Source organism: Grampus griseus (assembly GCF_964374135.1).
Source record: "Grampus griseus genome assembly, chromosome: 15".
In the NCBI taxonomy this organism is placed as follows: Eukaryota; Metazoa; Chordata; class Mammalia; order Artiodactyla; family Delphinidae; genus Grampus; species Grampus griseus.
The window spans coordinates 51872490-51944578 of NC_139009.1; the positions used below are offsets into that span (position 1 = coordinate 51872490).

Consider the following 72089-nt stretch of genomic DNA (forward strand, 5'->3'; position numbering starts at 1 on the left):
CAGGTCTGACCTCAAAGACGGGTGTTCACGGAGTATCTCTGCTGCAGAAGTGAGTAAAGGAGCCTTCAGGGGTTGTGGGGAGACTCGCTAGAGGCAGTGAGGAGAGCTTGACAGAGCTGAGTGTTGTCTTTGGAACGGGGAGGGTAACCTATGAGCCCCACACCCCGTCACCGAATGAGCACGATGGGGTCAGCTCAGTTCTACGTCACGTCAGGCCCAGCCATGGCAGGCAGCCACCTCTTTTACCTTCTGTCAGGGCGTCCCCAGAGGGCCAAGCTGAACACCACCTTTATTTTTCCAGAAAATGTGCAAATGCACTTTATGTTATTTCAGGCACACATGTAATTTTTATTTTGTATAAATTTATATGCTATCTATGCAACTCTTAGTATACATGAATGTACTTCCCTAAAATGGCTAGTGGCATATTCCAGCCTCAGGTTAGACCTGGTAGGAGTGGTTGGGCTAAGCTCTTCCCTCAAAACGGGCCCAGGGTGGTGTGATGTGGTGAGCAAGGCTGGGAGGTCACCTGGCCCTGTCCCATGTGTCGTCTGGGGGAAGTACAAACTTCACTAAGACCTTTATCTTCATTTTCAAACTGTATGGGCTAATTTAGCTTCTTGCCACTGTCGTTTTCAGTTAATTCTTTTTTTTTTTTTAAATTGAAGTACAATTGATTTACAGTGTTATGTTAATTTCTGCTGTATAGCAAAGTGATTGAGTCATACACGTATATACATTCTTTTTTTAAAATATTCTTTTCCATTATGGCTTATGCTTGGATATTGAATATAGTTGTTTGTGCTGTATGGTAGGACCTTGTTGTTTGTCCATTCTATATACAATAGCTTACATCCACTAACCCCAACCTCCCACTCTCTCCCTCCCCCAACCCCCTCCCCCTTGGCAACCACAAGTCTGTTCTTTATGTCTGTGAGTCTGTTTTTGTTTCATAGATAAGTTCATTTGTGTCATATTTTAGATTCCACGTATAAGTGATATCATATGGTACATCTTTCTGGCTTACTTCACTTAATATGATAATCTCTAGTTGCATCCATGTTGCTGCAAATGGCATTATTTCATTCTTTTTTATGGCTGAGTAGTATTCCATTGTATATATGTATCACGTCTTATTTATCCATTCATCTGTCAATGGACACTTAGGTTGTTTCCATGGCTTGGCTATTGTGAAGAGTGCTGCTATGAACATAGGGGTGTATGTATTGTTTTGAATTAGAATTTTTTCTGGATATATGCCCAGGAGTGGCATTGCTGGATCATATGGTAATTCTATTTTTAGTTTTCTGAGGAACCTCCATACTGTTCTCCATAGTGGCTGTATCAATTTACATTCCCACCAGCAGTGCAAGAGGGTTCCCTTTTCTCCACACCCTCTCCAGCATTTGTTATTTGTAGACTTTTTAATGATGGCCATTCTGACTGGTGTGAGGTGGTACCTCATTGTAGTTTTGATTTGCATTTCTCTAATAATTAACAATACTGAGCATCTTTTCGTGTGCCTATTGGCCATTTGTATTTCTTATTTGGAGAAATGTCTGTTCTGCCCATTTTTCGATTGAGCTGTTTGTTTTTTTTGTTGTTGAATTGTATGAGCTTTTTGGAAATTAAGCCCTTGTTGATCACATCGTTTGCAAATATTTTCTCCCATTCTGTAGGTTATCTTTTCATTTTGTTTATAGTTTCCTTAGTTAATTCTTTTTATCCCCCCCCCCCCGCTTTTTTTTGTTTTTTAAATTAAAAATCCAGAGGGGGACTTCCCTGGCGGTCCAGTGGCTAAGACTCCCTGCTTTGACTGCAGGGGGTGCGGGTTCAATCTCTGGTCGGGGAACTAAGATTTTGCATGCCACGAAGCCAAAAATAAATAAATTAAAAATAAAATTTTTATTTTTTTAATTAAAAAAATTAAAATTAAAAATCAAAAATCCATTGGTTTGCCCTGAAAAATGGAAACATTCAATGGTGTTACCAAGTTAGGATTTCTTCTCCTCGCTTTCAGAGTTCTTTCTAAGGAATTTTATTTCAAGAAAACAGAAATGAAAATAAGGGTGAGAGTTACTCCTTCTGCCTGTTGCCTGCTGCCAGGTGATGGCAGGCAAATAGCATCTGGAGAACATCCGGCTGTTTTGCCGAGTACAGTCTGTGAGGTCAGGGAAGGAGGCAGCACATTCCTGGCTCCTGAGCAGGAAAGTGTGCAAGGAGGCCCAGGTGGCTCTTCTGTTGGCTGGAGCTTTGTGGTGTTCGGGAAGAGGCTGTGTCTGGTGCCCCAGAAGCAGGCCGTCTCCTGGCCGTCACCGCCCGGCCAGCCTGGGTCCTGCGGACTGGCTGCCAGTTTGTCTTAAGTTGTCCTGTCTCTCTCCCTTCCCCTGCCCTTGAGGAAGCCCATCCCCACCCTAGTCATAGGACCTCCACCTTCGTATCCTGACGTCCTCCTGGCCTTGAATACTCCTCCAGAGGGTGTCCTCTCCTTTCCCTGGCCCCTGAAAGCAAGGTCACCTCTGAGGCCAGCGAGCTGCTCCTTCCTTCAGGTCTTCAAGCTCTGAGAAGATAGCCCGACAGTTGGCTGGTTTCCCTTTGGCATGATTAGGGCTCATTAGTCAGCTTCCCCCAGGGCGCTGACCACCTCTGCCTGTCTGTGCGTCTCTGTGTGTGTTGGGGGGCACCTTTTCTCTCTCTATTCTGAGCCCTTCCCTCCCTGCTCCTCCACCCCCAGGATTGAATTCCAAGGCCCTGAGGCTTCTCTCCCAACTCACCAGATACTGCAGCCAGCTCTGGAGAGAGATTTAAATGGACATTTAAATTGCCGCAGAGACAGCAAACAAATCCTCAATGAGGTTCTGACTTGAATCCTGAGATCTAAACGTTCCCATGCAGAGTCCTCACTTCCTGCTTCCTAAATTCCCCTGCCTGGTACATCTGTCCTTACAGAACAAACACCCACAGGTAGACTTCGGACTGTGGCATTTCAGGTGAGGCTGTGTCTATGGATGAACTCTTTCACGGGCACAGAAGCTTTTGGCTGGCTGACAACCAGGCCTGACCTTCTTGGCCAGAGGCCTAGGCACCCAGAGTCCTTGGTGACTTCCCTGTGGCCAGATCACCGTTGGGGGCTGGGTCCGCTTGAGCTCCCAGCACAGTTCTACCGGCTCCCCCCTCACACTGCATCCTCCTGACAAGACCACAGTCATTCGTAAGAAGCAGCCTGAGAAATTTCTTCTGGAGGAAAAGTCGGCTTTCTTTATTATCTCCTGTTCCCCACAAATGGTTCATGGGGAAGAAAAAGAAATCAGGGCAACCTGATTTTCTTTGAGGAAGAAGACTGCAACCAAGACCCCTATTTAAGTAAGGGTCTCCCACCCTAAGGGCTTCTCACCTGGGCCTGTCCTGAGAATAGGGCCTTTGGAGCAAGCAAAGTCTAGTTGCCACAGGGAGGGGTATGTCTCCTTCTGGAGGCTGAAAGCTGCTGCTTCTCAAGAGGAGGCCACACTGAGGTGAGTGTGAGGCCAGAGCACTGGGGAAGGAACTCAGCCTCTCAAGATGCAGGGATGGCCTGGGGTCCCAAGGGGAGCAACCCCCTGACCTTGGGCCAGCCCAAGAGCAATCAGCAAGTTATCAGCGTTTACTGGGGACTTAATGTCTGCAAAGGAGTGGCTGGAAAGCTGTGGGTAGAGGAGCTGAAGTGTCTGGTCCCCTCCCAGGAAGCTTAGAGATGAGTTGGGGAAATAAGACCAACTTATTGAGCACTTAAGGGCTACCAACTGACTGAGTGACCATGGACAATGCTCTTAACCTCTCAGGGGCTCAGTTACCTCATCTGTAAGTTGGGGATAATATTAACGAAAGCCAAGGCTGGACCAACCAGGTGATGTTCAAAGGAGTTCAAAAAAGGCAGTGGGCTTCAGTGGTCAGAGAAGCCTTCCTAGATTGGAAGCTCCTTGCAGGTAGGGCCTGTGAGTTTCATCTTTGTATCCTCATCCCTAGTCCACTCCCTGGAGTTCAGCAGGTTCTCAATAAATGCATTCTGAAAGAATAGATACAAGAGAGGAAGGAGCTAGGGCTGAGTGTTGAAAGATAGTAGGATTGACAGGTGCCTAGGAGAATAGAGGGCCTTTTAGGCAAGGGACAGGCTGAGCCCGGCTGCCCAGGCAGGAATATGGTGTGCATGGCAGGTGGGGGCCCATCTTGCTGTTTGCTGACAATTTCTGCACAGCAAAGCATTTCACGTCTGGACTCTTCTCCAAGGGCTGCTGACTGCAGTAAGGCTGTGGTGTTTCAGCCCATCTGGCAGAGGGACTCTTGGCCCCATTAACATGCCTTTATCCCTACTGGAGCAGAGCAAGAACTCAGACACAGAGTGGAGGACCCTGGCTGGAAGGGAGGACCGGCCCGCAGCCCCAGGAGCGGCAATGCTAAAATAGAACTTGGTGGGGTTTCATCCTCCGCAGCAGGTAGCTGAGAGTGTGGGTGGGAATACAGATATTTTGTTCAGAGAAGTAGGAGGAATTTGGAGTTCTTTATGGAAAATAGGATAGGTTAGCTCACTTATTACTCAGCCAGTCTTGCAACACAGACTTAATGCTGATCTAAAAGCATTTTCCAGCAAAGGCTCTAAAATGCCAGAAGGACCCTAGAGATGCCACAAACAGCTTCCTTTCCAGTAAAATAAGGGTGGCCATGGAGAACCACAGCAGAGCCAGGGAGCTTTCCCTATAGCCTGGAATTATAGCTCCTTCATTGCCTGTGTCTATTTTGTTACTGCAGGCTTTAGGCTCAGCATTATTTCGGTACACTGCTGAGGAAATCAAGCCGAGGGAGAGAGGATATCTATTTATTGCCTCTGGCTGGCGTCTCCCCTGTCTGCCTCCCAATAAAGGTATTCGAGCTGACTCCAAACCTCAGGAAGTGGACAGAGGCTATGGCTGTATGTCCTATGGGTTATTTGGTAACCCCAACTTACCAAATCCAAGGCAGGTGTATTTGCCAATCCGCCTGTTCCAGACCCAGATGGCCAAAGTCAAGGGGGTCCCTCCAGTGTTACTTCTGGTATTATGGACGTTAGGCAGTGTGGGGTGGAAGATTGCTTTTGGGTTCTCCCAGGTGCTAACGTGTCCCTCAGCCAGTGCCTAGAACTATGTTAGGCATAGTTGGGAGATAAAGAAAATGCACACGACGGAATTGCTTCCCTCAAGAAAGCACACAGAGGTTTAGGAGATCAAGACTAACACATTCAAAGCAATTACAAATAGACTATATCAGGGTGGCAGTTAAAGACAACCTTTTAGAACTTGGCCCTGGCTGGCCTCTTGGGGAGGCAAAGTACGATACAGAAGGAAACCCGGGAGCAGCTAGGGTAAAAAGTTCCTAGGGAGGTCAGAACTGCCTTAACAATAAGAGCCAAACCCAGGGCTTCCCTGGAGGCGCAGTGGTTGGGAGTGCGCCTGCCGATGCGGGGGACGCGGGTTCGTGCCCCGGTCCGGGAGGATCCCACGTGCCGCGGAGTGGCTGGGCCGTGAGCCATGGCTGCTGAGCCTGCGCGTCCGGAGCCTGTGCTCCGCAACGGGAGAGGCCACAACAGTGAAAGGCCCACATACTGCAAAAAAAAAAAAAAAAAAGAAGAACCAAACCCAGAGATGGGAAAAGTTCAGGGAACAGGACTCATACAAATCAGGTGGCCTCTCTCCCTTCTATTCAAAGAATGTTAAATAATAATAACCAGCATTTCTTATGTCTCAGACACCATTCTGCTTTAACAAAAGTAGGTCACTTGATCCTCCCAATAATGGAGTGAAGTGGGTACTGTTATTATCCCTATTTTATAGATGAGGAAACTTAAGGCACCGGGAGGAGCTAGCCACACGGCCAGAACTTGGGTAGCTGACTCCAGAGTCTGGCTCTTGATCATGTGCTCTGCTGCTTCCTGTGGGGCTGAACTGAGGATCTGGCCAAGATTTGGGAGTTGAGAACATAGTGGGATGGCAGCAGAGGTGGTAGATAGCCTGTGGCCCTGGACATTCTGGAGGGATGCCCAACACAGAGAACTCACACCCAGGGCCTCACAGCAGCAGAGCCAGCACGATGCTCCCCCGCCCTCACCCCCAACTTCTTTCTTACTGATTATACATCATGGTGAACAGGTTGGCACACCATTGCCACCCAGGTTTTCACATAGTTCCAGGAATACCGGGACTCATGGTCGGGGATGGGGAGTAGTGGAGGCAGGGCAGAGAATATGTCAGCAAAGAAAATGTTGGCAGAACGAATTACCTGGTTACTTCCAGGAGGGATTACAAAGGGATGCTGGGCGGTGTGATATGGACTCTGCTTCCCTTGGAAACTTCCAGAAGAGAGAGAGGCAGGTAGGACTTGCTGGAGGAGCATAGGCTTGAGTTGACCATTGCAGAAGGAGTAGAAGTAAGGAGGCAGGGTAGGAGCCTCCCAGACAAGTGATGGGCAGGATCCTGGCAGGTGCCCAGGGCTGTGCAGGGACCTGGGGTGGCCACACTGGGGATAGGAGGGGGCAGTGTGGGAGTATGGGGAGACCTTCATTGTCAGCTTTGGGAGGGCCTCCCTGTCAGGCTTTGAGAGTCCTCCAAGAGCCCAAGTAGAGAGCTGCAGTGCTCTCCACAAATCCTCATTCACTCTCTCCATGTAAAACTGAAGCAGAGAGAGAGAGAGAGAAAAAATTTTGATTTTCCTTCCATAAGAGACAAAACTTCCAAAATAGCTACTTTTTGCAATCCAGCTCCTTTGATAGGAATTGTGTGCACAGGGATATTTAAATGAGCTCTATATCTGTGGTGAGAATAGCTCCATTCCTCTGTGATGCTTGCAGCCATGGTGTTCTGTATCCACAGGCTTGCAAATGCTCTCCCAAAGCTCAGCCTACAGCCTGCTTGCCCACCCACTCTGAAGCTGCTTCCCTCTCTAGAACAAACAACACTGTGTCTCTCTCCAGGCCATGAAAGCATGGTAACATTTCTACATAAAATATTAGGGACCTTAGCTGAATTAAACAGGAGGCAGCAAATTTGGGAACTGGATACTGAGCACCTACTGCATGGCAGATACTGGGAAATACAGGCATGAATAACTCCACTCCTTTCTTCAAGAGGCTCAGGGGCCCAGGGAACCCACATGGTAAAAGACAGCCCATGGCACCCTCAGAGCTAGTGGGGTGCGGACTGACTTTTCCAGTTTTAGCACCCAAAGTCCCATATACCAGGAAACCCCACACCCCAACCCCACTCGAATAGGGCTGTGGTTCACCCTAGCGGGGGGCTGTGACTATTGGAATTCACTTCCTCCTCAACTCATTCCTTGCCTCCATCCTCACCTCTACAAACAGCCTTTTGAGAGAAGCTACCATTGCACTTAACATAATAATAATAATTGATAATGAAAACAACAATAATTTATCCTTTACTAGTAGTTCCTGAAGGCGATCAGGATATGCCACCCCCAAAGATGCCATTTTGGAATAAGGATTATTTTAAGTTGAAGGCAATTGAGAAGCAATAGTTGCAAGAAGAGTTCTCTGCCCTCTCCATATCTACCTAAAAGTGGGGCATAAATTTCTCTTTTGAAGAGATACCCGTTCCCATACCAGGAAGAGAAGAGCAACTCTTATCGCCAAGAGTCCTCAGTGAGATGAGTCTGCATAAGCAGACCTTACTAAAATTACCCTTATCTTCCACTGGTTTTCCACATATATTTCCTTGTCACTTCCCCATAATTTATTGTCCCTTGAAGCCCAAACCCTCTTTCCTTTGTTAGGAAGGGCATATAAACTCCCAAATCTAACTACTTCTTTAAGTGTCACTTCTTTTATGTGAGCTCCCGTGCATGCAAAATATTAAGTTTGTATGCCTTTTCTCCCGCTAATCAGTATTTGTCAGTTAAATTTGCAGCCCCTCAATACAGAACCTAAGAGGGTAGAGGAGACGTTTTTCCTCCCTGACATTCTCAACCTTGGCTGCTCATTAGAATCCCTTGAGGAGCTTTTAAAACAGATCAGCACCCAGGTCTCTCCCCAGAATAATAAATCAGACTCTCCCCAGGTGCTTTCAATGTATAGCTAGGGTGAGGAACGCTGTCCAGGATTTAGGATGCCAGAGGCAAGCAGTGGGCAGGGGCCACCAAACCCTGATATATTTCCTGGAGTGGTTTCAGCTTCAGACCCAGATCAGGGGTTACTCGTGGACGATGGGGACAGACTCCGCAGGTCCTAATGCAGATGCTCACTCCACAGGGACTTTACAGTTTCTGTCGTGGGCCACTTTGGTGGGAAGTAGAACAGCAGGAGAGGCATGCCCGCACGGTGGGGCTCACTGCGTCTTCTTGGAGAGACAGCTAAGCACACCAGGTCCTCTTTGGCAGGCCTGGGAACCCAAGGTGGTCCTCCCCCTGACCCACCGCCTCCTGCTTTGATTCAAGAAGTCGTTCTGAGGCTGTTTTCCAGGCCGCTACTCCCTGGCTTTCTGGTTTTCCCATTTGTCACCTCCGTGAAAGAAATTAACAGTTTTGCCAGACCCCGTGTAAACAGGAAGGCAAGCTGTGAACAAGAGCCTCCTGCCCACTGCCAAGCCCCAGCGCGCACATTCCCGTCCTCAGGGCCTGTCGGTTGTGAGGAAGAGAAAGGTGAAGAACGGGCCCTGTCCGGGCGCTCTGTAGGCTCTCTTGTGGCCACTTGAATGCCAGTGTTGGGGTTCGCTGACAGCTGGGTCTGCAGCTGGCTGGTTTTGTCTGCTTTTTGAGGGACAGCCAGGGACCGCCACTGATTAAACTGGGAACAAAGCAAGACTGCAGGCCTGGCTGTGTACACCAGCACCGCCGAACAGCAGAGAACAATTAATTGCCGTGTCGGGGAACGTGTGGATGGGGGCAGGGAGGCAGCTGGGAAATATAAAAACGTGCAGGAAAATGTCAAGCGGGGTTCGTGTTCATTAGGAGCCGAGAGAGAGCCAGCTGTCCACGTGTTCTCAGGACCTACCACAGCGTGGGAGCCCTAGTCCCTGCCTGCACGTCCCCCCGCCTTCCCAACTGGGGTGGTCTGACACGCCGGGGTGCAGCAAACAGGGACACTCTGCTAAGCAGGATAGGGAGCCCCTTGGCCCTTGGGATGGCAGTTTTAGCTATTTACGTGAGTCTGTGGTACAAAAATGCCTGTTTCTATGTGTGTCGTGACAGGAAAAAGGTCTCCTTGCAGGTTTGCTGTAGCGATTATGCAAGCCAGGCTCTGTGTTTGTGCCCTAGAAGTTTGCAGTCTAACGTTTATCCCAGAACCAAAGGAGGAGGACATTGGGAGGGAGCAAGAGTCCCCCATGCTGCCACCACCAGTGAAAAAGATTGCTGCTGTCTCTTCAGGGAAACTGAGTCAGGAGGACAGCAGATCGGACTACAGTGTGTGTGTGTGTGTGTGTGTGTGTGTGTGTGTGTGTGTGAGTGTGAGTGAGTGAGAGAGAGAGAGAGAGAGAGAGAGAGAGAGAGAGAGATTTAAGCCAGAGAAGCTAAATGCATTCATGCAGTAAAAGAGATGGAAAAGAAGAGCAAGAATGGCATGCAAAGGGGTCTGGAGTAGCTGTGAGATGATTTGGGGCCCGGACAGGGGGAATTTAGAAAGTGCTGACTCCTCTTTGATGTATCTTTATAAATACTGAAGGTTCAAATTCCTTTTATTGCATGATGCCATTATTGTTTGCTGGACTTCCTGCCAAGACTGAGCCTCTTGTGGCCCTGGGGTTTGTTGAGATTACACAGAAATGTTATGTTTCCTCTCCTGGGTCCCTCCCTCTAGAAGGCTGAGCCCAAGATAAGAGATTGTGTGTGCAGGTAGTTTATATGGGACGTGATCCCAGGGAGCAGAAGCGAGGCACTGGGGAAAGGGAGGGAAGGGGGAAAAAAGCCAATATAGGTGTGTTATCAAGGTCATCGCTCTGTAAGTGGAGCTTAATCCCACCTGGGATTGTCTCTCAGGATGGTCCACCTGATGATCAGCCAGAGAGGCATTCATCATCAGCTCCCGTTGCCCGTTGTTTGAGGGTTCTTTTGGAGGCATTAGCTCCCCTGCGTGTCAAGGCTGTGCGTATACGGTTCAAGGGGGCTCCCACTAGTGTCCGCAGCGTCACAGAAATCCTCAAATAGAGGAAGCAAGAGACACGGGCCTGCTCTTGAGACAAGATGCTATCAGGGTGAGGCCAGCACAGACTGTGGTTAGAATCAGAGATGAGGTCAAGGACTGGGGTCAGGAAGCCAGAGGCATCTGACCTACCATCACAGGAGACATGGGCCACGCCCCTGACATAACCCATGAAATGACTGAGATGCAAAGCAGGAAGGATATGTGGCTTTAAGCCATGCTGTGGCAGAGGGAAGCTCAGGGCCCTTCTACATTCCTTAATGTGCCCTCTCCCACCTTGATGGGCCCCCTGACTGACAGCCCCGCACGCCACCGGAGCAATGCAAGGCATTTGTGCTGTGGCAGCTCCTGGAACTCCCTCTCATTGCCCCCTGTCTCAGAGCTCCCGTGCCCTACTGCCTGGACCCTATATCCTCACCCTGCAAAGGCCCATCAGCTGCCATTAAACCTCCCCACTCCTGGCTGGAAACATCTCTACTTACTGTTACAAGGCAAAAAGATGATTAAGCGCTCTCATATGGTGTGACTTGGGTCCACGCTAAATGACACTAGTGGTAAATTTCAGGTGGGTGCATCTAAACAAAAGAGATTTGAAGACAGAGTTGGGAGGAACGTTGAGAAGCCAATGAGCTTCCCTATCCTGAGAGATGCCTTGATGGAGATCCAAAGTGACATCACTTTTTCCTAAATCCACCTCAGGGGTTCATGTGACGGGATGGGAATACTTCCTTTCTTAGCCTGTGTTGCCTGTTATGAGTTCCCTGCAGAGCAGAGAAGGGAGCAGCATGTACTGCTTTGTTGCTTCCTGTATAGAGAGAGCAGGGATGAGGAAGTCCAGAGAACACTGTCCTGGCAGCTGCCACTGGGGACCCAGCCAAGTCTCCAAGTACAGAAAGGTACATGGCAAGAAATTCCCATGGTGCATATACACGGGTGTCATGGATACCCGCATTCATTGGTCTTAAGCTTATATGTAACTGTAGACTGAAGAGAATTCCCGCTTGATTTAAGTAATCGAACTCATCCCCTTGGCCCTACACTCCATTGCCTCTTGCATGGGCTTTGCGACTGACCTCGAGCAAGTACGAGCCAATGCAGGATCAATAACAAAGGGTGCTGGTCCCATTTATTTCATTTACTGTACATCTGGAGGGGTGGGGGGGGTCAGAATGTGGTTGGTGCTATGGTAGTTTTTTTTTCCTAGCTCTCTCTCTTTTTTTAACTAGTATTTTGAAGTTTACCTTAACGGTTAGCTCTAGTTTTATCCTAATTTGTGCTTCTTTTGAAACAATTTCTAAAGATTCTTCTTTCCTTTAAGCCCCAAATGGACATTATGGGGAGTTTATAAAAAAATAGGTTCTGCTATCATCAATCAGGGTCCAATAAGAGGGGCAGAACCACTTAGAGATGTGTGTATGTGTGTGTGTGTGTGTGTGTGTGTGTGTGAGAGAGAGGGAGAGAGAGAGAGAGAGAGAGAGAGAGTGAGAATTTGACCTTATACAGTATGCGGCTGGTTAAAGAGTTTCTGTAAGGCTATTTTTTTTCATGTCTAATGCTTGAGTTTGGTCTTCAGAGAAGATAGTTGGGAAGGGAAGGTGGGTGTGAAGTAGAAAACAAGGACAAGCTGAAACCCACAAGCATGAGGTGGAGCCCAAGAAGGATTGAAACCCATGTCAGTCCTCACTGCCTCTGACTTGACGGTATGAGTATCCTGCAGGAGAGGATGGTGCCCTTTGTCTCAGAACCAAACACACACCTGGCCCAAGAGTCAGAGAAGCTGACGAAGGTTCCAGGGGAAGGTGGAACTGTTGTAGGCCTGACAAGGTGAGCCAGCAGATTAAGTGACAATGTGTGTGAGCTACAAAATGGCTGCTACCTCATTTCTACCTTGTGAATCTCTCTTGCAGCTCAGTCTAACCAGAGACACACAGGAAAGGGAATTCTGGAAGATGTAGTTCAGACTGGCCAAGCTGACAGATTTTCTATCCCCTTTTCACAGATGAGGAAACCACGTCTGAGAAGTTGCAGTGAGCACATTTTTATGGACCATACAGTGCACAAGACTCTTCTTTCCTGTGAGGAACTCATCCTGTGCAGTTTGGGTTTGGGTTTACAATCCACCCTTAGGCAAAGGGACGAGCATGTGACCCAGAACTGATCAATCAGAGAGCCCCATCCTCTTGGGCAGTGACTGACCCATAAATGGGCATTGGCCCAGAATGGACCAATCAGAACCTTTCTTTGGAATTTTCTATTAGGGAAGATGTGATCTTTTTCTCTTGGGGGTTTGTTAGATTAAGTGTGGGGCTTGGCTTCTGGTAGTCATCTTACCATATAGAACAAGCTTATCTGAGGATGGAGAGAAATATCATTTGAGTCTCTACATTCAACTGTCTAAAGTTTGCTGTACCCTTGAACCACGAGTTGAGCTTTTCTAATTCCCTTTGGAGACAAAGGGAGTCTGTAGGGTGAAACAAAGGTAGCCAGACTTTGAGGTCAAGATCTAAGGCCATGATTTGGGATTGCAGTCCCCATATGTACAAGGGATCAAAACAAAACCAAAGCTTCCTGGATTCATGCAGCCACCCACCTCTATGCCTGTCACTTGAGTGTTCTGTGTCCTGGACTTGAACTGATCAAATTGGTGATTAAGACAAAGTTCATTCTAGTCAATCCAGATGTCGTGTTGCTACTCTATTTTTAAATCTTTCCCTGGATACAAATTTGACCGTGTTCCTTCCTATTCACTTCCAGTGTCCAGTCACCTCACAATTAGAGGTTCTTTATGACTAATTTGCAAGCTTCCTGTTGGAGCTCTTCAAACAAGTGGAAAATGTCTGGGCTTTGCTCAGCAGTTAACATAGTTTTAAAGCCCACAGTCAATCCTCACCTTTTTCCTTTCAAAGTTTAAGAAACTTAATTTAGTCTTAATGCCTCTTTCAAAGGTTCTATTTTTCAATGACCTTGGTGGTACTTGTCCAGACTATTTCTAGGCTCCTCTATCTCTAGGGTAGCAGCATCCAATAGGACTTTCTGCATTAATGGGAATGTTCTAGATCTGTGTTGTCCAATAAGTAGCCTCTGGTCATGTGAGGCTATTGAGCACTTGAAATGTGGCTAGGCTGACTGGAGAACTGAATTTCAAATTTTATTTAGTTTTAATTTATTTGAATTTAAAAAGCCACATGTAGCTAACTCGCCCCATTGTATATAGCACATACATGTTCTGATCTTGTTTCTGGCCTCCCGAGTATTATCCTTTTTCTTTAAAGACCTGCTGACTTTTGTTCAGCTTGTGGTCCATTAGGACCCTCTACTCTGTGTGACCTTTTAGTTTCCAGCTTCCATTTGAGTGCTTTGATATTTTTTCATGTCACCAAGTCTGTATTTATCTCTACTGAAATCTGTTTCTACCTGTTTCTCATATTGTTTGGAATAGTTTGGCTTTGACCCAAAAGGATGGTCATACTGTAAAGTCAGCTGGTGGATAATTATATAAGAATTCCTCAGATGAGCAGAATGAGGGATAGGAGAAGAGCAGTCATGACTTTCCTGTTTCATAATTTCTATTATAGGGGCTTCCTATTGCTGCAGAAGTGGGGAAAAGACAATATTGACTTCCATGCTTCCCTGCTTCTTCCCCTGAAAACCCTGCCTGATCTTTTTGCTTTTTACCTGTGTTATTTTACTCTAATGTTTGCAAATAGTATGTGAAACTGGTCTTTCTGATTCTCAGAGGGGGGAGGTTACAAAACTTCAAGAAAAATATTCATGAAATGGAAGGGTCTCTCAGCTCCAAGGGTCTTATGGTGAATATGTTTGCCACCACTTTCTTCTCTTCATTGCCCTATTATTTTTCCACTGACCTGCGCTTTTGACCTTGCATTATGCAAGAGAAGAGTGGTACAAGGATTTTACATAGGATATGTGTTCTAAGATCCAAGAGATCAGGGAGTGTTTCTTTAATTTGATTAATCCAGTGTGTCCTTTTAGCAATTCTAATGCACAATTCTAATTTTACAGTTAGTAAAGTGCTAAAACCTACTGAAAGCTGATTTTAGGAGATGGCAACAGATGACCAGCTATGTACTGTCATTTTCTTGCACTGCTGAATTATATTCGTCTCTGTGTTCAGCATCTGCCCCAATCAAACGATGATTCTCCTGAGCAGGCGCAGGAACCCCAGGCCCTCCACCCCCTGTACAGAGCCAGTGCCACTCTGTTCCATTTCAAGTAGACTTGCACAGAATTAACCTTACACAGTTAATGTTTAATTTTAAAAGCTGCTTTTTTTTTGTATTTCTATTTTGGTGAGCAGACCAGATGCTTTGCCAGATTTACTCTCAGCTAATTGCACAGTTCCATGTCCTGAAATGTGCCCTTGTTTGCTTAAAACCTGCTGATTTGCAAAAGAAACGGTTCCAGGAATGTGGGTCAGAGTGGACGCTCCTGTGGAAGCTGAACTGACCAGGAAAGAGCCTCAGAAGCCTGGCTGGGGTGCCGGGTGTGTGTAAATCTGCAGGAATAGAGGACTCTTCGGGGCAGGATTGTCATTTTAATGATAAGGCTACTGGTGGTGGGGTCGGGTGCGGCTGGAGACATGGACAGAAATCAGTTTGGCTCTGATCCGCCTTTGGAACCCCCTCAAGCTTTTCATCTTGAGCGGACTTTGGGGCAAGATTGGAATAAAATATTAATGCAAAGCTGGAGGAAAATAATTTTCAAATCTGACATTTGCTCTGCCTCTGTCCCTGGAGGCCCTCTGATGAGATGTATGTGAAGCAGGTGTGATCTTCCAACAAGAATAGAGTAAGCTAGTATTTTGTTGAGGATTTTTGCATCACTGTGTTCATCAGTGATATTGGCCTGTAGTTTTCTTTTTTTATGACATCTTTGTCTGGTTTTGGTATCAGGATGATGGTGGCCTCGTAGAATGAGTTTGGGTGTGTTCCTCCCTCTGCTATATTTTAGAAGAGTTTGAGAAGAATAGGTGTTAGCTCTTCTCTGAATGTTTGGTAGAATTCGCCTGTGAAGCCAGATTTTTTTTTTTTTTTTTTTTTTTTTTTTTTTTTTGCGGTACGCAGGCCTCTCACTGTTGTGGCCTCTCCCGTTGTGGAGCACAGGCTCCGGACGCGCAGGCTCAGCGGCCATGGCTCATGGGCCTAGCCGCTCCACAGCATGTGGGATCTTCCCGCACCGGGGCACGAAACCATGTCGCCTGTTGCAAGATTTTTAATCACAGTTTCAATTTCAGTGCTTGAGATTGGTCTGTTCATATTTTCTATTTCTTCCTAGTTCAGTCTTGGAAGATTGTACTTTTCTAAGAATTTGTTCATTTCTTCCAGGTTGTCCATTTTATTGGCATAGAGTTGCTTATAGTAATCTCTCATGATCCTTTGTATTTCTGCAGTGTCACTTGTTACTTCTCCTTTTTCATTTCTAATTCTGCTGATTTGAGTCGTCTCCCTTTTTTTCTTGATGAGTCTGGCTAATGGTTTATCAATTTTGTTTATCTTCTCAAAGAACCAGCTTTTAGTTTTATTGATCTTTGCTATTGTTTCCTTCATTTCTTGTTCATTTATTTCTGCTCTGATCTTTATGATTTCTTTCCTTCTGCTAACTTTGGGGGTTTTTTTGTTCTTCTTTCTCTGGTTGCTTTAGATGTAAGGTTAGGTTGTTTGAGATTTTTCTTGTTTCTTGAGGTAGAGGTGGATGGACCTAGAGTCTGTCATACAGAGTGAAGTAAGTCAGAAAGAGAAAAACAAATACCGTATGCTAACACATACGTAGGGAATCTAAAAAAAAAAAAATGGTTTTGATGAACCTGGGGCAGGCCAGGAATAAAGATGCAGACGTAGAGAATGGACTTGAGGACACGGTGGGGCGGGGGGACAGGGAAGCTGGGATGATGTGAGAGAGCAGCATTGACATATATATACTACCAAATGTAAAATAGCTAGTGAGAAGCAGCCGCATAGCACAGGGAGATCAGCTTGGTGCTTTGTGACCGCCTAGAGGGGTGGGATAGGGAGGGTGGGAGGGAGGAGATATGGGGATATATGTATACGTATGGCTGATTCACTTCGTTATACAGCAGAAACTAACGTAACATTGTAAAGCAATTATACTCCAATAAAGATGTAAGAAAAAAAAAAGAATAGAGTAAGGATGAAGTTGCTCAGTTACTCTGCCCCCTTCCTGAATCTGGAACCTGATGGCAGAGGTGTCCCTGGGGGTTTGGCCCCAGGGAGGATCACAGAGCTCCGACTCCTGCTGCCTGGGAAATGAGAGCAGTCTGGAAGGGACTGAAAAGCATAGTGGGGGGACCGAAAGAGAGAGACAAAGTGGTTGCAGCTCCAGTGGAGGGACAACAAGCAAGAGGGGGATCACCTGCCCACACCTTGGTGACAGCAGGGTTGGTAGGCGGGGGGTGCAGATGGGAAAGGGTGTTCCCACCTAACAGTGGGGAAGGATATCAAACTCTTGTCATTTTTAGCACATGCCCCTACTCAGGGTATCCTGGGGACAGCTCCAGTCAGGGCTTAACCACTCCTGGTTGGCTGTGTGTTCCTGCCAGCCCTGAGATCTTACTAGTGTTTGGTGACCTACCAGGCAGACACTGGGGAACAACTCACTGTATTTCACTCAGCTCTTATAATCCATTGATTATTTATTTCAGTCCTTGGAAGTTCAAATATTTTAATAATTGCATTAATTTCCTATGGCTACATAACAAATTACTACAAATTTAGTGGCTTAAAACCACACAAATGCATCTCACTCTTCTGCTTTCCTCTTCCACATTTAAAAACCCTTGTGATCACATTGGACCCACCCGAATAAACCAGGATCATTTCTCTCCTTCAAAACCAGTTGCCTAGCAACCCAAATTCCATCTGCAAACTTAATTCCCTTTTGCCATGTAACCTAACATGTTCACAGGTTCTAGAGATTAGGATGTGGACATCTTTGGGGGACTGTTGTTCTGCTCACCTTAATCATAAACCCTTACCTTTCTCCAAGCCTTTTATACACCTCATTTGACTCTAAAATGCCTCTGAGATAGGTGAGTGGGTGGGATTAATGTTTTTTAATAATAAGAAAACTGAAGTTAAAAAAAAAAAGAAAGTAAGCAAACAAAACTTGCACAGATCTCACCGTGAGTTCACTTTGAAATAGAGAATAGTTAAGATACAGGTCATGGTATTCAGTGCATGTCCAGGCTATAACTCTAGGTAACAATGCATATAAAAGAGAAGGAGCATAGGGAAAGTATGACCTTGTAGGACTGATCTCCGTTGGCCTTGGCCTGCAGCAGCTTGAAGCAGGATTTTGGTTCCCCAGCCAGAGATTGAAGTCAGGCTGTGGCAGTGAGAGTGCTGAATCCTACCCACTAGACCACCAGGGACCAGTGGCCAGTGACAAGGCCCTGGCCCGTCAGCTGTGTAGAAATGAATTTCCACAGAGAGATGGAAAGTAGTGAAACAAGTAAAGTGTTTATTAGGAGGAAAAGGGTACATGTGGAGAGAAACACAGGAGGGCTCAGAGAGAGAGAGTCACGCCCTCATGGTAGTTTCAATCACTTTAATGGGGCGTTTCTTCCGGGTTTCCTTTGGCCAATCATCTTGCTTTGCCTGGTTCTGAGTCTGTATTTGGTTTATCTCAGGGTCCTCCCATGTGTGTGCGCGTGGATCTCTCAGCTAAGATGGATTCTAGTGAAGAGGCCTATGGGTAGGTTGACATCGCTTACTGTGAGGTGATACTCCCTCCCTTTTTGACCTTCAAGGAACCTTTCTGTGCGTGTGTAGCTGGGAAGATCTCCTTGACTTTGAGAATGAGGAATATGTGGTCTCTATCTTTTATCTGGGCAGGGCTTAGCTTCTCCTCCCTCCTGCTATTTTGGAGTATCTGTCCATAGGGGATGAACTCCAGCTGCTCAGCCTGAGTCCCATCTATCTCTTGCCTCAGGACCAGTGGTCAGACCTGGATCCAAATTGTGTGTTCACATGAACTTGATCTGAGTATGTCATTTCCTCTTCCAGAGTCTGTGATCCCCTGTTTTTGCCTTCCCAAGTGGCTTTGAAAGTAACCAAAATGATAGCTTAGGGACTTCCCTAGTGGCCCAGTGGTTAAGGCTCTGCACTCCCAGTGTAGGGGGCCCGGGTTCCATCCCTGTTCAGGGAACTGGAGCCTGCATGCCACAACTAAGAGCCCACATGCTGTAACTAAAAGATCCTGCATGCCGCAACTAAAGATCTGGTATGCGGCAACAAAGATCCCATGTGCCGCAACTAAGACCCAGCGCAGTCAAATAGGTAAGTAAATAAATAAATATATTTTTTAAAAAAGATGATAGTTTAAACACAGATACTTACTGTGGAAAGGTATGACCCAAATGCAAAGCTATTTGTATTTATTAAGGTGAATGCCATAGAAAGATGCCACGTGGACAATAAATGCCACGGCCTTGGTACTGACCTTGCTGAATTTTACATGAAGGAATAGACTATTTTTATCAATCAGTCAAGATATGGACAAACTTTTTTTTTTTTAAATAACGAATGAGCTTTTTGAAAAAGAATTAGAAAACCTGTGATATTTAGGGCAATCCTAAAAGCAACTAGCAAGGAGCAACTCTGACTGCCATTCCAAGATTGCCATTCAAACACATGGGACTCATTTATGCACTTCTCCTAAAAGCTAAATTTCGTTTGCATTTTGACTGGGAAAGTCAGGAATTGAATCCAGAATCTAGGGAAATCAATGAAGAAAGAAACAGAAAGTTCCTAACCTACTAAGAGGCTGGATTTAAAAGGCTTATACTGAGCTCCTGCTTGCTGACACTCCTCTGTTTTATTCTGTTCTTTTTTGGGTGGAATTAAAGACTTCCCCATCCTTAGCACAATTTCTCTGCTCAGGGGCCAGATTTAAAAACAACAAAACCACACAAACACACACTATTGTGTGTGGGTATTTGGCTATGTTTTTGTCAATAATACAGGGGCTTATACTGTTAAGCCAGGAATTAAACTTGAAAACAACATGCCTTCTTTACCAGGTGACTCGAGGTTGGCAGTGCACACCACATGGACACCCTGAGGCTTTGGAAAGGGTAACCATATTCTGGAGTGGCCCAGCATCTCAGAAAGCATTATAGTAAAACACTTCTAGGGTGGGTTTACCCCAGGGGTAAGTGGTGGCTGATTCTTCTTCTTCTAGCTCCGGAGCTTGGCTGTCTCAGATAGCTAAAAAGAAAAGGGAAGGAATGTTTTCATTGGAGAGTCCCAACAGTTTCCAGCATATTTTCCATTTGCCTGTCTTTACTCTTGGCCCTGAATGAAGTAGAAGGTGGAGTTTTCTCTACTGAAATCATGAAAATCTGGCATGTGTGCACTCCTATCTGCTCTTGATATCATTCATGTTATTAACTGCCGCTGTGTTTGCTACAGGCGAATTGCTTTTGTCTTTGGTGAGGATCATGTTGCCTTGCGATTGCCCTGTGATTGATCGGCGTGGGCATTTTTGTGAGGGGCTTGGTTATTCTTGTATTTTTGTTGTGTCTTTTTCACTCTTCAGTCTATGTGCTGATTTGGGCTTGTTTGCAAAGGAAAGAAGTGTTTGGCTCATTCCATTTCATACAGTAAAGGCAGCAGCTTACTGGGGGTTGTTTTTATAACCTAGAAGACTGAAGTTTTCAAAAGAAATTTGGGAGCCGTAGGTGTGTTATTAAGATTTTGTGTGATAGGGAGCCACACAATAACACCCCTAGTGCACACGGGCATCACCCTTAACTCTATTTTTTTTTTTTAAGTTTAAAAAGCAAAGCAAAACAAGATAAAAACCTTCCATTAAAATGTTATTAGGTGGGCTTCCCTGGTGGCGCAGTGGTTGAGAGTCCGCCTGCCGATGCCGGGAACACGGGTTTGTGCCCCGGTCCGGGAGGATCCCACATGCCGCGGAGCGGCTGGACCCGTGAGCCATCGCCGCTGAGCCTGCGCGTCCGGAGCCTGTGCTCCGCAACGGGAGAGGCCACAACAGTGAGAGGCCCGCGTACCGGAAAAAAAAAAATGTTATTAGGTAGGTTTGGACATTTAAGCTCCACGGTCTTACATCTATGAAATCCAGAATCAGTTCCTTTTTGTTTCTGTAGGACCAAAAATGGATTTCAGAAAATATTTAACTCGATATTAAAAAGAAAAACTTACTATAAATGCTGAGGTATAAATATTGAGAAAGATCTGGCAACTCATATTTTAAAGAATACAGTTTAGAAACATCTGAGTTATAGATTCACAGGACTCAAGAAGTTATGCATTTGTGGAAAGGTTTTCTTATTTTTAAATTTTAATGCCAGGCCCTTTACTAAAAGAAACAGAAAAGCATGGTATCTTAACTGGCACAGAAGCCCCCATGATTTAAATTGCCTCTCAGAATCCTTTTCTGACCACCCCATATGACTGATCGTTTTTCTCCTTTGTCAGCTTCTGTGTGAGCTCTCAGTTTGTACTTCATTAATTTGCATTTGCAGGAATTTTGCTTAATAAAATGTGGCTTTGGGTTTTGTTTCAAGAGAAGAAAGTGAGTGTGCATGCCAAACTGCTTTATTTATTTATTTTCTTCTTTTAATATTTTTATTATTAAATATTCTCTATAAAACTGAATGTTAGAAATTACTTGAGTTAGCATTTACAAAATATTTTGAAAATAATATATTCCCATGCAGAGGCAAAATAGTATCCCCAAAAATGCCATTTAGCTTTGGTAAACACCCTGAATTTCCCATTCAATCACCTTTTCTGCCCTGATTCTTTTAATTGGTAACTAGTGGATGTTCCTGTCCTAATAAATATATTTTATTTTATTTTTAACATCTTTATGGGAGTGTACTTGCTTTACAGTGGTGTGTTCATTTCTGCTGTATCACAAAGTGAATCAGCTCTATGTGCCAAACTGCTTTAAAAGCACTGCTGCTTCCTACCTCTAACAGTGGGTTCGTGCTCTGCACACCTTGGCTATTTGAAATGGGACGGAAGCCCATCCAGTGGGGCCCAGAGACCCCCACAAGCACCCCTTTATTACTCTCTCTGACACCCCAAGTTTGGAAAGGTGCTACTAGACTATAAGTCTCTTGAACAGTATCTTAACTCATCCGAGAACCCCATGTGCCCACCAAACAATAGGACTTCCGTTAATCCGTAGAACTGAACTGTGAGGTAAAGCTTTGGATGGACCTCAATTTGAATCCCAGTTCTGCCAGTTACAGGCTATGTGATCTTGATAAACTTACTAGAGCTCTCTGTTGCTCGGTTTTTCTCACTGGCAAAATGGAAAATGGTACTATTATAATGATTACAGATGTCCCTGGCTCATGACGGTTTTACTTACAACTTTTAGACTTTATGATGGTGCAAAACTCATACGCATTCAGTAGAAATCATACTTCAGATTTTGAATTTGGACCTTTTCCTGGGCTAACAATATGCTGCATTATGCTCTCTTGTGATGCTGGGCAGGGGCTGGGCACGTGACTCAGTCAGCCACGTGATCACAAGGGAAAACAACGAATACACATACAACCACCCTGCTTTTCACTTTCAGTATAGTATCCAATAAGTTACCTGAGATAGTCAATACTTTATTTTAAAGAGGCTTTGTGTTAGATGATTTTTCCCAACTGCAGGCTAATAGAAGTGTTCTGAGCACGTTTAACATAGGCTAGGCTGAGCTATGGTGTTCAGTAGGTTAGGTGCATTAAATGCATACTCAATTTATGATATTTTCAACTTATCATGGGGTTATCGGGACATAACCCCATTGTAAATAGAGGAAGATCTGTATTATACTAATGTAAAATAATAATAATACAATTATTAGAATTCCTTGGAGGAGTAAATAATACAGGAAAAACATTTAGCTTTTTGCAAGGAACTACATCAGAAAATAGCAGTCCTTTTAATTAGTTTATCAAAAGGGTTCCCATTTAAAAAATTAATCAAATACATATCTCTTTAACTGCCAGCCAGCTTGGATGAACCTGAAATGACCAAGGCCAATTTTCTGAGTTAGTATAATTCCAACCAAAAGCAACCCCCCCCCAGATTTCTAGTTTGCTAAAAATTGCTCGGCCTTTCCATAGGTAAACATACTATTCTATTTAAAAAAATGATAAGAGCTTGTGTACCCCTTTTTTACTATTTGTCTTGACCCCTGAAGGTCTGGGGTCCAAAGAGGAGAAATAGCGTCATTTTTCCTGCTTTGGCTTCCAGATTGGACAGGTCTAAATCAACTCAAAAAAATATTTTTGGAGCATAAGTTTGGGGACAAGTAACACTGCTTAGTGAAAAAGCATGGGCTTTAGAGCTCAGCAGGCTTAGGTTTATTTATTTAAAATTTATTTATTTTGGGCTGCATTGGGTCTTCATTTCTGTGCACAGGCTTTCTTTAGTTGTGGCGAGCAGGGGCTATTCTTTCTTGCGGTGCGTGGGCTTCTCGTTGTGGTATTTTTTCTTGTTGCAGAGCGCGAGCTCTAGGCGCGTGGGCTTCAGTAGTTGTGGCACGTGGGCTCAGTGGTTGTGGCTCACGGGCTCTAGAGTGCAGGCCCAGTAGTTGTGGCACACGGGCTTTGTTGCTCCGTGGCATGTGGTATCTTCCCGGACTAGGGCTCGAACCTGTGTCCCCTGCATTGGCAGGAGGATTCTTTTTTTTTTTTATTTTAACATCTTTATTGGTGTATAATTGCTTTACAATGGTGTGTTAGTTTCTGCTTTATAACAAAGTGAATCAGCTATACATATACATGTATCCCCATATCTCCTCCCTCTTGTGTCTCCCTCCCACCCTCCCTATCCCACCCCTCTAGGTGGTCACAAAGCACCTAGCTGATCTCCCTGTGCTATGCAGCTGCTTCCCACTAGCTATCTATTTTACGTTTGGTAGTGTATATATGTCCATGCCACTCTCTCACTTTGTCACAGCTTATCCTTCCCCCTCCCCATATCCTCAAGTCCATTCTCTAGTAGGTCTGTGTCTTTATTCCCATCTTGCCCCTATGTTCTTCATGACCACTTTTTGTTTTCTTAGATTCCATGTATATGTGTTAGCATACGGTATTTATTTTTCTCTTTCTGACTTACTTCACTCTGTATGACAGTCTCTAGGTCCATCCACCTCACTACAAATAACTCAGTTTCGTTTCTTTTTTATGGCTGGGTAATATTCCTTTGTATATATGTGCCACATCTTTACCCATTCATCTGTCAATGGACACTTAGGTGGCTTCCATGTCCTGGCTATTGTAAATAGAGCTGGCAGGCAGATTCTTAACCACTGCACCACAAGGGAAGTCCCAGGCTTAGGTTTAAATCTTGTCTTCTGTTTACTTGTGTGACTCTGAATAAGTTCTTTAACCTCTCCTGAGTCCCAATTTTAGCTTCTGTAAAATGGGAATAATTCCTGCCTTACAGAGTTGTCATGCAAATCAAATGAGATAAAGTCCTAGCACAGCATCTGGTACATGGCAGACCTTCAGTTAAATGGTGGTGTCTATTACTTGTATTAGTTTTGGGAGTCTCGTCAAAATTTGAAAGCTTATACTTAGTTAAGAGTGGTTATTAGTTTTAAAATTAAGATTTTTTTATGCCAAAAAGATTTAGGTATGAGTAAATGTGGCATTTCTACCCTCTAGGGTAGAAATTATCTATTACCTATTAGAGAAATTACTGTATATTAAGAACAGGAGGCAGGAGCTCTGAGTTCTAACATGGCTTGTTTGTTTATTCATCTGTACATTCAGTTAACGTTCTTAAATGCCTATGATGTGCTGAGCATGGTCTTAGGTACTGGGGATACAGTGAATAAGACCTAGTCCCTGTCCTCAAGATGCTCGTTAACTGTAGTGGAGACAAATATATTCAAACTTGCTTTCTACCTCATCAGGACCTCTGCCCCATTCTTTTCTGCTGATTATCCTTCATGGTTTCACATAGTAGAAATCTCAGGGTTCATTCCTCTTGCCACTATAAACAATACCTGAAAATCTTCTTACTGTTGTTTTTCCACTGCATTTGCTCCATATACTCCTAACTCTGGATCAACTTAACCATCTACCTTCTGCCCAAGAGTACCCAGAAAGCTCTAGAAAATATGCAATTGCATAGGTTGGAATAGCTGCACACATCCATTGTTTCTACCCCCAGGTGAGCTCTCAATACCAGTTAATAATTCTTTGCCCTGCCCTGGTCAATCCTTCTACCATTTTCTACATCCCATGATCTGGTGTCTTCAGCCTCATCTTTCTGCTTTCTTCCTCTCAGCTCACGCTTGAACATGACATACACTGAATGGGATTCCCTACACACAACATGAAATGAAATTTTTGCCTTCCTTGACTTTGCTCATGGCATCCCCCAGGCCTGGGGAGAGGGAGCCCTGATCAGCCTCGATTCAAGTAGTCAGTTCCTTGGCAGACACATCTGTAGAGCAGAGATGAGTGCCTCAAGTTATCATAGCTAGATGACACAAACATCAATTTGATCTCATGATTACCAAGCAAGTTTAATGATTATAATTTGGCTTTTTAAATAGATTTCCTATAGGAAGAAAGTATACTGGCAGTTGTATTTTGCATTATAAATGAATAAATTCATACCCTGGTTTGTACATCAATCTTTTTTTTTTTTTTTTTTTTGCGGTACGTGGGCCTCTCATTGTTGTGGCCTCTCTCGTTGCGGAGCACAGGCTCCGGACGCGCAGGCTCAGCGGCCATGGCTCACGGGCCCAGCCGCTCCGCGGCATGTGGGATCTTCCCGGACCAGGGTACGAACCCGTGTCCCCTGCATCGGCAGGTGGACTCTCAACCACTGCGCCACCAGGGAAGCCCCGTACATCAATCTTTTATAAGTTTAGTTACTGTGGTCGCTCCTTTTGAGTCTGTTTAATTTGGGATATACTAACAAAATCGAGTTTCTGGTTGGAAAAGCCAAGGATCAAACTTCTAAACCCACATGGACAACCAAAAGTAGTTAGCTGGCCGCCTGAGACAATGTATCTATATCACCTCCCTACATCAGCAATGACTTCTAAAGACCTTTACAACTCTAAGATCATACTGCCTCAAGAGAAAGGTGTAACAAAAAAAAGTCTTACATGTGCCCTATTGTAGTGGAAATGTCCCCAATGGATATACACTAGCTTGTTAAAAACATCCTTGTAATAATATCTGATTTCCTTCTTTTAAAACTGTGCTTTCCAAGCAGTCTCTGCAGTTATAACTTGATCCCCCCACATGGACGTGGACCCTCAGGGAGGGCAAGCCTTATGCCTGCATTCAGTGTGCAGGAACTCAGAGCCTATATAGCTCCTATTATACATTATCAGTAAGTGTCTTATCAGTTTAGATTGAGGTAATCAAAACCCCTGCCTGATCAAGCCTGAGGGTCAAGTTGCTGGGCCCATAAAGCAATAAAGTGAGTTTAAAGACCTAGAAGGAATTAAAGTGCCCAGGAAATTCAGAATATAAAATTATAAGAATATTTTCCATATGTTAATGCTTATTCTACTATGTTTATCTCATTTAATTCTTGCAAAAGTCCTATAAGCACTCATTTTAAAGATGAATAAACTAAGGATTAGGTTAAGTTAAATAACTTGACCAAACTGATAAACAGAGCAAGGATTTGAGCATAAGTCTGCTTCTAAAACCTGTGGTTTTAACCACCGTACAACACTGATTCCCCTTAACTAAGTCCGTTCATTCATTTGTTCACTGTCATGGAGGAGGAAATTTTCTTTCTGGCTGGTCTAAGAATTAAATTGACATGAGACAGATTAACGGGAGAAATCCAAACAAAAGTTAATGTGTACATAACGTGTACATGGGAGAGACCCAGGAAAACTGAGTAATCACCAAAATGGCTGAAACCCTCACCTTAAATACCATTTTCAGTTAAAGACAAAAGAGGATGTTGGAGGTTAAGGGTCTGGGACTTCATAGGGGAGGAAGGCAATTAACATGAGGATGGAAGGCAAATGTTTGTTAAATAAATGTTTGCTGGGCCATGCAGAGACAAGGGGACACAGAGTAGACTCTGATCTCTAAGAGTTTCCCTCACCACACCTGGCCCGTATCCGCTGCAGGTGTCTGTGGTGATAGCTCCATTCTGGAAACAGGCCCTCCATCTAAATTCTTTTTAGGCAGTTGGGAGAAGGTCAAAGTTTCTTCCTGAGACTTTTGGGCCTTGTTTGTTTTCAGCTTGAAATCATCTACATGCCAGAGACATTTGGGGGCAGCAAATTTTGCTCACCAACATCACCAAATATTTACTGAACACTTACAATGTGGTAAGCACTGGAAATACAAGGATGAATAAGACATTTACCATGAAGACCTTACAATTAAGTAGTAGGAATCTAATATATAAAAATACATATAATTAATCATTTTAGATGCAGTCATAAAAGATGAGCAGCGGAGATACAAAGAAAAGTGTGCAAGTGTTACCTGGAAGTAGGTAGGAGACAATGGAACATTTCCATGGAGGACATGACAGTTGAGCCAAGAATTATAAGACAAGCAGAATTTCACCACGTGGATAAAGTTACTTCAGGCTGAGAGCTGAATGGAGGGGAAAGGTCCGGAGGCAAAATCCAGAATGGTGCACTGGAGGAGCTGCACGTGTAGGATTGGAGGGGTGGCAAGATGAGCCAGACAGGCGGGAAGAGGCCTGGTGCGCCACGCAAAGGACTGTGGGTGTTCTGCTGTAGGAAGTGGAGGGTCTGGTGGAATTTTAAGGAGAGTAGTGGCATGATTAGATTTATTTTTAGATTTCTCAATAAATGTAGGGAAGGTACAATAAAGACGAGACATTTACTAGTGCAACATGGAAGAGAACAGTGAGATTGTTCCTTTCCATGATCTGGTCATTATACTTCTATTAAGATATGCTTGTCCTCGCGTAAGACCACCCAGATATTTTCCTTTGAAAAATAGCACATAATGAGCTCCTTAATTATTAGTGAACTGATTTTTTGAGAGGTGTAGGTTGGAAGATGTGTGTGTGTATGTGTGTGTAAAATGTATTTGTGCCAGCATTTCAGCCTCTTATGAGATTCTTTTGAAATGTGATCATTATCTATCAAATTAGCTCTCCCTCTCAGCTTTGTATCATTTTCAAATACGGCAGCATTGTCTTCTGTTTCAATATAGATACACCATTCCTTGCCTACAGTACAAAGTTCAAACTCTTTATTATATGAAACACTGATAACATCCTGATGCCAGTCTTTCCAGCTCATCTCAGGCCCTTCTCAACATAGCTTATATTTTAATCATATCAAACTACTTTTGGTTCTGGTCAGACCTTATGTTTTCAAATGTCTGTGCCTTTGTCTATGCTGTTCCATCTGTCTGAAAGACTATCTTGCCTCCTAGTCAGGATTCCTCACTTTTCTTCATATTTTACATAGCTCTATTACAATATTTTCATAAGCCATGATGATCACCTTAAATTTGTCTCCTCTGCGAGCCCTTGGCTGGAAGGGCAGGGACTCAATCCTATTTATCTTTTTGTCCTGGAGTACCAAAGCATAGCGTGGATGGCATACTGTTGGAGCTAAGTAAATTAAGTTTACTTTGCAAAACAAAATTATAGCATACTAAAAATAAAAGGCATGAATATATCCTTTGCTGCTCTGCTTAGTAAATTACCAAATAATCAACAGTGAACTGCTCTCCTGCCTTCCTTAGCAAGGGCTTATTGGGCATCAGGAGCTCTAGTTTTTAGGATAGCAAAAACTTTAACTCTTACCAGCTTTTATTCTTTTTAGGAAAGCTATTGAAGCAAAGTCCTAAACTTCCACTCTCTTTAGTGATCATTTTAGTTCTTCTAGGTACTAATGAATCAAGCATTTATAAAATAATTATTAAATGTACATATCAAACATTTTTTGAATTTGCATTTTGAATTTGAATATCAAACATTTTTCTCTTTTGAGCTATAATATTGAGCAGTGTCTCCAATGTGTTTTCGATTAGAATATAAATAACTCAAGATCAGGAACTAAAACCCTTTAGAGATGAATCGATAATACCACTTTCCTATCAGCCAAATATAGTGCTATTAGAGTTCTGAAAAATTAAAAGAGAAGGCCATTGTTGGTTGATTATTGTTTTTAAAAGTCTACATTTTTAATGTAGCCAAGTGCTAAACACTTAGGCCTGTGGAACAATGAAGGACGAATAAGTAGCTGTGATATATACACTGTGATTGTACAGACCTCACTGGCTCAGAAAGCCCTTTCCAGACAAGGGTGTGGCTGTGAAACTTGTTTAGATTGAGCATGTTGATAAGCTAAACTTCCAAGTGTCTTAATTTTTCATAGAATATATGTTTTATTTATCTTCTGGTCTGTGCCTTTTTAAGAGTTTTATTCTTTCTTGAGTTTGGTTGAAATGATTACACACCGATTCTTACCCTCATTTTCAGAAAGATGTACATCTGTGTAAGTACCAGGATAAATTTAAACGTTGTGGTTAAACCTGATTTTAAACACATTTTTCTAGGGCCTGAATGTTTTTAAATGCTTAATGCTTAAACACTGTGGCGGGAGTGCGGTATGCAGTGGACAGGAGATTTTTAGGATGATTCTTAGAATGATTTTTAGAATGATTAGCTGTTTAGTTTTGTTTTTTTCTTGACTGAAAACCCTCAAATTAACAGTCTCTTAAAACTAGAATAAGATGTATACCCATAACAAATTACTGTTAATTGCACTTAAAAAATACAGCATTAAAGTTTGCTGACAAACCTTTTCTAGGACCAAAAATCTAACGTTTTACATTGGAACGAATTTACAGGATAAACCATTCCACTTGCCTCATTGTTTTCTGCCTCTATGCCTATTTTGCTATGCAAAAGCTTTATGTCAATTTACTTTTTGAGCCGTTTAAGACCAAACCAAATTATTCCTTCAGAACATTTTAAACAATCCCTTAAAGACCTCTTTTTCTTGGCTATGTTTCCAATCTTGGCTTATCACTGTAATATTTCATGCTCCATGCTTCTGAAAAAATTCAATATTCAAGAACAAAGTAATCCAGAGCTTTACTTCATTTCAGTCTTTTTATGTCCTAGGGCTGTCCCAACTCAATGACCCAGTTTTTATTGTGTCACATCTGTCTGTGCTGACTGCGACCAGCTTGCCTAAGCCTTTTCCTGTCCCTTATCAGTTTTCCCTTAATTCAAAAAAAAAATTTATTTTTTTAAATTCTTTGCACTTCTCCTTTCACAGCTTTTAGATTTTTTCCTCCTTAGGAGACTCTGTTACTGTGGTAGCTACTCAGAAACACAAAGATGAGTGGGTGACTAAGGTCTCTAAGTCTTTCCTTGTCAAAATTTTCATTGCAATATCTTTAGAATTACAGAAAGTGGATATTATAATTTGGCAATATGCATCAACAGTCCTCAAAAATGTTCATACCCTATGATCCAGCAGTTTCACTTCTGAGACTCTAGCTTACTAATTAAAAAGAATCATCTAAGATATGGAAAAAAGCTGTATACATGAGATGTTCATTACAATGTTATGTATTGTTGGGGAGTTCTTTTGCTCGGTCTAATAATTAAATTGATGCAAACAGATTAATAGGAAGAAAAAAACCCCAATTTAATTCATATGCACAGAGGTCTCATAAAAATGGAATCCTCGAGGTGAACAAAACAGGCTGTTTATATATTATTTTTAGACAAGGAAACAACTATTTGTGAAGATTTAACAAAGGGGCTTGTGCTTGGGGTAGCAGACTAATGAAGAGGTAACAAAGTTTTGTCTACAGAGTTTTCTTAGCCTTGAATTTCCTAACTCTGGTGATAAGGATGCTTTCTATCCTCCTGGTATAAGGAGGATACTTTCACATGGGAGGTTATTTCCTGCTTTCATGGGGAAAGAGGGGGTTAGAGTGTTTTTCTATATCATTTTTTCTCCACTGGCTTAAATTCAAACTAATCAATATGTCATTGTAGCATATCTTGGGGCAGCCTGCTCTGAGGCCCAACAGTATACGTGCAAAAGAAGAAAACAACCCAAATATCCAACAATAGGAGAGAAGTTTAATAAATTACTGTCTATCTACTTGATGGAATATTGTGCAATCATTTAAGATAATGGGCATGTTGACTATGTAGAAAGATAGGTAAAAATTTTTAATGTTTTCAGAAAAGCAGGGTGCAAAGTTGTAAGTGCTGGTGGTCACAGCTATGTTTTAAAAAGCATTTACAACAGGAAAACTGCAAGGAAAGAGGACATTTACTAATACTTGTTATTTTAGGGTATGGAATTATAGATGATTTTTCTTTCCTTTACTCTCAAAATCTTGATTCAAATTCTTTTAAAATTTAAGTTTTTGAAAACTATAGTCTTCACAGATGCAAATTAAGAACTATTCAGATATGCCACGTCAAATAAAATTTATAAAAGACTTTCAGATAGAGCTCTATTTAAGTCTAATAATAATCTAACAATGGCCAGGGGATGGGGGTGGATAAGATAGTGAGTACGTCATTTTGTTTACCATTGTGTGTAATCCCCAAAAAGATACATTAGAAAAAAAATTTTAATACCTATTTTAAAATATAAAATAAAATTATTTTTTAAAAATCTTAATAGGTTCTACTCAAGTTTATTTTACTGCCACTGACTTTATCCAGGCCAGTTTGTTCTCTCCAAAGTTGCTTCATCAAGTTCTACCTCTAGCCCAACCCTTATAGTACATTTCCCACACTGTTTTCAGAGAAATCTTTCTGAAACCTAAATGTATGTGATATTTCACTGTTTAAACTATTCAGGGATTCAGAATATTAGAGTTTTTAGCTTACTAGCTCCTCCCAAGCTTCTCTATCTGATTCTGTGTCCTTTCTTCTCATGCACCCTTCCCACCAGTTTTATCAAACTACATGTAATACCTGAAGCAGTACTCAGAGTCACTATTGCTTCTGTCTTTTAATACTGAAACTAACACTTAATACCAGCTCAGTCTTCAAATCCCAAAGTGTTACTTTCTTTGGGAAGCCTTCCCAGATTCCTCATCTTTTATGTATTCTCTGTAATCCTACAGTGCTATCCCTGATTTGCCCATCTGCTTTTTCCACCAGACAGTAAACGTCTTGTTATTGTGTGCACGGGCAAGCGCAAGCGAGTGTGTATGAGCAAGTGTGTTTAACAGCACTCCCTGCCCCCCCCGCCCCATGTCCCTTCCCTGTGCTCTGACAATGAGAGGAATAGTGATTGCTAGATGGTGTTGATGAAGGGCTAGTGTGCTAATCCTGGACACCAAATGCTAGGAAAAAAGAGAGGAGATGCACTGGAAGCCAAGGACTGTTAGCTGTCAGGTACTTATTAGGTAGAAACTCATTCACTGCACCTCCCTGATGAAGTTAGACTTTACTTCCAACGTTGTACCCCTGAGAACAGGGAGCACATTTATGTGTCTATGAACTCTCCACTCTTCCTTGTACAAACTAGGCATTCAAACATATGTTGATTAAAATCCAATTTTTAAAAATCATTCCGATTTACAGAAATTCACATCCACCTTGTCTATAATTAGGAAAAAACCCTGGAAAAAAAAAATATGTGAAAGACAAAGTGTTTGTGAAGCTCAATGTCCTAACTAGAAAACTTCAGAACAGTGCTGTGAACCCTGAAGAGGAAGATGTAACTGGAATTAAGGATGGGCAAACTTATTCAAATAAAGTAAAAATAAGGACTGCCTAAACTCCAAATGTGCTGACACACAAAATCAAATATCTATCTTGATTTTCGTATGCTTACATAGGGAACCAGCTATACTCCAAAAGAAAATATTGGTTCAGCCTAACACAAAATCATGGTTTTATTGTTTAGACAAAAAACAAATAACTTGGTCATGTTCTCAATGGATTTTCTTAGTTTCTTTTTTCCCATCCTTATTATATCTGTATTTTAAGCAATATGGCTATTAGAGCAAAATTTTTTTAAAATTTTAATAAATTGAATACATTTTCCCCCAATTTTTATAGTTGTTAAAATTTTTGATTATCACTCTTAACATTTTAGTGATTACTCTTTTAACCTTAAAGTTTAAATGTTTCAGAGGCTCTGATATTTAAAATAAAACTCTGGAAACAACTATTAAATAGAAAATTCTTTCTTCATCATCCCCTTAATTTATCTGCTATGTAGATTTAGTGTTCTTATTTTATATTTTCTTATAAACTCACCTATCTATTCCTATCTGGAAACAAACACAACAAATATGTTTTAGTAAACTATCCAAACACAATTCTATTTTGAATTTCAAATTATTGGAATATACCTAGTGACAGCTTTGGTATAGGGGAAAGGCTAATCAGCCAGTGCATGGGGGTAGAAAAATTTGACTGAACTTTATATATAATAATAGAAAGAGCATAAATAGACTGGTCAGGTGTGATTAAGAGTGGGAAATAAAAAAATTTTCAAAAATTAAGCAATATAAGAATGTATAAGGCACAGCATGGAAGTCCTAAAATAAGCATGAATTACAGAACAGGAAAATTAGAAAGAATGATTTTTAAGGTAGCTATAACTATCTCTCAGTAAAATACATTACTTATAAAGGCACATTTCCCTATAGGACAGAAAACATTATATCCCTTAAGACAATCCAATAGTCACTTAAAAATAATGTTCAGATACATCCAAGCGAACTCTGTAATAAAAATAACAAACCCACAGCCCAAAAGAACTGTACAAGACAGGAATGATTCCTACAGATACTTTAACATAAATATTTTATACCTTATTGTAAAGACATTTTACACACCACCGCCATAAATACCAAACACGGTTTTATTTATCTACTTATTTATTTTTTTGAAAGTTTTTTTGATGTGACCATTTTTAAAGTCTTTATTGAATTTGTTACAATATTGCTTCTGTTTCATGTTTTGGTTTTTTGGCCGTGAGGCATGTGGGATCTTAGCTCCCCGACCAGGGATCAAACCTGCATCCCCTGCACTGGAAGGTGAAGTCTTAACCACCAAACTGCCAGGGAAGTCCCTGAACACGGTTTTATGAAAGTAACAATTTTAGAATAAAAACATTTCTTAAATAGCATGATAATCCACCTGTTTTCTTCTTAACCTCAGCATAACAGCTAAGACCCTAGCAGACATGAAAATTTGGTGTCTTAGTTTACAAATGTAGTCTAATACATCGGAATACTGACAAGCATTTCCACGTGCTTCAGACATACTGCCAACACATAGATAGCCAACAAGGTTAAAAGAAATATACACATTTCTAGTTATAGGTACTAACTAGAAATATTATAGTAAAGATGTAATGCCACCAATACAGGTTTTTACACACCTGAAAAAGTCAACAACAACAAAAAATTTCAGATATTTGACATCAGGTAGACAACACGTAGGCTTTAGGGTTGATTTACTGCTTTCATGTGATGTGCAAAGAGTCTTATCATTGCCCCCAACCTTGGAATTTCAGAGCCAGAGAGCATACAGTTCAAAACACTTGCTTTATCCTTTTTCTCGTGCTAGCCCTCTGGTGTTTTCCTAATTCCTGAAGTTTTCTAGAATGATCTTTCAGATTTTCACTCAACAGCACTGGGTCAAATCTCTTCTATACAGGATCTCACTCTTCTCATGTCTCCTCTGCTCACAGAGAGCCGGTCAAAGTCTTGGAGGTGGAAACGAGTTGCCAACTGATTTACCATTTTCCTTAGGGTAAGAAATGCCGAAACAACTTGGAAAGTAAGGAATATAGTGAAGATGATATGTACTGCTTTTTCTAAGGGCAGATTTGTTAGGCCTTCATTAAAGAGCAAGAATAGAATTAAAGGCAACTGCAATAGAAGGCTCAAAAGCCAAAAGCCAGCCAGCTCAGGAACCTGCAATGACACACATGATGAGTATCAGATCAGTGAAGTACAGGCTTCTGTTTGCATCAATAAGCAAGTGATACTACTTGATGGCACTACGGTGAACGTACATTTTGAGCTCTGTAAATCAAAAGGAATACAACATGGTCCTTGTCCTCAGAAAACTTACAGTCTAGACTGGAAGAGAAAACTTACTTATGGGACAGTCCTAGAATACTACAGTGAATAATGAAATGCACCACTTAGCATTATAGACTAAATGCTACAAGAAATAAGAGGGTAAGTAGGGTAGGTAAAAGACAGAATTCAAGGAGGTAGGCTTTTAAAGTTGGGTAGAAGGAGGAAGAGGCAAGAACTTAAGTAAGCAAAGATGTGGAATGAGTATGACTGGGAAACAACACATCACCTGGAATGGATGCTTGGATTAGGAAAAAGCAAGAAATACTTGGTACAGTATACAGTGGGACAGGCTGGGACAGGTCCTTATGAAGGGCCTGAAAGAACACAGAAATCTTTAGGGATTATCCCTAAATTCTGGTAACTGTAAATGCTTAGGCAGCATGATGATTCAGAAAACATGAGCCTTGCAGAGGAAATGAGTTTATCATTTCCCCCCATTCTCTTATTCAGGATCTAAATAATCACGTTTAATTGACCAAGTATTTTCAAGACTGGTGAGAAGAGGGAAAACTATCACTTCTTAAGTGTTTGCTATGTTCAGGTACTTTATATAAATTACTTAATCCTAACAAATCTGTGAAGTAAATATTTCCCCAATTTTATATGTGAAGAAACCAAGGCTCAAGAGATTAAGCAAACAGACCACAGTGACAGATGTGGTAAAGTTGGAGCTAGGCCTTAACTACAGGCCTTTGCTCCTTCCATCCCATCTCACTGCCTTTTCCTTGTTAGGAAAATCTTACTGCATTTATGTGTAGCACTGAGAGAAAGGAAAGAAGAGCCTACCTTCTCCTGCAGGTTCCCCATGTAGCCCAGATACAACCTGATAGCTTCAATTAAGGTTATTAGGATGATAACGGTGACCACAATGAATTTGTAGTAATCAGGCAAGATTGAATACTAAAAAAAACAAAAAAAAAACATGTCCATAAAATCTCACATATAGTAAGACTGACCTGAGATTAAAAAAAAATATGAAGAACTTTAATTTTATTGACAATGTAACAATGCTAGGGACGGCAGAAGAGACCTCAGCAGAAGTAGTAAAGTGTAGATTTACCTTCATCTGAAGCATCGTAATGCTGCTCACCCACCAAAGTGGGAAAAAATAAGTGTTAAAATAAAGTGACATCTGCAATGCCAAACTGGAAACCATTTCATTATCTATGGAAGAAAGAGAGAGAAAAGGAACAAACTCTTAACCCTGGTCTCTGCCCTATACGTCCTTTAGTTCCTTAGAATTAATAACCATAGCAGCAGCTTAACGAAACTCCAAATTTTAAGCCTATTTATAATCATTGACAGTGAAAGGAAATAGTCATCATAATACTATTTAGTTCCTATGTTGGCTACTTGGGGGTGTGTTTCATATTTTTCAATTACTTTATCATTTTCCCATTACAGTCTGCTGACTTTTTTGCATACTACTGGTATAAATTAAATGTGGAATATCAATACGAATCCTATTGAACAGATAACAATAATAATCATTACCTCCTTTGTAGAGTTCTGTGTAAAGAGCCTATGAAATGAACACATAAAATACGTAACAACTAATCTCTCACATATAAACTAATCTCATGCAAAATCTAACCTCCCCAAATTATAATTAAACAGACACCCCTTTTCAGCATATCCTAATCCTACCTGTTCATTCATATCCAATTCAATGCCACTTTTTCCATAAATCCTTTCTTGATCCCATTCCCCCACTCCAGCAGAAATTTCTTTCCCCTCTAGGTACTTATCACTCTAGTCTATGTGTAAGAAGTGCTAGCAAAGAGCCACACTCCCCTCACTTGAGACACAATCTGGTTACTGAAGAGACAATGAGCTCTGGAGTCCAAGTAAACCCGGAGCCCCCCAGACTCCCTCAGAACTCTAGATGCCGGACTTGGAATAAATTATTTAACCTCTTTGAGCCTTAATTTATTCACCTGTAAAACAGTAACATTAAAATTACCTCACAGGTTGCTTGTGAAGATTAAAGATAATATAAATTACTTCACCTTAGCACTATGCCTGGCACTTAGTAGGCACTCAATAAATATGAGTCCTTTTTCCTTCTCTTTTACTTATACACAGGCTCATTGTAAGCAGAGCCCACATTCTACCCAAATTTGAGGCCCTCATAGAACCTAGCATCTTGCTTTACACATGGAAAATACCAAATATGCATAAGCAGAAAGAATGAATTAATGAATTCATTAATGAATGAATGAAAACATACTATTATAAGGGCATTACCAGTGTAGCCATTCATGATACATGAGTTTCATTTATCTAAGGCTGATTACATAGTATCTTTTGCTTTCATATAAGGGAGAAGGGTCCTAAATTAAGAATTTGATTTTTTAAATTGGGCCCTACAAATGCATCCTCAATTTGACTAAATTCCAACAATTTAAGAGCAGATATAGATTTTGAAATCCACTGCTCTAAATGAAAGAATTTACAAAGGCTCTAAAATAAATATTTTTTTAAATTAATTAATTTATGTAGTTTTGGCTGTGTTGGGTCTTTGTTGCTGTGCGTGGGCTTTCTCTAGTTGTGGCTAGCGGGGGCTACTCTTGGTTGTGGTGTGTAGACTTCTGATTGCGGTGGCTTCTCTTGTTGCAGAGCTCTCGCTCTAGGCGCGTGGGCTTCAGTAGCTGTGGCACACAGGCTCAGTAGTTGTGGCTCGTGGGCTCTAGAGCGCAGGCTCAGTAGTTGCAGCACACAGGCTTAGCTGCTCCGTGGCATGTGGGATCTTCCTGGACCAGGGCTCGAACCTGTGTCCCCTGCATTGGCAGGCAGATTCTTAATCACTGCACCACCAGGGAAGCCCCTAAAATAAATTTCTTAAAAACAGATTTTTATGTCTTTTTCTCCGCATCTGAGTATTTTATATCTATCATTTAACAGTTTTAAAATATAAGATAGTCATGGTCTCTCACAGCCAGGTTTTTCCTTTAGCTCCAAGAATATCCCTGATTATTATGTCTACTTTTGCTTGCACCCATTTATTAAATTACCACTAATAAAGGAATGCATTCTTACAGTCTGTTAAATCTGAAGGTAACTCACTTGCCTAGGATTTTCTCATAACAATAGTACAACTCTTGGTCAGCTGTGGTCATAATACACGCTTGCAATTACAGTACAAATAATCAAACCTAATTCAGATCCACAAGGAAGAAAATGTGGAAAAATAGTGATAAATTAGTTAAGCTGAAAATTTTAATACCTTTAGAGCAAACACTGTAGTCAAATTTTGCGAAGAAGTTTTTATGTTGAGAATTTTGTACATGAGCATCTTAAGAGTTATGTCTATATTTCAGATCAAACTTACCATCATGCAGTTGAAAATCAAGTTAATATGTAAATTAACCTTGAAAGCACAAGACATGAATTTACTAAATTCTGCAAAAGTACAAATTGACTTCTGTAAACGGAATTTAAATTAAAACATTATGTAATATAAATCAGGGGTGGGCAAACTACCAGCCAGCTGCCTGTTTTTGTACAGCAAGTGAGCTAAAAATGTTTTTTCACATTTTTAAATGGTTGAGGAAAAAATATCAAAGAATAATAATATTTTGTGACACTGAAAATCATGAAATTCAAACTTTAGTGTTCACAAATAAAGTTTTATTGGAACACTGCCATGTCTATTCAATTACCATTACCTATGACTGCCACAGAGACCTACGGCCTGAAAGGTCTAAAATATTTACTATCTGGCCCTTTACAGAAAACCCCTGATACTTTATATCATCAGATTTTAGTGCCTTGGCTTTAGAATCAAAAACATAATAACCTAATTTTTCACATTATGTTTTTCTCTGTACATCCTAAATCAAGACCAGGCCTAAATTCAGAGGACAGGCAAGTAATCAGGGTGAAAAATTGAAACGATGGGAAATGACTTTTCTTTGCCCCCTTTAAAAAATCCCTAAACCAAACAAGAGGAAAAGATTTCTATTTCCCAGCACAGTTCAGTGATAAAAGCTGCGTGGGTTTGGTTGACAGTATGTTGTCTATCATGATTTAAGAGAGGGAAACTGTTTTGCAGAAAACTGCGTTGTCACTTGTCATGTTGGATGTAGCATCGTGGTATTTTGTTACTTGATTTAGGACAAGAAGTATAAATAGGGGATGGGAAGGAGAAGGCAGGGAGAGTGCGAGTTTTGTTGAAGGCGTTGCTAGAGTGGCAGGTGCCACTCTGTATTGGATAGCGTTTAAAATAAAATTTCTTTCCATGTCTTCTGCCAGAAAATGGACTTGTGGTGGAAAGTACTTGTTCTGCTAGGAAAGGAGAAAAGGAAAAGATATTTTACTGGGTAGGGGATAGTAAGTGGAAAGAAGGGATTGCCTGGGCTGTTTCCACTCCACCCTGGCCAGAAAAGCCAGGGCGAATGCTGTAGAGGAAAAGCAAAGTCGGCCTTCTCAGCGTTCTCGGAGGGCAAGGGACCGGACGCGGGCTGCGAAGGCGGCTTTTATATTCTTTTTTGAGGAAGGCCGGCGCCACCTCAGCCGCCCCGTTTGCCATTAGCCGGCCAGGTCACAGCACCATCAACCCGGAACCTGCTGGGTTACGGGGCCGGGGTATCTGGTCCCCATCTCAGCCCCATCCCTCGGCCTGGCCCCTCCTCCAAGGAGCTTCCCGCACTGCGGAGAACCACCTGAAGGCGAAACCGCCATCTTAGGTCTGGGCAAAATCTGGCCGCTCCAAAACCCGCGCCAGGTCTTCCGAGGGCCACACGTCCTGCGCTGGGCCTCCGCCACTCACCCGGACCCTCGTTATACTCCGGCCCGGTCCGGCTGGAGTCACTGAACACGGTCCGGCTGAAGTTTCCCAGCCTTTGGCGGACCGGATCTGGCAGCTCCATGCTCTGGCCTTGGTACTGGCTCACTGCTGCGTCTTCGGGCGCTGTGGTGCTCTGAGGTTCCCACGGCAACCGGGAGGCGAGGGCGCTGGGGGCCCGGGCGCACGCGCGGCCGCACTGCAGGACCGAGGCGTGGGGCTCCCTGGAGGGGAGAGGAGTGCGGGGGAACCCATTCCTGCTGAGCGCCTAGCCAGGTGCAAAACCGCGGATTCCTTAGTCCTATTTTAAGTTCCACCACTTTAACAACGAATTAAAAAAATAATAAATGACCTGGGGTTGGACTGTGATACAAGGAGCTCTAATAACCTTGCCAGTGAGATGCAAGCTTTCTGGAAGGAAATGCAGAATGAAGGCAGAGCTTAGAGAACGTTCATGACCCAGTAGCTTATACGTGTTTGTGTGTATGTGTGTGTCTGTGTGTGTGTGTATGTATACACACACACATACTCTCTTCTAGGAATATATGTTATTATATACTAGGAATATTTCATATATATACATGCCACACACACAACTCTCTCCCAGGAATTTATGATTATATTAGGAATATTTTATATATATACACCATATATTACATATATATATTTGATGGAATACATTGCAGCAGTTTAAAAACATGCTTGCAACGAATTTTTTTTTTTTTTTTTTTTTTTTTTTTTTTTTTTTTTTTTTGGCTGCGTTGGGTCTTCGTTGCTGCACGCGGGCTTCTTATTGCAGTGGCTTCTCTTGTTGCAGAGCACGGGCTCTAGGCACGCGGGCTTCAGTAGTTGTGGCTCTCGGGCTTTAGAGCACAAGTTCAGTAGTTGTGGCACACAGGCTTAGTTGCTCCGAGGCATGTGGGATCTTCCTGGACCAGGGATAGAACCCATGTTCCCTGCATTGGCAGGCAGGTTCTTAACCACTGCGCCACCAGGGAAGCCCTGAATATTTGATAATATGGATTAAATTTAAGTAAAATTAAAAAGCAGAAGTAAAACTAAATAGGAATGAACGTAATTTAGTAAATGTGTGTGTAAATATGTGGGAAGCAGAGAAGGGGAGGAGATGGCACAAGCACTGCGGCTTCAAAAAAAGACTAGAAGGAAATAATCCGAAATGTTAATAGTAATTTCTAGGTAGTAGATTGTGGGTGATTTAAAAAATTTTAAACATTATGTATTTTCCAGCTTTCTCTCAAATAAGACATATTTTAAAAAAAACTATTTAGGTATAATACATATACAGAAAAGGGAACAAACTGAATATACAGGTGTAACCAAAACCCAAATCAAGAAACAGAAACTTACCAGCACCCCCAGAAGCTCTCCATGCCTATTCCCTTACAGTGACTAACCCTCCACTTCTAACCGACCTTTCCTGACTTCTATAGCATAGAATAGTTTTGCCTATTTTTATTCTTTATATAAAAGTAATCATCCAATAAGTGCTTAAAAAAAACACTAGTTCTTTGCCCTCAAAATTATTCTTGTGAAATTCCTTCATATTGTTAAGTGTAGATTCTTTTTCCTTGTGGTGTGGCCGTACCACAATAAGTTTATCCATTCTACTGCTGATGAGCATCTGTGTATTTTCTAGTTTGGAGCTACTATCAGTAGTGCTGCTTTTGGTGAAAATATGCTTTGTGGTGAACATATGCATGTATTTGTGTTGAACTTGTTCCTAGGAATGAAATTGTTGGCTTATGAGGTATAACCCAGCTTTCATAGATACTGCCACTTTTCCAAAGTGGCTGTACCAATTTCTACTGCCTCCAGTGATGTATGAGCATTTCTGTTGCTCCAAATCCGTCACCAGCGCTTGTCATTTTCCATGCTTTCCTTTTAGCCATTCTGATGGGTATGTGGTGAACAGTATTATTTTTACAATATAAAGAAAAACCACACATATTTACATAAATGTCAAGAGGAAGGTATGGGAGGAAATCACTATATGGGTAGAATTTCAAAATAATTCAACAAATGTTAACTGCATTCCTACTCATTTTGGGGCATTGTCTTGGGCTAATAGGGATATAGTCCCTCCCCATCAAGAAGAACAGCCAAGCAAGAGACGTGGAAACAAATAAGTACACTATATTTTAGTAAAGGAACATAGATGAGGAAGCAATTAATTCTGGTTGGAGATGTCAGGAAAAAGCTGGCTAACTTCTGCTTCTCTTCAAGGTGGAGCTCAGCCCTCAGCACCTCCAAAATGGCTTCTAGGACCTCCCTGAAGCTGGTTTAAGTGCCCTCCTCTGTGTTTCTCAAAGCATATTCTTCTGTGTTACTTTGGTCACAGTGCCAGTCACACTGTACTACAGTCTATTTATGTCTGTTTCTCTTGCTAGTTCACAAGCTCTTTGAGGTCAGGGATGGGCTTTCATCTTTATATCCTGAACACTAGCACAATGCCTGACCTAGAATAGGAACTAGATAACCATTGAATGAATAAAGGGAATAAAAAGTCTAAAGACCATTTCCCTATCTTCCCATTTCTAGTTCAAAGACTTAGCCAGCCTTCACTCTGTAGAATGGAGAATTGATGTATTAAAACACAGTTAACTATAGCAACCAAAACAATTTTAAACTTAGCAACAAAGAGTCAATTTTGATCTATTAAATTAACCAAGATTTTTATAAAGAGCACAGTGGAGCAGGAAGCCTCATGCTCTGCTGATTGGATTATAATTTGAACAATCTCACTGAGGAAAGCAATTAACAATGTGTACAAATTGCCTTAAAAATATTCCTGCCTTTAACACACTAATCCAGATTTTAAGCTCTATTTTGGGGAAATAATCATAAAAACAAAGTTTCATACTCCAAGATATTACTTCTAACATTATTGATTTTAGTTAAAAAAAAAAAAGAAAAAAGGTCGGGGGAGCATTTGAAATGCCCAACCACAGGACCTAGTTAAGCAGATTATGATATTCATGGTGAGGTGTTGGGCTGTAGTGGAAAGGATGCCTTTGGAAGCAGAGAGAGCAGTGTTCAAATCCCCTCAAATTCTCACTTCACCACCTAAGAGCTATGCGGTTGTTTTCAAACTTTTGTTTTGTAAAGTGAGGCTAGTGCTAATTTACTGTTATGGTTGATGTAAAGATTATATCATTAAATAAGGCTTTCTATAAGTGATAGCTATCATTGACACATCTATTAAAATGATATTAGTGAAGAAGAAATACCTACAATGGAGTGAAATCATGCTAGTATTTAAGTTTCTGAATTCAACTGTATCTGTGAGGCAATACCTCTATTGCTTTCCCAGTGGATGTAATTAACCATAAAATGGTCCATGAGTGTGTCCATGAATTCTTTTTTTTTTTTGCGTGCTTTAGTTCCTTTAAAGATTTTTCTCCTAGCATTGAAAAAAAAATGTAACATATCTTGTTCAGACTGCAATTATTTCATCAAAATTCTGGAGGAAAAATTGATCGAATTATGGGTATTTTTACTTTTATTATTCAAATTTCCTACAATAACCATGCATTTCATAGTTTGAAATAAATCTTATTAAAAATAGAGAGGAAGGGCTTCCCTGGTGGTGCAGTGGTTGAGAGTCCGCCTGCCAATGCAGGGGACACGGGTTCGTGCCCCGGTCCGGGAAGATCCCACGTGCCACGGAGCGGCTGGGCCCATGAGCCATGGCTGCTGAGCCTGTGCTGCTCTGCAACGGGAGAGGCCACAACAGTGAGAGGCCCGCGTACCGCAAAAAAAAAAAAATAGAGAGGAAGAGGAAATGATGGTACAAAAATAGAGAAGGGTTTTGAGAGGAAAAACTTGTGGTTTGGAAAGAATCCTGCCATTATTCATGTCACAAAGGGCTCGAAAAACTTTCCAAATGTTACTGTTAGTTTATTCTCACAATATTTATAAAAAGCAATCACATTGGTGAAATACTGCAGAACAAAGAAGGGAATCTACTTTTGTGGAATCAATAGACTAGTATAATTTGGGTTTCCCATATTCTAAACCTATTACTAAGGATCTAAAGAGAAGTATGGAGTCTCCATTCTCAAAATCATGGGAATCATTTCCAGCAAGATTAATAAATAATCCTGTAGAAGCAGCCACATAGCACAGGGAGATCAGCTTGGTGCTTTGTGACCACCAAGAGGGTTGGGATAGGGAGACTGGGAGGGAGACACAAGAGGGAGGAGATATGGGGATATATGTATATGTATAGTTGATTCACTTTGTTATAAAGCAGAAACTAACACCATTGGAAGGCAATTATACTCCAATAAAGATGTAAAAAAAAAGATTAATAAATAACCCTATAAAGTTAAACTGTTTACTTTTTTTTTCTCTTTTAAAGAGACAGCCTTTATTTTAAGGATTTTTATGTTGAAGAATTCAAAAAGTGGTAGGTTTTCGGAACTTATTGGTCTGTATTTAAAAGGTACAGATCAATCTGTTGACAAAGATTCACCAAAAATAATTTGAACAAGTGGGAAATTACAGTTAATACTACTAAAAGCTACTAAAATAATTCCAGGACGTGTGGTTTATCCGACATAACGATACTTCTAAGTGCTGTGACTGATATGAAACTGACTGTTTCTTACTTTTCTGAACACACAGTGGTATAGTTAACAATACTCAATCACTTCTGTTCTTCCTTGAATATTTAAAAAGTAAAATACCAGTTAAAAAACTAATATATTCTTTTCTTTAAATGTTTTTTACATATACAATGTCAATATTTTCGTTCCATAGTGATGTGGTTTAAGAGGTTTTTCATTCACGAGTAAAACAACAATCCACCCAAAGGGAAATGATAGTCTATAGGCTGACAGTGCAAATAAAGAGTTTGGGAATGCAGCAACTGGCATTTCTAAAATACAACAGCTAAAATTCTAAGAAGTTACATGCAATAATCTCAACTAAGCATCTGGCCACAGAACTAGAACATTTGATAATTTTACTGGTGATTTCAGTGGGACTCCAGATGTTTCCAAACTCAACTTGAACTATCATCTTAGGCTTTGTATTTTGCTTTTCCAGCTTCACTAATGACACAAACATGATTCACATCCCTGAAGTATTCATTATAGTCAAGGGCATATCCTACAACAAACTTGGCTAGAATTTCAAATCCAACAAAGTCTGGTCTGTATCCAGCACTTCAAGGGGTCCTTTTCACCAGCAAGCTTGCAACCTTGATCATCTTTGGATTATGCTGCTTGACCAAGGAAAGCAAGGTTTTCATTGTTTTGCCAGTGTCAATTATACCTTCCACAATCAACACATTCTTTCCAGTGAAAGCTGAGAGATCACCTTCACCAATTACTTTTATGTCTCCTGTTGACTGGTCATTACAGTAGCTCTTCAGTCTGATAAAATCTACAGTCATAGGAATGGATCTATCACTATTTCTCTTCAGTACTTTGATGTAATCCAGCAGGTGAGCAAAGAATTTGTAGTCCCCGTTGAGCACACAGAGGGCCACGGTGTGATGGCCTCCCATCTCCTTCTTCACATCTTGAGCAAGACGTTCGGTCCTGTCCATAATTAGTCCATGAGGAATAAACACCTTTTCCAAATCCTCAGCATAATGATTAGGTATACAAAATAAATCTAGGTCATAAGCTGGTTAATTATTGCTAATCACGATGCTGGGGCTGCAGATCGCCATAACAGAGCCGGCCGACCGGCCGGCTGAGGGCAGTTTGGGCTAAACTGTTTACTTCTTATACCAAACTTGATGGTCAGAGTAATAGCTACTTCTCATAATTGTTGAATGTATTTCACTGGGATTCAATTACATCTATGGTTTACTTTCCTAAATATTTATTTTCACAAAAATTTTGAGCCTTGTGCAATGATTTGTTTCTCTTTGACCAGAGGCAAAGTTGTTTGGTAATAACATGTTACCCTATGTGACAAGAAACTGATTTGGTGAGTTATTAAATAATTTAAAATTACCTCTTACTATAATAAAGGTATAAATTCTTTCCACTTGATATTAATAAAGAGTTTAGAAACAATATTTTAAAGTGAACATGTTAATCAATTTATTGCCTTAAAATGAACTGTGAGAATTCCCTGGTGGTCCGGTGGTTAGGACTCTGTGCTATTACTGAGGAGGGCCTGGGTTCAATTCCTGATCAGGGAAATAAGATCCCACATAGCCAAACAAACAAACAAAAACTGTGAGTTATTTATAAGAATTTAGATAAATTTAAAGGTAAGTTATATATGGCACAATATCTGTAGATATGATTCCGCATCAGCATCCACATTTAAAAAATCTTATTCTATACAGACAACTTACATGACTCAATATCAAAAAACCAAATAATCCAATCAAAAAATGGGCCAAAGACCTTAATAGACATTTCTCAAAAGAAGACATACAGATGGCTAACAGGCATATGAAAAGGTGTTCAACCTCGCTAATTATTAGAGAAATGCAAATCAAAACCACAATGAGGTATCACCTCACACCAGTCAGAATGGCCATCATCAAAAAGTCTATCAATAATAAATGCTGGAGAAAGTGTGGAGAAAAGGGAACCCTCCTACACTGATGGTGGGAATGTAAATTGGTGCAGCCACTATGGAAAACAGCATGGGGGTTCCTCAAAAAAAACTAAAAATAGATTTGCCATATGACCCAGCAATCCCACATCTGGACATATATCTGGAAAAGATGAAAACTCTAATTCAAAAAGACATGCACCCCAATGTTCATAGCAGCACTGTTTATAATAGCAAAGACATGGAAACAAACTAAGTGTCCATCAACAGACGAATGGATAAAGAAGATGTGGGATACACTCAGCTATAAAAAAGAATGAAATATTGCCATTTGCAGCAACATGAATGGACCTAGAGAATATCATACCAAGTGAAGTAAATCAGACAAATATTATATGATATCACTTATATATGGAATCTAAAAAATAATACAAATGAATCTATATATAGAACAGAAACAGACTCACATAGAAAACAAATTTATGGTTACCAAAGAGGAAAGGGAGGGAGGGATAAATTAGGAGTATGGGATTAACAGATACACACTATTATACATAAAATAGATAAGCAAAAAAGCTTTACTGTATAATGCAGGGAACTATATTCAATATCTTCTAATAACCTATAATGGAACATAATCTAAAAAAAATAATTGAATCACTTTGTTGTATACCTGAAGCTAACACAATATTGTAAATCAACTATACTTCAGTTTTAAAAAATCTTATTCTAAATTACCTGAAGTGTAATCTTATAATCCTCAAATTGTTAATGAATAATAAAAAGCTTTTGGAATCCCAAGTATAATATATTCTATTCACAACACTTTTCAAAGGTTTATAAGAAAGAACCAGGCTATGAATTACATAGACAGTCAAACCTCATAAAAGGAATTTTTCTTACTATATTAAGTGATATTTTAAGTCTGACTTTAATATTTTGTCTTCAAAGACATACCCATTGAGCATTCTTACTAGAAAGTTCTTTCCCTTTAAAAATACTGTGTATATTATAGTTTTTTGGTTCTGTGACATTTCTTTGTGTTAGATTACCGCACTCTTCATGTGCTATAGCAAGCAGCTGCTCCATGCGTCAAACTATGTGGGAAATGAGAATGACAAACCCAGGGAAGATCAGTAAAGCAAAACCTTTAAGGGAACCTCAGATCTGTCTAGTGAATTATGATACTGATTAGGAGCAAGTGGCCATTTTACTGAATAAGTAATAAGTTCCATTTTTAGTGTGATAGTATTATTGTGCTAGTAATACTTTTTATATTGCACTGTAAAATGTGCATTATGTCCCCCTTTCTAAAAGGAAATTAATCCTTACCTTTTAGTGACTGTAATAAAATATTCCTCCCCCTCCACTAAGTTTTTTTTTTTGCGGTACGCGGGCCTCTCACTCCCGTTGCGGAGCACAGGCTCCGGACGCGCAGGTTCAGCGGCCATGGCTCACGGGTCTAGCCGCTCAGCGGCATGTGGGATCTTCCCGGACCGGGACACGAACCCGTGTCCCTTGCATCGGCAGGCGGACTCTCGACCACTGCGCCACCAGGGAAGCCCTAAATTTTTTTTTCAAAACAAAAACAAAAACTCATTATTAAAAAAAATAAATAAAACAAAAAACCAGAAATTGTGATTGACCAGAAAGGTAAAGATACACGACCATATTTAAATAATTCTATCTAATCACATCTATAATGTTTGATGGTTCCGGAGGGCAAAATGACATGCCAGGAATATCATTACATCTTCCTCCAACGCACAGACATTAGAAAAGAAAACAGATGAAGTCTTTCATTTTCTTGATTTTTTTAAACTTATTTTTATAAATAATACCTCACTTAAGTAAGTTAATCTTTTTTATCACATTTTTTAAATTCAAAGTCACAAAAATTATAATCATCCTCATCAGTTCACTCAGTCCCATGTAATTAATTTTTTTTCATCTTGATCTTTTGTTAGCACTTTTATGAATTCATCAGTTTTCCATTAGAGTTCTGAAAATGCTTATTCATTCAGTTCAGCATTATAGTCAGTTACCAGAAACCTGTACTTGTCAGAGTCTTTTCCATGAATTCCTTGAAGATGAAACCCTTTTATAGGAACATTTTTGCAAAAGCATCAGAGTACACCAAGAACTGTCCGTAAATGACAAAACACTTAAAAATGACCACGGTTAAAGATTTGATGAAAGTTCATAATAATGCAATTGACAAGGAAATTTAGTTATTTCTGAGATATACAGTTTAAAGTAATAACTAGAATTATGGCTTATAACATTATACCAGAACATAAAAGATTTTTAGGAATTTCATGTAATGTCTGAAACATTTATATTAACATACTTCAATACAAATAACCCAAAGAAAGTTTAGTATTAGTTTTTTTTTAATTTTTAAATTTAATTTTTTTTTTATACAGCAGGTTCTTATTAGTCATCCCCACCCCCCCGTGGCTTTCCCCCCTTGGTGTCCATACATTTGTTCTCTCCATCTGTGTCTCAACTTCTGCCCTGCAAACCGGTTCATCTGTACCATTTTTCTAGGTTCCACATACATGCGTTAATATATGATATTTGTTTTTCTCTTTCTGACTTACTTCACTCTGTATGACAGTCTCTAGATCCATCCATGTCTCAACAAATGACTCAATTTCATTCTTTTTTATGGCTGAGTAATATTCCATTGTATATATGTACCACAACTTCTTTATCCATTCGTCTGTCAATGGGCATTTAGGTTGCTTCCACGACCTGGCTATTGTAAATAGTGCTGCAATGAACATTGGGGTGCATGTGTCTTTTTGAATTATGGTTTTCTCTGGGTATATGCCCAGTAGTGGGATTGCTGGATCATATGGTAATTCTATTTTTAGTTTATTAAGGAACTTGCATACTGTTCCCCATAGTGGCTGTATCACTTTACATTCCCACCAACAGTGCAAGAGGGTTCCCTTTTCTCCACACCCTCTCCAGCATTTGTTTGTAGATTTTCTGATGAAGCCCATTCTAACTGGTGTGGTGATACCAGTGATATCTCATTGTAGTTTTGGTTTGCATTTCTCTAATAATTAGGGATGTTGAGCAGCTTTTCATGAGCTTCTTGGCCATCTGTATGTCTTCTTTGGAGAAATGTCTATTTAGGTCTTCTGCCAAGTTTTAGATTGTGTTGTTTGTTTCTTTAATATTGAGCTGCATGAGCTGTTTATATATTTCGGAGATTAATCCTTTGTCTGTTGATGCGTCTACAAATATTTTCTCCCATTCTGAGGGTTGACTTTTCATCTTCTTTATGGTTTCCTTTGCTTTGCAAAAGCTTTTAAGTTTCATTAGGTCCCATTTGTTTATTTTTGTTTTTATTTCCATTACTCTAGGAGGTGGATCAAAAAAGGTCTTGCTGTGATTTATGTCAAAGAGTGTTCTTCCTATGTTTTCCTCTAAGAGTTTTATAGTGTCTGGTCTTACATTTAGGTCTCAAATCCATTTTGAGTTTATTTCTGTGTATGGTGTTAGGGAGTGTTCTAATTTCATTCTTTTACATGTAGCTGTCTAGTTTTCCCAGCACCACTTATTGAAGAGACTGTCTTTTCTCCATTATATATCCTTGCCTCCTTTGTCATAGATTAGTTGACCATAGGTGCGTGGGTTTATCTCTGGGCTTTCTATCTTGTTCCATTGATCTATGTTTCTGTTTTTGTGCCAGTACCATATTGTCTTGATTACTGTAGCTTTGTAGTATAGTCTGAAGTCACGGAGTCTGATTCCTCCAGCTCCATTTTATTCCCTCAAGACTGCTTTGGCTATGCGGGGTCTTTGTGTCTCCATACAAATTTTGAGATTTTTTTGTTCTAGTTCTGTAAAAAATGCCATTGGTAATTTGATAGGGTTGCATTGAATCTGTAGATTGCTTTGGGTAGTATAGTCATTTTCACAATATTGATTCTTCCAATCCAAGAACATGGTATATCTCTTCATCTGTTGGTATCATCTTTAATTTCTTTCATCACTGTCTTATAGTTTTCTGCATACAGGTCTTTTGTCTCCCTAGGTAGGTTTATTCCTAGGTATTTTATTCTTTTTGTTGCAGTGGTAAATGGGAGTGTTTCCTTAATTTCTCTTTCAGATTTTTTATCATTAGTGTATAGGAATGCAGGAGATTTCTGTGCATTAATCTTGTATCCTGCAACTTTGCCAAATTCATTGAGTTGCTCTAGTAGTTTTCTGGTGGCATTTTTAGGATTCTCTATGTATAGTATCCTGTCATCTGCAAACAGTGACAGTTTTACTTCTTCTTTTCCAATTTGTATTCCTTTTATTTCTTTTTCTTCTCTGACTGCTGTGGCTAGGACTTCCAAAACTATGTTGAATAATAGTGGTGAGAGTGGACATCCTTTTCTTGTTCCTAATCTTAGAGGAAATGCTTTCAGTTTTTCACCATTGAGAATGATGTTTGCTGTGGGTTTGTCATATGTGGCCTTTATTATGTTGAGGTAGATTCCCTCTATGCCCACTTTCTGGAGAGTTTTTATCATAAATGGGTGTTGAATTTTGTCAAAAGCTTTTTCTGCATCTCTTGAGATGATCATATGTTTTTTATTCTTCAGTTTGTTAATATGGTGTATCACATTGCTTGATTTGTGTATATTGAAGAATCCTTGCATCCTTGGGATAAATCCCACTTGATCATGGTATATGATCCTTTTAATGTGTTGTTGGATTCTGTTTGCTAGTATTTTGTTGAGGATTTCTGCATCTATATTCATCAGTGATATTGGTCTGTAATTTTCTTTTTTTGTAGTATCTTTGTCTGGTTTTGGTATCAGGGTGATGGTGGCCTCATAGAATGAGTTTGGGAGTGTTTGTTCCTCTGCAATTTTTTGGAAGAGTTTGAGAAGTATAGGTGTTAGCTCGTCTCTAAATGTTTGATAGAATTCACCTGTGAAGCCATCTGGTCCTGGACTTTTGTTTGTTGGAAGATTTTTAATCACAGTTTCAATTTCATTACTTGTGATTGGTCTGTTCAGATTTTCTATTTCTTCCTGGTTCAGTCTTGGAAGGTTATACCTTTCTAAGAATTTGTCCATTTCTTCCAGATTGTCCATTTTGTTGGCATGGAGTTACTTGTAGGAGTCTCTTAGGATGCTTTGTATTTCTGCGGTGTCTGTTGTAACTTCTCCTTTTTCATTTCTAATTTTATTGATTTGAGTCCTCTCCCTCTTTTTCTTGATGAGTCTGGCTAATGGTTTATTAATTTTGTTTATCTTCTCAAAGAACCAGCTTTTAGTTTTATTGATCTTTGCTATTGTTTTCTTTGTTTCTATTTCATTTATTTCTGCTCTGATCTTTATGATTTCTTTCCTTCTGCTAATTTTGGGTTTTGTTTGTTCTTCTTTCTCTAGTTCCTTTAGGTGTAAGGTTAGATTGTTTATTTGAGATATTTCTTGTTTCTTGAAGTAGGCTTGTATAGCTATAAACTTCCCTCTTGGAACTGCCTTTGCTGAAGCCCATAGGTTTTGGATCGTCGTGTTTTCATTGTTATTTGTCTCTAGGTATTTTTTGATTTCCTCTTTGATTTCTTCAGTGATCTCTTGGTTATTTAGTAATGTATTGTTTAGCCTCCATGTGTTTGTGTTTTTTACATTTTTTTCCCTGTAATTCATTTCTACTCTCATAGCATTGTGGTCAGAAAAGTTGCTTGATATGATTTCAATTTTCTTAAATTTATGGAGGCTTGATTTGTGACCCATGATATGTGATCTATCCTGGAGAATGTTCCATGTGCACTTGAGAAGAAAGTGTAATCTGCAGTTTTTGGATGGAATGTCCTATAAATATCAATTAAATCTATCTGGTCTATTGTATCATTTAAAGCTTCTGTTTCCTTATTTATTTTCAATTTGGATGATCTGTCCATTGGTGTAAGTGAGGTGTTAAAGTCCCCCACTATTATTTTGTTACTGTCAATTTCCTCTTTTATAGCTGATAGCAGTTGCCTTATGTATTGAGGTGCTCCTATGTTGGGTGCATATATAGTTATAATTGTTATATATTCTTCTTGGATTGATCCCTTGATCATTATGTAGTGTCCTTCCTTGTCTCTTGTAACATTCTTTATTTTAAAGTCTATTTTATCAGATATGAGTATTGCCACTCCAGCTTTCTTTTCATTTCCATTTGCATGGAATATCTTTTTCCATCCCCTCACTTTCAGTCTGTATGTGTCCCTAGGTCTGAAGTGTGTCTCTTATAGACAGCATATATATGGGTCTTGTTTTTGTATCCATTTAGCAAGCCTGTGTCTTTTGGTTGGAGCATTTAATCCATTCACATTTAAGGTAATTATCGATATGTATGTTCCTATGACCATTTTCTTAACTGTTTTGGGTTTGTTTTTGTAGGTCCTTTTCTTCTCTTGTGTTTCCCAGTTAGAGAATTTCCTTTAGCATTTGTTGTAGAGTTGGTTTGGTGGTGCTGAATTCTCTTAGCTTTTGCTTCTCTGTAAAGCTTTTCATTTCTCCATCAAAGCTGAATGAGATCCTTGCCGGGTACAGTAATCTTGGTTGTACGTTCTTCCCTTTCATCACTTTAAGTATATCATGCCACTCCCTTCTGGCTTGTAGAATTTCTGCTGAGAAATCAGCTGTTAACCTTATGGGAGTTCCCTTGTATATTATTTGTCGTTTTTCCCTTGCTGCTTTCAGTAATTTTTCTTTGTCTATAATTTTTTCCAATTTGATTACTGTGTGTCTCGGCATGTTTCTCCTTGGATTTATCCTGTACGGGACTCTCTAAGCTTCCTGGACTTGGGTGGCTATTTCCTTTCCCATGTTAGGGAAGTTTTCGACTATAATTTCTGCAAATATTTTCTCGGGCCCTTTCTCTCTCTCTTCTCCTTCTGGGACCCCTATAATGCAAATGTTGTTGCATTTAATGTTGTCCCAGAGGTCTCTTAGGCTGTCTTCATTTATTTTCATACTTTTTTCTTTATTCTGTTCCACAGCAGTGAATTCCACCATTCTGTCTTCCAGGTCACTTATCTGTTCTTCTGCCTCAGTTATTCTGCTATTGATTCCCTCTAGTGTAGTTTTCATTTCAGTTACTGTGTTGTTCATCTCTGATTGTTTGTTCTTTAATTCTTCTAGGTCTTTTTTAAACATTTCTTGCATCTTCTCCATCTTTGCCTCCATTCTTTTCCGAGGTCCTGGATCATGTTCACTATCATTATTCTGAATTCTTTTTCTGGAAAGTTGCATATCTCCCTTCATTTAGTTGTTTTTCTGGGGTTTTATCTTGTTCCTTCATCTGGTACATAGCCCTCTGCCTTTTCATCTTGTCTATCTTTCTGTGAATGTGGTTTTTGATCCATAGGCTGCAGGATTGTAGTTATTCTTGCTTCTGCTGTCTGCCCTCTGGTGGATGAGGCCATCTAAGAGGCTTGTGTAAGTTTCCTGATGGGAGGGACTGGTGGTGGATAGAGCTGACTATTGCTCTGCTGGGCAGAGCTCAGTAAAACTTTAATCCACTTGACCGCTGATGGGTGGGGCTGTGTTCCCTCCCTGTTGGTTGTTTGGCCTGAGGCAACCCAACACTGGAGCCTACCTGGGCTCTTTGGTGAGGCTAATGACAGACTCTGGGAGGGCTCACACCAAGGAGTACTTCCTAGAACTTCTGCTGCCAGTGTCCTTGTCCCCACATTGAGCCACAGCCACCCCCCGCCTCTGCAGGGGACCCTCCAACACTAGCAGGTAGGTCTGGTTCAGTCTCCCCTGGGGTCACTGCTCCTTCCCCTGGGTCCCAATGCGCCCACTACTTTGTGTGCGCTGTCTAAGAGTGGAGTCTCTGTTTCCCCCAGTCCTGTCGAAGTCCTGCAATCAAATCCCACTAGGCCTCAAAGTCTGATTTTCTAGGAATTCCTCCTCCCGTTGCTGGACTCCCAGGTTGGGAAGCCTGACGTGGGGCTCAGAACCTTTACTCCAGTGGGTGAACTTCTGTGGTATAAGTGTTCTCCAGTCTGTGAGTCACCCACCCAGCAATTACGGGATTTGATATTACTGTGATTGCACCCCTCCTACCGTCTCATTGTGGCTTCTCCTTTGTCTTTGGATATGGGGTATCTTTTCTGGTGAGTTCCAGTGTCTTCCTGTCGATGACTGTCCAGCAGCTAGTTGTGATTCTGGTGTTCTCACAAGAGGGAGTGAGAGCATGTCCTTCTACTCCTCCATCTTGGTTCCTCCCCTCCACTAAATATTGATACATCTTACCCCCCCTTTCTTGTTTTATTTTTATTTATTTATTTATTTTTGGCTGCGCTGGGTCTTCATTGCTGCGCACGGGCTTTCTCTAGTTGCGGCAGGCAGGGACTACTCTTCGTTGCTGTGCATGGGCTTCTCGTTGCAGTGGCTTCTCGTTGTGGAACATGGGCTCTAGGCATGCGGACTTCAGTAGTTGCAGCACGTGGGCCCCAGAGTGCGTGGGCTTCAGTATTTGTGCACAGGCTCAGTAGTTGAGGTTTGCGGGCTCTAGAGCTCAGGCTCAGTAGTTGTGGGGTGCAGGTTCAGTAGTTGCAGCTTGCGGGCTCTAGGGCACAGGCTCAGTAGTTTAGTGCCCCACAGCATGTGGGATCTTCCCAGACCAGTGATTGAGCCCACGTCCCCTGCATTGGCAGGTGGATTCTTAACCACTGGACCACAATGGAAGTCCATCTCTTGCTTGTTTTAAACTGTGGTTTTGTGCTTTTAACAAATAGTATACTTTGTCTTCAATAACACTATACGTTGCTTAGTCATGTTCAGTTTTGATCCCCAATCACATCAAAATTGTAAGGGCAGAAATCTTATAAATGGACAATTTAGTATTAAAATGATGGGTGTACACATAGGTAAAAGAGTTCAAATAAATTCAAATGATTTATTATATTTATATAGATAAATAACACAACTCTCCAAATTTTCTTGAAGGTAAATTTGCTTTGCAAAATAGAAAATCATTGCAATTTTTTCCTATATCCCTTTCCTTTTCCTATTATATTTTTAGTTAATACAGAATTGTTCTTTTTTTTTTTTTTCCAACACATGCTGTGAAGATTAACAGAACTTCCAGGTGGTTGGAGACAAGTGTAATAGTATGTCAACAGGGATGTTCCCTGGGCCCTGGCTAAGTTCTAATGCTGTGCATGTAAGGAGATGAGCTCACATATTCTAAGTTCAGGGACCACCTGTGGTTAGGCCAGCCCACCTATAGTTAGGCCAAGAAATGTCAATACAGGGAAACAGCCCAAAAACCAAACATCCCCTACCCCATCCCATCCCTACTCCCTGAAGTGTAAGGAAAGGGTGAGTAGAGATAAGGTTAGCTTTCTGTGAAGTAGAATATTCATAAGGTTACTCTATTCCCTCTCTTCACCCCATTCTCACTGTAATAAAGGAGATGGAGGCACTTCTTCCTCTTAAAGTCTAGAGAAGAGCATTCAAGAGAATTGCTTATAAAGTTTAGAGATGCCCAACCTTCCCCCTCTCCTAGGTTGGAGACTGGTGATTGTCTCACCTCTGATCTCTCCTGGACCGGCAGAGTGCTCAGGTGTTCTAGGACAAGGAGAAGGGGCAGTAGAGAGATGATCTAGATGAAGGAAGGGACACCACAGTCGCCCACATTGCCCCCTCCAAGAGAGGCTGCTCACTGGACCCCTTGTGGAGGAGGTCAAGTAGATGCAAGATATGCCTCAAGGAATTGAGCAGCAGGGAGGCACCCCAAGGACCTTCAACAATGAAGGAGCCAGAACTTGGATTCTCTCCAGTTTAGAGAGCGTCTGAAAATCTGAGTTGTAATTGACATGCAACATTATATTAGTTTCAGGTATGTAACATAATGATTTAATATTGGTGTATATTGCAAAATGATCGCCACAATAAGTCCAGTTAACATCCATCACCACACATAGTTACAAAATTTTTTTCTTGTGATGAGAACTTTTAAGATTTACTCTTTTAGCAGCTTTCAAATATCCAATACAGTATCATTAACTATAGTCACCATGCTGTACATTATATCCCCATGACTTATTGAAAATTTATGACTTACTGAAAATTTGTACCTTTTGATTCCCTTCCCCCTTTTCACCCTTCCCCCTGCCCCTTGCCTCAGGTAACCACCAATCTGTTCTTTATATCCGTAAGCTTGTTTTTTTTGTTTGCTTAATTTCTTAAATTCCATATATAAATAAGGTCATATTTATTTATCTTTTTCTCTCTGACTTATTTCACTTAGCATAATGCTGTCAAGGTCCATCCCTGTTTTCACAAATGGCAAGATTTCATTCTTTTTTTATGTCTGAGTAATATTCCATTGTGTGTATATATCACATCTTCTTATTCATTCATCCATCAGTGGACACTTAGGTTGTTTTCACATCTTGGCTATTGTAAATAATGCTGCAATAAACATGGGGATGCATATATCTTTTTGAATAGTGTTTTTATTTTCTTGGATAAATACATAGAAGTGGAATTGCTGGATCAGATGATAGCTCTATTTTTAATTTTTTGAGGAACCTCCATACTGGTTTCCATAGTGGCTGCACCAATTTACATTCCCACCAGCAGTGCACAAGTGTTCCCTTTTCTCCACATCTTTACCAACACCTATTATTTCTTGTCTGTTTGATAATAGCTATTCTGACAGGTGTGAGCTGTATATTCTTAATGCTGACAGGATCTATACTGATGTCTCTCCTTTTCTTCTTGGTATTGGTTATTTGTACCTTCTTTGTTTTTTTCTTGATCAGTGTTGACAGGGGGGTTGCAACTGTTTTAGTCTTTTCAAAGAACCAATATTTGGCATTTGGTTTTCTCCATATTTGTCTTCTGTTTCTTAATTTCTTTTCTAATCTTTATCAATTCCTTCTACTTTCTGTGGCTTTCACTTTCTTTGAATATGATTTTTTAGATAGATATGTAGATCATTGGTTTTCAGGTTCTCTTATTTTTAATAGGTACATTAGAAGTTATAAAATTTCCCTTAAGTTTGGCTTTTACTAAATACAAATTTTGATATGTAGTATTTTTCTTACCATTTTGTTGAAAATATGTTCTAATTTCCATTGAGATCTCTTCTTTGACCCATTGGATATTTAGAAGTATATTGTTTTTATTTCCAAACACTAGGGAACTTCTAGTTATCTTTTTGTAATTGATTTCTGGCTTTATTCCATCATAGTCAAAGAGTTTAGTATTATTCTAATCCTTTAATATTTGTTGAGACTTGCTCTATTGCCCAGCATATGGTCAATTTTAATAAATGTCTAGGTACATTTGACAAGACAATGTTTCCTTCAGTTGTTGGATGCAATGTTTGGATGGTTAGTTTATGTGTCAGCCTGACTGCACATCACTTAGGCGATACCCAGATAGCTGGTAACACATTAATTCTAGGTATGTCTGTGAGGGTGTTCCTGGAAGAGATTAGCATTTGATTCAGTAGGTTGAGAGAAGAAACCCCCCTCACCGATCCACTGGGGCCTGAATGGAACAAAAAGGAGAAGGAAGGGTGAATTCACTCTCTCTGTTCTTGGGCTGGAACATCCATCTTTTTGTCCTCAGACATCAGAGCTCCTGGTTTTCAAGCCTTCAGGCTGAGACTGAATTGTACCACTGGCTCTCCTGATTCTACAGCTTACAGGTAGCAGATTGTGGGACTTCTCTACCTCCATAACTCTTAGTGAGCCAATTCCTATTTAAAAAAAAATACAAACATACATACATATATAGGTGTATACACGCACACAAGTTGAACAACACGGGGGTTAGGGGCACAGACTCCCAACAAAGTCAAAAATCCACGTATAACTTACAGTTCGCCTTTCTTGTGTGCGGTTCCTCAGAATCCCTCATTCCGCATCCTCAGATTTAACAAACCTCAGATGGTGTGACGCTGTAATATTTACCACTGAGAAAAATCCACATGTAAGCGGACCCATGAACTTCAAGCCCGCACTGTTCAAGGGTAAACTCTATCTATCTATCTATCTATCTATCTATCTATCTATCTATCTGTCTATCATCTATCTTTCTTTCTTTCTATTAGTTCTGTTTCTCTAGAGAACCCTGACTAATGAAAGTGTTCTATTTAAGTCAGTTAGGTCATGTTTGTTAAATGTTAGTTAAATCTTCTATATTTTGATTTTTTTGTCTGTTTGCTCTATCAGTCACTGAGGAAGGTATGTTAAAAACCTTCATTCTGATTGCGAATTTGTCCATTTCTCCTTTTAGTTCTGTTAATATTCTTTATGATATTTTGAAACTATGTTATTAGGAACTTAGAAATTTAGAATTGTCATGCCTTCCTGGTGAGTTGATCTTTCTATCATTATGAAATGTCTTTTGTAACTCTGGAAATGCTTTTTGCTTTACCATATAATTTTCTATTTCTCTCACTTTTTCTGTGTTCCCTTTTATCTCCTTTCTTGCTTTCTTTGGATTTATTTTAAATTGTGTTATAGCTCCCCCTACTAGCTTGTTAGGTATGCATTCTTTATTACTTCTTTTGTGGTTACCCTAGAGAAAAATGCAGCCTTGAATCTAACACAAATGAATACTTTACCACCTCCCAGACAATGCAAGGACTTTAGAACACTCTACTTGCCCCTATCCTGCCTTTTGCCTTAATGTTGTCACATATTTTAATTCTACATACAATTGAAACCCCACAATATGTTATTATTATTGTTTTATGTTAATATTCATTTAGATTTACCCAGGCTTTTACTCTATTGCTCTTTATTCCTTCTTGCACTTCTATGCTTCTCTCTGGGATTATATTCCCTCTTTCTTTCAATATCAGTTTTCTAGCAATAAATCCTCTCAGATTTTGTTGGTCTGGAATGTCTTTATTTTGCTTTCATTTTTGAAGGATATTTCACTGGGTGTAGAATTGTAGGTTGGCAGAATCTTTAAAGATGACAGACATACCATTGCCACTTTTTCCATTATTTCTGATGATAAGGCAACCATTAGTCTTATTCTTGTTCTTTTGTAGATATTGTAACTTTTTCTCTGGCTACTTTGAAGATTTTACTTTGTCTTTGATTTTCAGTGTTTGACTATGATGTGTTTAGATATGAATTTCTAATTTTTAAAAATTCGTATCTCAAGGTTTATAGCTCTTCTTGTGGCTGATATATTTTGGAATTTTAAAAAATTATTGGGTGTTATTTATTCAAATATTGTTTCTTCCCATTTTCTCTTTTTTTTTTTCTCCCCATGCTTTGGTCTATGAGTATATATATAAGGAAAGTTTGTGATTATTAGACAGAGTATGTTTATTATGAGCATACCATGTCATTCTAACCTCATTTTCTTCTTTGCCAGAATTAGCAAATTAGTAGTATCAGGCACATCAGTCACAGTGCCTACCATAACAGTGTTTAACTTCTAGATGAAAATGACTTACCCATAGCCTCCTGCTCGGGGAAGCAGAGTTGGGCTACTCTTTGCACAGTAGTAGCTAATCAGATTAGCTCTCTCCATGACTTGGAGTGGGACAATGTAGAAGAAACTGGTTAGTCAATTTCAAAAGAAGAGCAAAGCAAATCTTGAAACAGAAGCCAGTACGTGAGGGAGGCACCATGTAGGTCATAAAAGAGAGAATAGAAAGAGCATATTTACTCCAGAACTGCCTTAATTCTTGGGATTTATTTAGTTTTAGATACTGGATGTGTAATCTTACAAAAACGCTAATTTCTTTATTTCTCTTTTTTTTGGATTACTCATTTTTTATTTTTATTTTTTTTACACCTTTATTGGAGTATAATTGCTTTACAGTGTTGTGTTAGTTTCTGCTGTACAACAAAGTGAATCAGCTATATGTATACATATATCCCCATATCCCCTCCCTCTTGAGCCTCCCTCCCACCCTCCCTATCCCACCCCCCTAGGTTGTCACAAAGCATTGAGCTGATCTACCTGTGCTATGCAGCAGCTTCCCACTAGCCATCCATTTTACATTTAAAAACCCTAATTTCTTAAGGTGACCTAAATGAGTCTGTCTTCATTGCAATCAAGGGACTAATGTACTAGGGGAATGCGGCTGAATGTGTATCTGAGCTTCAGCAAAGTACTTCATTAAGATATGTAATACCTTGTCTTAAGACAAGATTGAGAAATTTTCACTAAATGTTGAGTGTAAATCAATGAATTAGAAACTTATTAAGTGGTCATACCCAAAGGACACTAATTAAAAAATTGCTTCATTCTGGAGGGAGGTTGTTTTTTGATCTAGTTTTTATTTTTGCTTTTGCTTTTGTTTTTACTATAAAGTTCTTCCCTTGACCTTGTTCTAGTCAACATTTTTATCACCCCTTTTGTTGAGGACATGCTTATCAAATTTACTGAGGAAAAACACATTGTTTAGCAGGATCCTTCAAGCTGGAACAATGGCTAAGTCCAAAAAGATAATATTAAAATGTTTTTATTTCAAAAATAATACTTGGGAGCTTGAGGCTTTTTAGGGTATGAGCCACCTCGTCTCCTTGCATCGCCTTGCAATAAACCTTTCTCTGCTCCAAAATAATAATAATAATATATGTCAATTGCCAAATATTGAGAAAATTATTCTCTTCTTTTACAGTCTATTTTTTTGTGAAAAATATAATTAGTATAACAGTTTATGATTTTCTAAACATTTTAACACTTTGAAATCATAAACATTTCCAAATCATTATTATTTTTCAATATTATTTTAATATAACATAATTTATTTAATCATCTCCTCTCAAAACATGCTGTAATACTGTTTTCTAAACTTTTTCTTTTGTTTCAAAATCAAACGGTTTTCAAATCATTAAATAATATTTTCTCAATTGCATGACTGTACTGTTATTTACACAATTAGTATGTTGCCCCCTTTTTGTCTTTAAGATTACCATGAATATTCCTATGGCATTATTTTTAGAAAAATGTTACAGTTATTTCTTTCTGATAAACTCCTAGCAATGTATGAGAATCTTGACTTGTTTCTCTGTTGCTTCACCATTGAATATTATGATTTTCAAAATTCCTGCCATTTTATAAGCACAAATTAGAGACTTGCTTTATTTTGCTTTTCTTTGAATACTAGTGAAGCTGAACATTGTTTCATGCATATATTGACTATTTGCATTTCTTGTTTTGGAGCATCTATGTTCATGTCTTTCATTCATTTTTTAACTAGAGTGTATATCTTAACGTTTCTTAAGGGCTTTTATATATTATGCACATTAATCCTTTCTTGAAATACATATTGCAAATATTTCTTCCAAGTTTGTCATTTTTCTTTTGCTTATGAAGTTTAGTTTTTTGACAAAAAGATTTTCACCTTTAAGAAGTTAAATCTATAATCATTTAATTTTTTTTAATTTTTTTATTTTTGGCTGCGTTGAGTGTTGCTGTGCACAGGCTTTGCTCTACTTGAGGCAAGTGGGGGCCACTCTTCGTTGCGGTGCGCGGGCTTCTCATTGCGGTGGCTTCTCTTGTTCTGGAGCACGGGCTCTAGGTGCACAGGCTTCAGTAGTTGCAACACGCAGCCTCAGTCGTTGTGGCACGTGGGTCCTAGAGTACGCAGGCTTTAGTAGTTGTGGCACATGGGCTTAGTTGCTCTGCGACACGTGGGATCTTCCTGGACCAGGGATTGAACCCATATCCCCTGCACTGGTAGGTGGATTCTTAACCACTGCACCACCAGGGAAGTTCCCGTTTAATTGTTTTTAATTGTTCTTGCCTTTCATATCCTACTCAGAAAGAGATCCTTATATTATATAACTGTTTACCTATATCTTCTATCATATAATATTTAATATGAATAGAGTGAAGACCAGCTCTTGGGTTCAGAATACCAATTACATAACCTCTGGTTGGGGGAGCTTTGAGGTTGCCAGCATCAGTGTGCTTTGGCTGCCAAAAATCTCTTGGGATCTTGGACTTCATTAGTAAAAGCTTAAGGTCCAGAATCAGGAAAGCTATAGTCCTGTAACACTGCCAAAACTTCACAGTATGTTTGATTTAAATGTGGTTGAGATTATTTTATTGGCTAATATTTTAAAAATTGTTGGGGGATCTGTGTAATCAAAAACACTTCCTCATCCTCAAGGTAAGACAAACAGTTTTCACAGAAAACAAGGTAAAAAAGTACAGCTTCAATAGTTTGTTTTTCTTTCAGACTGTCAGATACAGACATCACAGGCATTAACCTCTATTAAAACTCAGAAACCTCCATGCTTCTTTTTTTGGGGGGGGGGTACGCGGGCCTCTCACTGTTGTGGCCTCTCCCACTGCGGAGCACAGGCTCCGTACGCGCAGGCCCAGCGGCCATGGCTCACGGGCCCAGCCGCTCTGCGGCATGTGGGAACTTCCCCGACCGGAGCACGATCCTGCGTCCCCTGCATCGGCAGGCGGACTCCCAACCACTGCGCCACCAGGGAAGTCCTCTCCATGCTTCTTTTAACCGCACCTCAATTTCCAAAACTTTAGTACAAGTTCTGACAAAATTTGCTTGACATAGTGAGGCTTCCTTTTAAAATCAAGGAGACAGCGATACCTACTACTGCCTCTTCCACTCCCCACATTTTATTTACACTAAACCAGGCAAGAAAAAGAAAAAAGGAGAAGAAGAAAGAAACAAAAGGTATAAGGATTGGAAAAGGAGAAACAAAATTGTTATTATTTAGAATCAGAATTTCATATGCTTTTAACTTCTTAGTCCTCACCTGGACTATTTCATTAGCTATATGTATCACATTTTAAGACTACTGTGTGGACATAAACCAAAAGAGATTTGTAGGGAAATAATCATGGTGGTGACAAGGAGGGGACTTTGAAAACATGGCATATGAGGAAAATATTTGAAAATATTTTACATGGGGAAGACTCACAGGAGGGAAAAAAAAAGAGCCAAATTAGCTTGTTTTAAGCTACTTAAAGAAAAAAACTGTTATGTGTAACAGTGATTTTTTTTTTTTTTCCTGAAAGCCCCAAGGAAGTGTAGTCAGGATCATTAAGAGGCAAGAGGAAGAGAGACTTAAGCTCTGGCAGAACTTTTAAGAGTTAGTGATTCAAAATTCTTAGAAGGATGCCTTAGGAGGTGAAAAGTACTTTGTCACTAGAGGTTTTCAACCAAAGGCTGAGTGACCATGTGGAAGGAATGCTGTAAGAATGAAAAAGCTCACATTTCTTGAGCATCCAATGTGTGCATGTACCGAGCCATGCACTATCTCATTTAATCATGGCAACCCAGTGAGGGACGTTCTATTGTATTCCCATTTAACAAATGCAACAGAAGCAGAGAGAATCTAAAGTCCTGCCTGGTATCACATAGAAGGTAAGTATGAACTGCCCAGGCAATTTGTTTCCAGAGCCTCACCTCTGAATCAATGTACATTGTTTGCAAAGAGTGGCTTCCATAACCTTCAAGATTTCATCAAATCCTGAGATTGTATAATTGTGCAGAGGGGAAAGTCATGCCTTAAGGGATTTATATTAAAGATTAATTTTGTTGGCAGTGATGTTAGGTGGCTCCTGTTTTAGTAACTAATCTTTAAGTTATGAATAAAATCAAAGTCGCTGAAAATCCACCCATCATTTCTAAATTAGAAAGCTGTTGGATATTCATATATCTACCAAGGTACAAGTAAGTTGGTAGACAATGGCTGGGATCCCAGACAGATGCTCTTGGGCTCTGGCAATAAGACTAAGCCTATAAATATCAAATGTAGTATGTCTTACAAAACCAAATATCAGCAGTTTTGAAGTGTCATGGTGTTTTGTGTGTTTTGTGTTTTTTTTTTTCTAAGTAGATCCAGCAATTGATTGTGGGCCACTTTGATAGCACCTAAAACAAAATTGTTTTATTCAGCATTTTTGAGTGTTATATCATGGAGTTATAGGTTATATCATACCATTCACAGAATGCTGTTTAAAATTTGCAGTTAGGTACATTCTTCAATATCTATATATAACTTCTTAAAATATAGAAACCAGATCAAATATATATAGAAATAATGTGTGTGCAAGAGATAAATACAGAGATTGGCCATTTGCCATTGTTAATAGGAAGAAAGGCATGTACACTGAGAGTTTTAACAAATTACAAATGCCGGGAAGAAAATAATATGGCTGTGTTTGAAAAGATCATGCTATTTACTTGACAGGCTCTGCCAGGGCAAAGTTACAGCTGTGGCCCTGCTTTGCAGATCATTTAAACAGGCTTTTCTTTATGTCACTGACACTTTAGTCGCATCCACAGAGCTTTGCCATCAGTAAATAATAATTATTATGTGGGAGAAGACAGCCTATGAGCAGCCCCAGTGTTACCACCACAAATAAATCAATAGAAACACATGTTAGTTAAAATGGTTTTTGCTTATTTTTCCAATTTATTAACACCATCAGTCTTGTTAGAAGAAAAATAGATTATCATTTTAAAAAATTGTAAACAGTGATATGTGTGTGTTTGCATGTGTATATACAAAAAAAATCAGGATTGTCTTTTTAATGTGTTTTTTTTCTGATCCTCTCAGTTTAAAATTTTTTCTGTATTCTTTATAGTTGAAGATTTCTCATACTATCATTTCCTATGTCTTGTTATCTTTGTATTCATCTACCTAAGGAAACATGGGGCGGTGGAGAGTGTCAGATGGTCTGGTTTTGAGCATCCTAGCTGTAACAGTTGAATTCTCTGAGATTCAGTTTCTCCATCTACAGTAATACCTACCCAACCATTGTTGTGCAGATGAAAAGAAATCATGAACACAGAGGTGTTCTGTAAACTATGAAGAATCATACCAAGGTCAGGTCCAAAGGTCCATTTCTCCCAGCTTAATCTTTGAAGGAGATTTAAAAGATCTATAAACTATCTTTCAAGTAACTAACATTGGAAATAAGCATGGAAATGAATACTGGTAGACTCAAGGGAAACATATTTCATGTAACTCTTTTCTATTTTTCCTTTTTTTAGCTTTCATGGAGAATTACAAGGGCTACTGATCATGTTTATTCTAGCGAAAATTCCTGTGGTTGTTATTCTAGCTGTTGTTCTAGGGATGTAAGAAACACTAGAAGCAAATTGTGGGTAGCTAAGAGAAAGGGACAACATGTGTGGGTGTGGTTGGGACTTAATCAACATTATTGAATTAATACATATGAATGTAACCAACACCCCCATGTTGCGTTCATTTTTAGAAATTTAAGGGGGAAATGGCTGGGCAATTGCTTTGAGGCTTCGTTTCTCAGAGCCAATAGGGTACTTCAGCACTACAGGAGTATGTGGGACAGCAAAACCCAGAGTGAATTTCTCACGCATTCTACTGCCTGAAGCCTTCCCGAAAGTCACACGAGGCATTAATGGGGGGGGAGGGGCTTCTGTGGAAAAACGATCTTCTGACATTTTTCTAGAATGTGACTAGAATTTCAAATTGCTTTGTTTATAACGAGTTAGCTGGGTTTTTCTTTCTTCCTTTTGTCCTTAAATAAAAGAAACTCTGATCCTTTAAAAGCTTGGGGAGGGGCAAACTTTTTTATTTAACAGTCTGTCACTGAGGTGGAAAACTGTTTCAGATCTGAATGGTACCGTGGTGTTTTGTGCTTTCATCTGTCTGTAAGAATTTTTCAAGCCTGAAAACTCCAAGGTGAGAGATGTCATTCCCGAGTGGCAGACAGTGGGCTCCGCCAAAGGCCAGGGAGAAAGACCAGGGGTGATGTACAGGGATGGAAGGGACCAGGGAGGAGGCTGGAGAAAGAATGGCTCCTTTCCTAGTCACGGGTGGATTGTTCACTGGGTGTTACTTTTCTATGGTGACCAGAATCCTTCTGAAACTCAGCAAGAAGAAGCCTGTGATTTTTAGGGAAAAGAAATGCTTCAAATTCTAGCTACACAGACCTGTATGAGCAACGCATTAGTGCTGTTCGGTTTGTGTGGTTTTGTATATATTATACAGGTTTGGATTACAATAATTCCTCCCACTTGTATAAGGTTTTGCAGTTTTTGAAGCACTTTATGCTCTTAATCCTCACAATAAACACTGATAGAAGAGTACAGATGGTTGCTGACCCACAATTGCTTCACTTTAGACCCCTGCTGTTATGACCTTTATTATTGTAAATATGACTCTCCCAGTATTGGTCAAATCTCATGATGTGACTGCCTATGACTCTCATCATAAGTGACAGGAGAACTGAAGCTGTGTTTATGTGAATTGGTGCCAGAAGTAAAGAACAACTTTTGATTTGATGGATGCAGGTGTACGTGAAGCAAATCCGTAACATCTGAATTAGACAATGCTTTTGCGAAGGTGTTGTCCATTTATGTTGAAAAAGAGCTACCCCAAGACATCAAAGGGAGTTTTTATTGCAAGCAAAAGTTGGGTGGATCACTTTTAGAAGATAGTTGGCAAAACATTAACTATTCAGGGAAGAAGCCATAAGAACCAGTAGAATAGCATCAGATAATCTATCCACAGAGTCTGCTAAAGATAACAGCTACTATGTGCTCTGGGTGTTTAATGATGCTGAAATCAGGCATGGAGATGGGAAGACGATGAGGAGGTGCAGGAGAAGGAGAAAAGGAAGAGAACATAGCACTAAGGAAAACTTTAACATTCAGAGAAATTTCACCACTGAATCTGCAATGATAGTTTTTAGACAGATGGCCCTAATTTTCATCACAGTTTGAAGGTCTTTAGAGCACTGAAGCATTTTCTTGCTTCAGGGAGATTTATCAGAAAAATAAAATTTCTTTAGTTAGAACTTCTTTGGACAGGCATTTTTAAGAAGTCTCAACCAGGTGATAAAAAAGAATTCTCTAAGAGCATCTGAAACTTTGACTTTTTCTTGACAAACTTAGAAAATCATTGTAAAATCATGTATTCGTCTTTCCATGATTGATTTTGGTATTTTAGAGTATTAAAATGTATCTTCAGGAACACTATCTTCACAGATATTAAATGTTTAACTTACAGAAGCTCAATTTATGACCAATATCCAGGAATAAATCAAATCATAAATACCAATTATATGAGTCTCAGTTTATAAACGAGGAACAGACCACAAAGCAGCAAATGACTTGCTGGCTTCCCCTAAAAAAAGGCAGATGAGGTCACATAATGCCACATCACTAAAGTTTAATGATGCTTCCCTTTCTCTCCGCTACTTGAGGAACACATATTTTTCACTCACTGTCAAGCAAATACCCATGTAACATCTGAGGGATTACAATCTTAATATTATGGTAACATCAAGTAAACTAGTTGATGGACATATATATTTATTATCAAGTACTATCAATGGTTAAATTCAACTAAAATTTATCAGATAAAGACAATTTAGTGCAAAAGAAATATGCAGCCATGTTTTGGAATTATCCACCTGTATCATTTTTGAAACAGGCAGGGAACCAGGTTGTTATTTCAGTGGAAGACAAGTCCCTGCCTCAGAATGAATTGAACTACCTACCTGGGATTCATCCTTTTCTTTCTTTTTAGAAACTCATTATCTTTGTTGTTCCTCACTCTCCCCTACCTTCAACGTTTTTTCTGTGCCAATCTTCTTATGAACTAAACAGGCCCAAGTATCTCCCATCTTAACACACACACACACACACACACACACACACACACACACACACACACACACACACACACACACACACACACACACACACCCCTACTTCATTCAACCAGCTATCTTCTCATCTTTCTCCTCCCCTTAAAACCAAACTTCCTAAAAGTTTCCTATATTTACTCTGTTCATATTCTCACTTCTCCCCAAAACACTCAATTCTTTGTTTCCTAGCTTCAGCCTCATCATGCTTTTAGAGTTGTTTTCTCACCAAGTCACAAATGAACTCTATTTGCTAAATCTAATGGCTACTTATCTATACTTTTGTTGACTTCTCAATAGCATTTAACACTACCAATCACTCCCTCTTTCTTGAAGCTTCCTTTTCCCTGGGCTTCCATGTCTGCTAACTCTCTTGGTTCTTTTCCTGCCTCTCTGGTCATCTCTTTGTCAGTCTCCTGTCTCTTCTTCTGCCAGTGCCTAAAATGTTACTGTCCCTCAGGTTCCCCTCATAAGCTCCTTTCTTTTCTCACTGGATGATTTAATCTACTTCTTTGTTTTCAGCCTTTACTGGAAAGAAAGCACAACTTTATGCTTCTACCCCAAATTTCTTCTTCTGAAGGTCTGAAGTGGGTCTTCACTTTGAAGTCCTCCAGAAATTTATCTCAGTTTGGACATCCCTCCCTCAAATAGAGCCTAGGACAAGGGCTTAGATGCATGAAGTTTATTTGGAAAGACAGTTCCAGGAAGCAGGAGTGAGGGAGCAAGAATAGTAAAACAGAGAAGGAGGAAAAGTCCATAAAGGATACATTGCTGAGCTGTAATCATTATGGGCATAGACCATCACTGTCTATGAGACTCAGAATTCTCTCTCTGAATGAGGGAGGCTGGGATATCGTCCATCAGCTCCCAGCACCCATTAGATGCAGACTGCCCCCAGGAAATGGTAACTTGAGGCACTTCCAGGCTGCATCTTTGCCAGGTTGAATGAATTTCCCCAGCTCTGGAGAAAGCTGTGTGGCAGAAAAGCATAAGTAGGAAACTCAGAGTACAGGGACTTGTTCCCCACAGCTGCATGGAAATCAGAGATGAGCCAATGGGGTAGAAAGCAGGGCACAAAAAGCCTTGCTCCACAACATTCTAAAACTGAACTCACCCCACGATGGCTGACCCTCTTTCCGTCTCTCTTTCTTAGGGACTGGCTCCATCAGCCTCTCAGCAGCTCAAACCAGTCACCCGAGCAGCATCTTTGACTTTCTTCTTCATAATGTCCTGTATATTTTCCAGATCCATCTGATTGTGCTCACGCACACTGCCCCGCCGTAGCTTAGCTATTTGTGAGCTCTCACTTGGCTTTTTGCAGCAACCTCCTAATTGATAATTTTTGCCGTATTTACATATGTTACCCTTGCTGCAACCAGAATAATCTTTTAAAACATTCATTAGATTATGTGACTCACATGCTTAAAACTCTTCAGTGGCTCTCCTTTACTCTTAGGGTAAAGACCCAAGTTCTGGACTTCCCTGGTGGCGCAGTGGTTGAGAGTCTGCCTGGTAATGCAGGGGACACGGGTTCGTGCCCTGGTCCGGGAGGATCCCACATGCTGCGGAGCGGCTGGGCCCATGGGCCATGGCCGCTGGGACTGCGCGTCTGGAGCCTGTGCTCCGCAACGGGAGAGGCCACAACAGTGAGAGGCCTGCGTACCGCAAAAAAAAAAAAAAAATGAAATGCAAGTGGGAACCCGGGAAATAAACAAAAACCTAGAGAGCCTTTTGCCTTGAGGGCTTTTGCCAGATGAGTGAATGCATTGGTTAAGGTGTGCACAAAGTTAGAAGTTTAAGTATAGACCCATCCACCACTTCTTAAACCTGGATGCCCAAAAGACTACCCATTTTGTGAAAGGATGAACTACATATAAATCTACCGCATTTCCTCCACCCTCAGAAAATTGCAAGGAAAATTGCCTGCCTTGAGGATGACTCTAAATGGAGGGAGAGAAAAAACAAAAAATTCCTTGAGGATTTGTAACACAGCCAACACACAGGCTTGCAGCCCAAATCCACACTATACCTGGGAGTCCAAAAAACTCAAGTCAAGAATTAAGTTTAAAGTAAACCTCAATGTGTAGTTCCAAGGCACCTAGCAGTAACAAATACAAATCTGTTCTGGGGGTACCCATCTTCAACACAGGCCTTAAAGAATTCCCATCAATAAGTTCTAAAGAAATATGAGCTTATGGTCAAAAATCACAAAATACAAAGGGAAATAATAAACCACGAACAAGGGCCAGCAGAAACAACAAACAACAGAATCGGACTACAAAGCATTAGCCATTGGAATTACCAGGCACAGCCTATAAAATGAGTATTTTACATGTATTTAAAGAAATGAGAGAAGGGATTGAAAATATACATAAAACATGACCCAGCAGATTTGAAAAAGACTCAAAAGAACTACTAGAACTTTAAAATGTAATATTTGAAATTAAAAACACAATGGATGGATTTAATACCAGAATAACCACAGCTAGAGAATGGGTTAAGAAATGTAGATCTGAAAAATTTTACATAATTTAGCCCAAAGAAATGGAAACATAAAAGAGTGGTTATAAGTCATGGAGATATTGTAAGAAATACAACAATTATCTAATCAGAATTCCAGGCAGACAGTGGAGGAAGGAAGGAGTGAAAGCAATAATTGAAAGAATAAGGACGGAGAATTTCCAAGAAATGACAAGCCACAGATTCAAAAAGCCCAACAATCCCAATACAGGTAAATAAAAGGAAATTTACACTTAGGCACATTCCAGTAGAAATGCAGAATACCATAAACAAAGAGAAAAAATGTAAAAGCAGCCAAAGAAAGTAAAGACAGATTATTTTCAACAGGACAACAATTAAACCTAACAGCCACGGAAGCCAGTGTACTAAAAGAAAACTACTGTCAACCTAAATTTGTATATTATCTTTCAAGGACAATGGAAAAGATTAGACGTCTTCAAACAAGCAAACAAAAACTGAGAGCTTGCCACCAATTAGACCCTCAAAAGGTAATTCTAAAGGCTGCTCTCATTTTCTTCCTGAAGAAAGTGAACACAGATGGAAGGTCAGAGATGAATAAAGGAGTGAGGAGCAAGGAAAGTGCTAAATACGTGTTTAATTGTAAATAAATATGGGCTAAAAAGAACAACAACAATAATAATAATCTTTTAAGAGATTTTCAAAAGCTACCTAGAAATAAAATACACAGCCATGAATAGCAGGTAAATTGGGAGAAGAATGATCAAAGTTCAAGTATTCTGTCCTTTTTATTGTTTGGGAGAATGGTAACGATATTAAGTATCCAAGTTAAAATTTCCAGAATAACTACCAAAAGGGTGTATAACTTCTTAATTAAAAAGGAAAAAAAGGGGAAAGAGAAAAATATTCAATACAAAAGTGCATGAAAACAGAGAAAAAAGAAATATTGAAGGCTCAAGTCACATTAAAAAGCACAAAATAAGATGGTAGAAATAAATTTAAATATTTCAGGAGTTAAAATAAGCAAGAATAGACTCAATGCCCAACATATTAGGCAAAGATTTACAGATGGTGTGTGTGTGTGTGTGTGTATACATACATATATGTTCTGTTTGAAAGAGTTCCGCTATATTCTGTTTATCTGTCATGTTTAAAACATAAGGATTCAGAAAAATTGAGACTAGGAGTGTGATAAAATTATACCATGCAGACACTAACCACAAGAAAGTTGGTCTTGCTATATTAGTATCAGACAAAACAGTCCTTAAGACAGAAAACTCTAAAGACAACCATTTCATAAGGATAAAAGGTTCAGTTCTCCAGGAAAATTTAAGAGTTCTGTGAACTTGTAAGTAATTAGATCAAGCTGACAAAATCAGTAAGGAGATAGAAGATTATAACAACACAATTAATAAGCTGGCTCTGATTGAATAAGCATTGATAACACTGTACCTTACAACAATAGGATTCACATTCTTTTCAACCAACATGGAACATTTTTGAAAGTTGATCACATGCTGAGTTATAAAGCAAATATCAACAATTTTCAAAAGTTTGAAATCATACAGACCACAGTTTATGACCATAATGCAATTAAGTTAGAAATCAATAACAAAAGGATAACTAGAAAAAGCCCATATGTGGAAAATTAAGATATCCTCTTCTAAATAACCTGTGGCCCGAAGAGGAAATTATGATAGAAATTAGAAAATACTAGAATGTGTGGCAGCAAAGGTACTATAAATCAGGATGTATTCAACGCAGATAAAGTAAGATCTAGTGAGAAATTACATCCTTAAATGCTTTTATTAGGAAACATGAAAAGTTAACAATGAACTAAGAAGTTAGAAAAACAATAATGAAATAAAAATAAATAAAAGTGTGGAAGTAATAAAGGTAACAGCAGAAATCAATGAAATAGAAAAAAATATAAAAGAAAATTAACAAGGCCCCAAATTCTTTCTTTGAAAAGCCTCTTACAGATAAATATTAGAACAAAAGAGATACCTACAGTTGAAGCAGATAATTAAATGATTAATAAGGAGGATTATTAACAACTTTAAGGCTATGAATTGGAAAATTTAGAGAAATGGATAAATTCCTAGAAAAATATAACCTACCAAAACTTCTTCAAGAGGAAATAGAAAATAGTAGTCCAAAAAAATTTAAAGAAAATAAATCAGTTGTTTAAAATTGTCCCACAAAGTGAAAACCCAGACCAGATAAATTTTTTGTTGTTGTGATTGTTTTCCTTAAAAAAATTTTTTTTGGTAGTAATTTTCAATCATACAAAAAAAAGTAGAGAATCATAAAACAAACGCCTCCATACCCACCATTCAGCTTCAATGATTGTCTGCATTTGCCTTTCCTTTTCATTCAAACTCTTCCCTCTCCACTTAAAAAAAAACT

General features: G+C 40.0%; 1 protein-coding gene and 1 pseudogene across 2 annotated transcripts; both read right to left on the bottom strand.

Moving 5' to 3' along the window:
* Nucleotides 1–33067: 33067 nt before the first annotated feature.
* TMEM17 (transmembrane protein 17) lies at nt 33068–39135 on the bottom strand. Its single transcript, XM_082671811.1, has 4 exons — nt 39022–39135; nt 35311–35414; nt 35037–35150; nt 33068–34079 (listed from the first exon to the last, which is right to left on the bottom strand). Exons 1-4 carry the CDS (start codon nt 39119–39121, stop codon nt 33801–33803), a joined length of 597 nt encoding a protein of 198 aa, XP_082527937.1. The 5' UTR covers nt 39122–39135; the 3' UTR covers nt 33068–33800.
* A 4945-nt stretch (nt 39136–44080) lies between these two features.
* LOC309833562 (hypoxanthine-guanine phosphoribosyltransferase-like) lies at nt 44081–44743 on the bottom strand (annotated as a pseudogene). The gene has a single exon. The product of its transcript is annotated as a hypoxanthine-guanine phosphoribosyltransferase-like (transcript).
* Between the last annotated feature and the right edge of the window lie 27346 nt (nt 44744–72089).

Bases quoted from the DNA above. Each gene is read 5' to 3' on its own strand.
- TMEM17 (XM_082671811.1), bottom strand. From the start codon at position 39,121: ATGGAGCTGCCAGATCCGGTCCGCCAAAGGCTGGGAAACTTCAGCCGG. The intron at 35,415-39,021 runs GTGAGTGGCGGA...TTTCTTCCATAG, and splicing joins GGAGTATAACGAGGGTCCGG to ATAATGAAATGGTTTCCAGT. The intron at 35,151-35,310 runs GTAAATCTACAC...TGTTTTTTTTAG, and splicing joins TTACGATGCTTCAGATGAAG to TATTCAATCTTGCCTGATTA.